The sequence below is a fragment of the Quercus lobata genome, chromosome 1 (genome assembly GCF_001633185.2).
Source record: "Quercus lobata isolate SW786 chromosome 1, ValleyOak3.0 Primary Assembly, whole genome shotgun sequence".
NCBI lineage: Eukaryota > Viridiplantae > Streptophyta > Magnoliopsida > Fagales > Fagaceae > Quercus > Quercus lobata.
The window spans coordinates 39,805,451-39,877,539 of record NC_044904.1 but is presented as its reverse complement, the minus strand read 5'-3'; the positions used below and the strand labels follow the sequence as shown (position 1 = coordinate 39,877,539).

Sequence of the window (72,089 nt, the reverse complement as noted above, 5' to 3'; positions counted from 1 at the left end):
AGCGCTTATCCCGGTTAGTTCCAAGAATTTAATTTATGGAAAGTTATCATTGTTATACTTGATAATATTTGTGAGTTTGAATTAGTAGGAACCTGTATTAAAGCATTTTTTCTGCTCGGAATATCCTTAAGAGCAAGCTTGCATTTAATATTCATGCATAAAGTAGTTGTTATGGAGAATAAAGATATGTATAGAGAAATGGACTCATGTTCTATTAAGAAAAAGGAACAGTACAGTGTACAATGAATAGCTGAAACAAGCTTACACTAAAGCTGACTACATAAGTAAAGGAAAATACAAGCGAGTGGAGAGAAAGCTGTGGGGACAGCTCAGAGGAGAGGTTGGCTACTGCGCCAAGTTGTTGTCTAAGGAAACTATTCCTCGACACTTCTGCATGCCCATAACTCAGGCAGCCAAAGAACCTGACCTCAGGCTAACACCATCTACAGAAAAGGCGCAGGGAGCCGGAAGTTGGGAAGCCCCTGCAAGAATTTGCCGGTTACAAGGTAGACAGTGCTGATGGTGGAAATTCCTTCTTCGGACATACCAAAAATCTGGCATGACCAGAACCTGCTTCGGATTTTGACTGAAAGGGGGGGAGACACCCTCCCCCCTCCGTAGAAGTGTAAATTTCTCTTAAGTTTATGCTTTCTTGGCCCGTGCATCACTCCTTCGAGTCTCGGGAGGACACGGCGCCTCCGCGGTGGAGAAAGTTCTTTTTCCCTAACCCTCGCCTCAAACATGATTTCCTAAAGGAGGAAGCTGAAGGATTTGTGCGTAGGAAAAGTAACTTTCTCTCCTATTTATATCAAAAGATAAGATAGTAGCATTTAATTCACGCAGCGTCCCAAGGAACGCTACAGACAAAATGTCTCTGGCTCGATTTCCAACGTCGTCTGCAACCCTGAAGTTAGAGGAGTCTCGAGAAGGCGCACCTCGAATACTGGGACGCCCAGAAAATATCGCGTGGCCTGAGAATACGGAAATACCCCCTAATTTTGGGCCCAGTCAACTCACGGCCCAGACCCGATTCAGCACAAGGGCCCGGGGACAGAACCTAGGTCTTGAATGGTCCTCGGACTCAAGCCTATGGGAAACCAAGTACAAAAGATGAAAATTATAAGTGTCGGACAGAACCTATGTCTTGCATGGTCCTCGGACTCAAGCCTATGGGGACACCAAATACTTGGGTAAGTAAAGGTTTGAATTTCGTAAGATGGGCTACTTGATAAAAACGTCAAGTCACTTCGTCTACGGCTTAAACACCATAGAAGGTTAAGGCCAATAAGGGGGTAAGGAAGGTGGTGGGACGCCCCAGCATTTAGTCGTATAAGAGGGCTATTCATTTGGCAGGGGATATGTCCTCGGACGGTTATTTCTCACACGGCATCAAGCCTTCGGTTCTCTCCTCGGCTAGTTCCGGGTAAGTACTATTTTTTACGGGTCGGCCTTATTGTGCCAAGCACTTCTATTAAAGCTATGGCGACATCATTTTATTATCAAATATTTTGGTCTTAGTCGTCATTGATTTAGATGCTATATTATTGTGCCGAGCAGCGCTTGCAAATTTATGAAAACATAGAGACATAACATGCGAAATAAGGTAGACAACAATTTTTATTAATATAAAAAATTATTACAACATACAAAAAGGGGCTCAAACGAGCCTATACAAAATGTAAACTGCCTAAGCAACCATTACATCTGTAGTACAGAAAAGTAAACTGTCAAGCGTCTTTTAAACTCGTCTTCAAAGCTTCTCCAATCTCTGCCTCATTGCTGCTCATACTAAGAGAGGGACTCACTTTAAAAAAGAAAATGAATGAAGAAGAAGGAAATAGTAAGGAAGAAATCAATGACGAAGATGAAGGGGATGAATAAAGAAAATGGAGGACATGAGTAAAGAAGGAGGAGAAGAGGAGAGAGAGATGAAGAGACAAAGAGATGAACAAAAGATAGAAAAGAAACAGCACCAGGGCGAAACTGGTGCTGGGAAGACAATAAAAAGAGGGAGGGGGAGGGCACCAAGGAGCAAAAGAGGGAGAAGCAGAAGCACTTAGCCCCTGCCTCAGCCCTGACTCCTAACACGCCGGTGCCATATTAGGTACGCTCGTGAGGAGCCGGATGGTAACGATCTTGGGTGTTCTCGACTCAGTCACGTCGAAAGTTTGACGTGACGAGTCCCTGCTTCGGATTTTGACTGAAAGAAGGATGAGGTTGATTTTGAGTCTTCGCCATCCTTGCCCCGATCGAGCCATGATAAGCTTTATCGGAACGTGGCGTTTTTGGGAGGGGTGGGGCTTTTGCATCCCTTGTTGTTATGGTAAAGTATTTTACGATTAAGTGTATAAACCAGCGAGTAAACCGAATCCTAAGGGAGGCTAAGTATTCCAGAGTCGCAGGGGGATGAAAAGGGATTTTTGGTAAAAACAATAACCTCCTCCTGTCCTACTTATACAGAGGGCGGAGCGGGGGGCATTTAATAGGTTCAGATCTCCAAAGGAATCAGCAAACCCAAACACGCCGGTTCCACTTCTCCACCCCATCAAAATAAACCGTCGAATTAAAGTAGTCTCGTAAATAGTGATTATTCAAAGCGCGTTTTGGATACCCCAAGCGATAAGAACGCCTCAAGCGCGAAATTAAAAACTATCTCGTAGACCGGTGAATCTCTTGGGCATATGAGGAACCGCCAGCATGTTTAATAGGCCGAATGGATTGGGCCACAGGAAGAAGTTTGGCGTCACCAAAACCCCCCTGTCCAGCCCGGAGGTTGGACAGCCGGGTTTTGAGGGGCTAATGTAGGGCGTAAATGATTTATGGGCCAAGCCGAGGAGGATTATGGCCCAAGTTCAACAAAATAGCCTTTGGGTACCGCCGAGGGTAGTTCAGTCCTCGGCAGACCCAAAGTTCCCCCTCGTAAAGAAGGGTAAAAATGGTATAAAACTGAAACTCAGAAAAAAGATCTAAAATATCCGGGGAAAGCTGCTGTTGTTATCATTTAATGTTCTGAACCCGACAGGGCCGCATTCTTTGGCTTTTACAACCACCCCCAACGACTTTGGGGGATAGACTGATGGGACAAGTATCAGCCTTGGAAAGATTGACCCTACACGTGGATGAAGGATAAATGGATACAGACGAGTATAAAAGGAAAACTAAGTAACCTTGGGAAGGGGCTGGGAAAAATGGCCAAGAAACGAGAGCCTCCTAGCCCACCTCCATGAGAAGTACTCTAGGGGTGACGATCATTTAACCTTGTATGAACCCCCTGAAAAACCCACCGCCTATCGATCAAGGCCTAACCTTTCAAACCCACGCTCTACAAATGATATTGTTAGGGCCGTTTTACGTGCGAACCCGACACTGTTACGGTCCGCCACGAATCGTGACCCTACATATATATATATATATATATATATGTATGTATGTATGTATGTATGTCTGTGTGTGTATATATATATTATAATAAATATAAAAGTTCACCATTAAACATTTTCTCAATTCAAAACTAATTATTCATGATTTTAAACTTTAGTATCAATTAAAAGATAAAAAAAAACACAATATAAAAAATTGAAAGCTTAAAAGTTACCATTGCATACTAAAAAAACAAATAATACTAATAAACTAATGTAAATAAGTTACCATTCTACCTTAACAAAAATTCAAAAATTACAACACTTAAAAAAAAATTTCTGTACCAGCCGATATTGCCCAAAATTGGCTAGTACAGCTGGTACATGGCCGATATTTTTTCTGGTACGAAACAAGGGGTTATATGTATCGGTTTACTTGCTGGTACGGTATATACCAGCCGTACCGGTCGATATGGTACGGAATCGACTCCCTTGCTTTGGATGCACAGTGCCGAAGTACTGTAGCAGCATAGCCACTCTTTATATAGTTACTAGTCAGGGCAGCATGTGCAAGGCACGTACTAGCCATGGGGAAAAAAAAAGAAGTGATTAGGATCAATTTTAGATTTTATTTGTATCACAAAATAAAGATATAAATCATTTGATTTTTTAAATATATAGAGATTTATATTAATCAATAGATACATTAATTTTAAGAATTTTGATAATTATGTCATAAAAAGTTAATCTCATTCGTATAAAACCGTGACAAATCCCAATCCAATATTATATTATTTTATTTTGACCTATAACTTACATCTTAATAGTTGTGAATATATTATAATAACAACAAAATGTCATGACATTTTTAGTTGTGCTAGATCTTGGTATAATATTTTATTATTTTATTTTGACCCATAAGGAATTGATACATACATCACAACATTTTCATAATATCTCTATGTATCTATTGTACTTAATTACAATGTAAATTTATATTGTAGACACAAAAAAATTGGCAAATTTTGTACACTTTTACAAAATTTGTACAATATTTACCATTTTTTGTGCAAATGTGTATAATATTAACCATTTTTGTGTATTTACAACGTAAACTTGAATTGCAAGTACAAAGTAAATATATAAAGATCTTAAAAAAAAAAAAAAACAAAAACAAAGCTCAAACCAACTAGCGTACTTGAAGGGGAAAAAAAAAAGAAAAAAAAAGTGCACCTCTCTAATTGAATAAACCAAAAAAACACTATTCATGAGCCTTTGGCTCTTTTTATATAGTTAATAGATATGCCAGCTTACATAAATATTTAAAAAATAAAAATACAAACCGATAACTGGAAAAAAAAAAAAATTAGGCACTGTAGAAATCAATGTTAAAATGTTGTGGACTTAGCATTTTTTTATTTGATTTATAAGAAATTGATATCTCAACAGTTATGAAAATATTGTGATAACAATAAGTGTTGTAATATTTTCTCAAAATATTTATTTTTAGTTGTGATTGGTCATAGTATCATATTTTATTATTTTATTTCGACTGGTAAGAAATTGACACATCAATATTTGTGAAAATATTGTGAAATTTGTTGTGTCAGTATAACAATATATATACTAGCTTACATACATATTTAAAAGAAAGAAAAAAAAAACACAAATCGATTACTGAAGGAAAAAAAAAAAAAAAAAAAAAAACTTTAAGCATTGTAGTTACCGTGCTAGCTGAATAAACCAAAAACATTACACAATAAGTGTTGTAACATTTTCTCAAAACATTTATTTTTAGTTGTGGTTGATTACAGTTTCATATTTTATTATTTTTATTTCGGCTTGTAAGAAATTGACACGTCAGTAATTGTGAAAATATTATGAAATTTGTTGTGTCAGTATAATAATATATATACCAGCTACATAAATATTTAAAAGAAAAAAAAATGCAAACCAATTACTAAAAAAAAAAGAAGGCACGGTAGCTTCCGTGCTAGTTGAATAAACCAAAAGCACTACACAATAAGTGTTGTAACATTTTCTCAAAATATTTATTTTTAATTATGGTTGGTCACAGTCTCATATTTTATTATTTTATTTCGACTTGTAAGAAATTGATACATCAATAATTGTGAAAATATTGTGAAATTTGTTGTGTCAGTATAACAATTGTAAAAACTCAATTTGTAACGATCCCAAAACCAGTCTTGGGTTTGTACGTTAAAAGGCCGAAACAATATAATTTGTAAAGCGTGGGCTTGAAAGGCTAGGTCTTGGTCACCGAATGGCGGTTAGTCATGGTGTTCATACAGAATTAAACCATGTTCGCTCGAGGAGTCTTTCTCCTCGATATGGTCTAGGAGGCTTTGGTTCTTGGCCTTTTTCCCAGCCCCTTTTTCTGAACTACTTACTTCTCTTTTTATATTAGCCTTTACCCCTCTTCCAACGTCCACGTGTAGGTTCAACTTTTCAGGATTGATACTTGTCCAATCAGCCCATACCCAAAGTGGTTGAGGGTGGTTGTAAAAACTGAAAAGCATTATTCTGTCTGGCGCAGAATATTTAATTGCAGTAATGGTAGCCTTTCCCTTGTCCTTTGTCGCCATATTATTCAGGGCTCCTTTATCTATCAACGCGGATGTGCTCGGCTCTTCCAAAAACTGTTCCTATGCCATTCTTACCCTTTCTTTTAGGAGTGCCTTGGGGATGCCGAGGATAGAGTCATCCTCGGCCACGTCTCAAGGCTAATTGGACTTTCACTGTAGGTCCTCGGTTATATCCCTCCTCGGCTTGGGTTTTGGACCCCAATGTAAAGTGGGTCAAGGTCACAAATCCTCTGGCTCCACAACAATATATATACCAGCTTACATAAATATTTAAAAGAAAAAAAAAAACACAAACCGATTACTGGGAAAAAAAAGAAAATCCTTTAGACACTGTAGCTACCATGCCAGTTGAATAAAACAAAAGCACTACACAATAAGTGTTGTAACATTTTCTCAAAACATTTATTTTTAGTTGTGATTAGTCACAGTCTCATATTTTATTATTTTATTTCCACTTTTAAGAAATTGATACATCAATAATTGTGAAAATATTATGAAATTTGTTGTGTCAGTATAACAATTGTAAGAACTCAATTTGTAATGATCCCAAAACCAGTCTTGGGTTCGTACGTTAAAAGACCCAAACAATATAATTTGTAAAGCATGGGCTTGAAAGGCTAGGTCTTGGTCACCGAATGGTGGTTAGTCATGGTGTTCATACAGAATTAAACCATATTCGCTCGAGGAGTCTTTCTCCTCGATATGGTCTAGGAGGCTTTGGTTCTTGGCCTTTTTCCCAGCCCCTTTTTCTAAACTGCTTACTTCTCTTTTTATATTAGCTTTTTTACCCCTCTTCCAACGTCCACGTGTAGGTTCAACTTTCCAGGATTGATATTTGTCCCATCAGCCCATACCCAAAGTGGTTGAGGGTGGTTGTAAAAACTGAAAAGCATTGCTCTGTCTGGCGCATAATATTTAATTGCAGTAATGGTAGCCTTTCCCTTGTCCTTTGTCGCCATATTATTCAGGGCTCCTTTATCTATCAACGCGGATGTGCTCGGCTCTTCCAAAAACTGTTCCTATGCCATTCTTGCCCTTTCTTTTAGGAGTGCCTTGGGGATGCCGAGGATAGAGTCATCCTCAGCCACGTCTCAAGGCTAATTGGACTTTCACTGTAGGTCCTCGGCTATATCCCTCCTCGGCTTGGACTTTGGGCCCCAATGTAAAGTGGGTCAAGGTCACAAATCCTCTGGCCCCACAACAATATATATACCAACTTACATAAATATTTGAAAGAAAAAAAAAAAACACAAACCGATTACTGGGAAAAAAAAGAAAATCCTTTAGGCACTGTAGCTACCGTGCCAGTTGAATAAAACAAAAGCACTACACAATAAGTGTTGTAACATTTTCTCAAAACATTTATTTTTAGTTGTGATTAGTCACAGTCTCATATTTTATTATTTTATTTCCACTTCTAAGAAATTGACACGTCAATAATCGTGAAAATATTGTGAAATTTGTTGTGTCTGTATAACAATATATATACCAGCTTACATAAATATTTAAAAGGAAAAAAAAAAAAACTGTAACTACTGTATCTACAGTGCTTCTTGGCATTGTAGTTACTGTTCAAAACTTGGAAAAAAATAAAGTGGCTCACAAAACCAAAGCCCTGTAGTTAAAGTGCTTTGGCACATTCACGCACGTCAATAATTGTGAAAATATTGTAAATTTTTCTTCTTCAATATAACAATATATATACCCGCTTACATAAATATTTAAAAGGAAAAAAAAAAAAAAACACAAACCGATTACTAAAAAAAAAAAAATGTAGCTATTGTAAAAGTGGCATTGTAGTTACTATTCAAAACTAAAAAAAAAAAAGTGGCTCACGAAACCAAATCAGAGTAGCTACAATAATTTATCGCATTTGCGCTTTTATATATTGTAGCTACGTGCCAGTTAACTAAACCAAAAGCATTGTAGCTACCGTGCATACACGCATTTGCGATAAAGCAAAAGCAGTACACAATAAGTATTGTAACATTTTCTCAAAACATTTATTTTTAATTATGATTAGTTATAGTCTCATATTTTATTATTTTATTTCGACTTGTAAAAAATTGACACGCCAATAATTGGAAAAATATTATGAAATTTGTTGTGTCAGTATAACAATATATATACTAGTTTACATAAATATTTAAAAGAAAAAAAAAACACAAATTGATTAATGGAAAAAAAAAAAAACTTTAGGCACTGTAGCTATAGTGCCGGTCAATAATTGTGAAAATATTGTGAAATTTGTTGCGTCAGTATACAATATATATACTAGCTTACATAAATGAAAATATTTAAAAGAAAAAAAAAACACAAATCGATTACTGGAAAAAAAAAAAGAAAAAAAAATGTAGGTACTATAGCTATAGTGTCGGTAACTAAACTAAAAGCATTGTTGTAGCTATCGTTCTATAGTGTATGCGCTTTGTTGTGTCAGTATAACAATATATATACCAGCTTACATAAATATTAAAAAAAAAACACAAGCACTGGAAAAAAAGAACTTTAGGCACTGTAGATACAATTTCGGTCAATAATTATGAAAATATTGTAAAATTTATTACATCAATATATTAATATATATATATATATATACCAGCTTACATAAATATTAAAAAAAAAAAAAATTAGGAACGGTAACTACAGTACCGATTAACTAAACCAAAAGCACCGAATATAAAAAGAAAAAAAAAGACAAAAAAAACACTGTTTCTACTACAGATTTATACAGAGCAAACCCACCAAATGCACAGTAACGAAGCACGGCATTGCCGCTTTTTAGATCTTTATATAGTAAAAAGATATTTATCTGCATCATCATTCATCATATTAAATTCTTTAGTATTATCCTTTCCCCAATCCTATCCTATCCTATCTATTCATCTCTCTGCGGAATGCCGGCAGCAAGTAAAATCTTTATAAAAGAAAAATTGCAAAGTAAAATTGGCAGTGAGTGAAGTGTGAAGATTGGGAGAGAAAGGGAAATGGCAAAAGACGGAGAGGTTGTGTGCGTGACCGGAGGTAGCGGGTGCATTGGATCCTGGCTCGTCCGTGAACTCCTCCATCGTGGCTACAATGTCCATGCCACCGTCCAAGATCTCAGTTAAAAAAAAAAACCAAATTTGCTCGATCGATCTTTCATCACTTTATTATTATTATTATTCTCCTAACCCACTATCTGTTCTGTTCTGTTCTGTTGCAGAGGATGAGAATGAAACGAAGCATCTAGAAGGTCTAGAAGGAGCCGAAACTCGTCTCCGTCTCTTCCAGATTGATCTCCTCGACTACCCCTCCATTCTCCGCGCTGTTAATGGCTGCGCCGGTGTCTTCCACCTCGCCTCTCCCTGCATCGTCGATCAAGTCCATGATCCCCAGGTTTGTGCTCCTCTTTAAACATTGGATATTCTCTTGCAGCTGGAATTGATTCGTTTTTACTTTTCTAGTAATATGTATGTGATTTGGGAGTGGTGCATTTTTACAGAAGCAACTTCTGGACCCGGCGATCAAGGGTACTATAAATGTACTGACTGCAGCGAAGGAAGCTGGGGTGAGCCGCGTGGTGGTCACGTCATCAATCTCCTCTATAACTCCCAGCCCTAACTGGCCACCTGATGTTGTCAAGGCTGAGGATTGCTGGTCTGACATGGACTACTGCAAGCAGAAGGAGGTGAGTGCCTCTATAACTATGTGCACTTTTCGTGTAGCTTTCAACAAATTTATTGGACTGTAATGATGTGTTTGCTTTTTGGTCTAGTTATGGTATCCAATTTCTAAAAACCTAGCCGAGAAAGCAGCTTGGGATTTTTCTAAAGAGAAGGGTTTGGATGTGGTGGTGGTGAATCCCGGGACAGTCATGGGCCCTGTTATTCCCTCTAGACTCAATGCTAGCATGCTAATGCTTCTTCGCCTTCTTCAGGGTAATGCTCTATCCATCTAATGTTGTTGCTATTAACAGCGTTTTCAGTGGGAATGAATATTTATATGTGTAACCTTGTGTATTAGATGGAGTTTCGATCGATAGATTTGATGTACATGAGTTGTTTAATTTAACCATCGTTATTTGTCACTTCAGTTTGAATCAGCAAATTAAAACTCGTAGAATTCATATGCCATTTTTTTTAATTACTATAATAAAACAGCAATTCGTTCTTCTTTGCTTTATATGACCTTGAGTAAAGGCTTAAGATTTGTGCACTGTACAAGTTCAGTTTATAAATATTCTTCAGAAAAAAGTCTTCATTCAATACTTTTTATCTCATACTTAATTGTCATATATGTGGTTAGTCCCAAACTTGGAGGAAGAGACAGTGTTCACTGTATGCAGGAGTGCAGTGATATGCTACTTTCTTCATCTCCTAGTATAGGTCCGTTGTGGAAGTTTATGTTCATAAGGGTTTTGCTCTAGGTACTCCTTGGGTTGTCAAAAGCATGCCACCCTTCAATCTTCTTTGGGTTAGGAAGTAGCCATGCTAAAAGTGAAAGATGCATGCTAAGTGATAAGCAGCATGCAATCTCAATAGATGAAAGCTTTCGACACGTGATGTCATTCTGCCTTTATATGGACAATTCTATGTTGCAAACCCCTGTCACACCTTTAACTGGCATGGATGTAGTCTTCAACCCTGGGAGGATGCACCGCCAGCTCTCTTACTTTTTATTATAGTTGATTATTGTGGATTTTTAATTTCCTCTACTTCTAAAAACAAAATGATAATTCCTTTTTAACTGTTAAGTTTCTGATATTTACAATTAGTAAAAGCCTTAACCATGCGATTTTATCCTTGCTGCAGGATGCACTGAAACATATGAAAATTTTTTTATGGGATCTGTGCATTTTAAAGATGTGGCCCTGGCACATATATTGGTTTATGAGAACAAATCAGCAACTGGAAGGCACTTGTGTGTTGAAGCTATATCACATTATGGTGATTTTGTAGCAAAGGTTGCTGAACTTTACCCTGAATATAAAGTTCCAAGGTAATACATTTGACTTTTTGTGACTGTGAAATGGATTTGAAACAGGAACGATGTACATCTCTTGATTATCTGATAACCATAAAAGCTGCATTAGAACAAAAGTCAATGACATGGTGGAATTGAATTGCATTCCAAGGGAAATTATGATCCAGATATGATAATGCTTAATAGATGAAGATATATAACTAACAATTGTCAAATGAGTTTTGTTGGGTTTAACATTGATACTGCACCGTTTGCCACAGGAAGTACCATAGAAGTGTATATATTTTATTTTGTTTTGTTTTCGACAATTTCTAATAGGTCATAAATCAACTTTAAACTTCGATTTTTGTTTGGGTTTAGCCCCACCCAACTTAACTCCATTCCTTGGTCTGAGTGCTGTCTGATCTATAGAGACCCAGTCATTCAACTTTTATTCTTGCCTTCTAATAATATTTCATCTTTTGCTAGCTTATTTAAGTTTTCTTTGTGCTGCCATACCTTAATGATTTTAGAATTTCCAGTTAGGTAAGCTTATTGTTGCATGAATCTGGTTGGTTTCCAAGTCTTTGATTTTGGTTTTTCATCCTTTGGAACATTATCATATCTGCTTGATGCCAATTTTAGAATTTAAATGCAATAGAAGTGGTTGTATAAATTGCTGAATCTATGATGTCCCCTTGTGTGCAGGTTGCCAAAGGATACTCAACCTGGGTTGCTGAGGGCGAAGGATGGAGCTAAGAAGATGATGGACTTGGGCTTACAATTTATTCCTATGGAGCAAATTATCAAGGAATCTGTTGAGAGTTTGAAGAGCAAAGGATTTATTTCTTGAATGCTAGCTACAGTGTTCACGAACACTTTAGGGATCTATTTATCTTGTGAATTATTGGTGAGGATTTGTAGTATTATTATGAACAATTGTAGCCAATGAATTATGGTTTCTCAATGTAGCTTGGATCTCCTTGTAATCCTGTCCCTAATATATTATTGAGAATAGCATACCTTAGAATTTAGAAGTTAAAAGTCGTAGTTACCTGTTAATAATTAGTATTTTGGTTCAAGTTATTAAAGACTATTTCAAAAAAAGAAAAAAAAGAAGGAAGTTATTTTTTGGAGCATGTCCTTCAAGAAGCCTAAATCAACGGAGAAGCAATTACAGTCCTAAACTCTACTAATGAAACCGGGAAAGAAACCAAATTAAGTAGGAGTAGGAGGTAACAAAAGACATGGCAAACACTAACAAACAAAGAGGAAACAATCTAGAATGAGAATCCATGGGAGATTGATTGAGACTCTGAGCTTACTACTAACCACCACTCAAACTCCTTGTCTTAATCCTGAGAAAAGAATGCATTTGGCCTCAAAACTTGTCAAAATTCACAGCTACTTTTGTTGGGTGTGCCTTTCAGCTTTCAGCTTTCAGCTTTGGCAGGTGGACCACATGGTGCTTGGCTTCACCCCAATACGCAATTTGTCAAATTGCTCATTAAACCCTGACTCGCCCTGTGCAATTGTATGGTTGGTATCGGCATATAAAGAAATTCCGGGTTTTATAGTTCTACAGGTCATATTACTTGAAAAAATAAAATAAAATAAATCAATCGAACCTCTGCTTAATTCGAGTGGATGCGGAGAGGTGCATTTCCCCCCTGCTCATTATAGCAAAAAATACAAAAACCTTGAAAGAGACAAGCTTAATTTCATAAATTTCAGACAATTATTTCAATATATTTACCATGGAAAAGAAAATGAGGAAATTTTACAAATATCTCCTAAGTTTGGGGAAATGACATTTATCTTCCTTGAGATTGAGAAATCAACATATTAGTCCTTCCATTAATAACAACAATAGAATATTTCAAATTTTGAAAATATTGCATTGACCAAACCCTAACCACAATTTGGTGATAAAGAACAATATTTAACCCCAAAAAAAAAAAAAAAATCATTACCATGATTATGGTTTGGTTGAGAGAATCTTTTCAAAATTTGAAAATTTTTGTTATTATTATTAACAAAATGACTAATGTGTTGATTTTCTCAAACCTTAAGAGATAAAGTGTCATTTCTCTTAAGATTTGGGATGTAATGTCACTTTCCCAAACCTCAATAGAGGTTTGCAGAATTTACCTTGTAAAAAAGCTTATATTCTACATGTAGTGGTTGCACAAAGTGGACACATTTTTCATTTTTCTAGTGTTTTTTCCCCTTACATCTTGTGAGTTGTGATGCACTATAAGTAAATTAGGATAATTAACAAAATTTGCCTAGAATCTTGTAATTTAAATTACACTTCTTGGTGTTTCAAATGAAGATTTCTAGAGTTCAAATGCTCCCTCCCCTAACTATTGAATCATAAAAAAAAGGACAAAATTTAGATACAATTACTTATATGTTATATTTTAGGAAGGTTAATTAAATTCAACCATATGGCTATATTAGCCAATAAACTACATGGTTGAATTTAATCATTAGTAGGAAAAGATAGTTAAATTTAATTAAGGAGTTTTACCTATGTTTTTAGATTTTTTTTTTGAGTTTTAAGTAAATAATTAGATTTGGTAGCCAATAAAATTAATTTTCAAAGTGAGAAATTAATATCTTTATTTTATTATTCTTGCCATTGAGATTTGACACAAATTTTATTTATTTATTCATAATTTGAGGTAGTAAATTAAGAATGGTACACAACCATTTTAATATAGGTCCACCATTAACATTTAACACCATGGACTCATTAAAATTTTTTTTTATTAGACTTATTCTTATAATAAATTTAGGACAATATTTAGATATAATTTTTAAGAGATTGAGATCAAATAGGGTATTGCACTAACTTCAGTTGCTCTTGAGAATGAGAGTTAAGAAAAATAACTTTCAATTTCAAGTATCTAGTAAAAAAAGATTAATAAAAAAAATTTATTGTCAAAAAGTGAAGTGGTAAAACGAAAAAAAAAAAGAGAGTAAAAAATTAAGTGATTTCATTCATCAATACAACATACAAATTGTTATCTTTTTTAAAGACCATTAAATTCAACATATCCATATATTTAAATTTAATTAAAGAATTTAAGATACAACTTTTGAACAAAAAAATTCTCAATATATATGTGGGGTCCAATAATTTGTGGCCTTGGTCCATTTATGTATTGGGGCCCAAGGCTCGAGCCGAGGAAGAGTATAGCCGAGTATAGGTAATAAAAGTCAAAATAGTCTTGAGACACCGCCGATGATGATTCTGTCATCGGCATATTCGAAGTCCCCCTGGAAGGAAGGGGAAAAAAGATATAGGAACAGTTTGAGAAAAAATCTAAAATATCTATGTCAATAAAGAAGGATACGCTGAATAGTATAACGACCAAGGACAAAGGGAAAGCTGCCATTACTGCCATTCAATACTCTGCACCTGGCAGAACCATGCTCTTCAACTTTTACAACCACCCCCAACCACTTTGGGTATGGGCTGATGGGACAAATATTAGTTTTGGAAAGTTGAACCTACACGTGGATGCTGGATGAGGGATACAGGCTAGTATAAAAGGAAAAGTAAGCAATCCAGAGCAGAGGCTGAGAAAAATGGCCAAAAACCAGAGCCTCCCAACCCGCCTCCAGGAGAAAGACTCTTAGGGCGAACACGATTTAATTATGTATGAACACCACGGAAAGCCACCGTCTTGTGACTAAGGTCTAGCCTTTCAAACCCACGCTCTACAAATGATATTGTTTGGATCTTTTTACGTGCGAACCCAACATTATTATGGATCGTTACAAATTGTGTCCTTACAATATATATTATAAACAATTTTATAAAAGTTTTGTCCATAAATATCAATACGTGGATAGAGTGAATTTATCCGGTGTGTGTTTGTTGTAATTTTCTTTTAAAAAAAAAAAAACCCCAAAATTTAAAAAGAATGAAATATATATATATATATATATATATATACACGAACTTTTTCTGACTAGTGGCGGGCTCTAACAACAAACACCTGTAATTTTCAAGTCCTGATCTTTATATATTTCTCTGCATATAGTTATCTTAGATTTCATTCCCTTTACTCTCAGCTCCATTGTTCTGAAAATCCCTCAGCTTTTTTCTCCAATGGCTTCTCATCTTGTAATTACGCTCTCTCTCATCTCTTACCTCATCTTGTTCACCTCTCCTTCTTCGTCAGCTTCTAGAATTATTTTACCATCAGATTCTCAGAAAGTCTCTGTGGGCTTATACTACGAATCCCTATGCCCCTACAGCGCCAATTTCATAATCAATTACCTGGACAAGCTCTTCGAAACTGATCTCATCTCTATCGTTGATCTCAAACTCGTTCCTTGGGGTAACGCCAAACTCAGAGGCAACAACACCTTCGATTGCCAGGTCATGGATTTCCTTAATTCCACAATTTTATGAATTGTCTGCTTGTCTTTCTTTTTTTCTTTTTTGTTTGATTAATCACAATTCAATTGCTTGGAACTGTATACTTATACTATTTGACAATTTTCCAATATGGGTTGGACTTATTTACTTGTATTGAGAACGTCAAAATTGTACTTCTCATTATTCTTTTGTTTTGGTGGGTATGTATTAACATAGGATGAAGTACTAAATTTTTTGATGATGATTGCAGCATGGCCCATATGAATGCTTACTAAACACTGTGGAAGCCTGTGCAATTGATGTCTGGCCTGATTTGGTAAGACTTTATTTTTTTAATATTTTGATAGTTACAATGGGGGAGAGTGAGGATTTGAATCCTGGGTGCTTCCATTGAAAATACCAAGAGGTGCCAATTAAGCTACGAGGCTCTTGGCAAATTGGTAAGACTTGTTACTGACCATAAGACAGTAGAAATGAAAAATGATAAGAACCCATTGGTACATAAGACTATAAAAGTGCTACTAGCATTTTCTGTGCTAAGCTTATATTTAGTTGTGGTGTGCACAGGGACATCATTTCAGTATTTCTGAAAGTCTTGTGGATAGTTGTGAAAATGTTTTAATCATATGCATACTGAAGGTTATACATGTGTGACTGGAAGTCTCACATGGAGTAAAGGTCAAGAAGACGTGGAATTAATATAATTTAATTAGGCTCAAACCTACAGGCTTAAGTTGTTGGGTTAAGCGGTGTTCCTATATGTTAGATTAAGGCCTCAATTGGAGTCTCCCCATGGTTTTATCTCCCTAACAAATACTAGGGTGGTTTTTTCTTCTTGGAAAATGAAAAATCGTAAGTTAGTTGAGTTGTTTGGTCAGTTATTCAAGGGTTTTAACTTTTAATAACATGTGAGTGGCAATGCTATGTTCTCATGCACTTTCATGTTGTTGCAGAGTGAGCATTTTCCTTTTATTAATTGCGTTGAGACTTTGATCTACGAACACAAGTACCCCCAATGGGAATCATGTTTTGAGAAGCTGGGCTTGGATCCAAACCCTATTTCAGATTGCTATAGTAGTGGACATGGTAAAGAGGTTGGTTTTCTCCAATTGAATTTAACATTAAATTTTCCATTCGAGTGGTGTAAGTTGTCTTGGTGAAAATATCAGGATGCACACCCTTTTTTTTTTGTTATCATGGGTGTTTAGGGCTCTTAGAACTAATCGTTCTGATGTGTATAGTTCCCCATGGATGTTTGCAATGTGCACTCCCAAGTTTAATATTACTGTTATCCTATTAAGAATCAAATTGTAGCAAAATAACAGTTGATTGTACTATTTATACGAGCTTTGTCTAATAAACTAAAATTTACAAACAGCACAGATTATCCTATGGTGAATAAATGAAATATTCATTACTTAATGTGAACCAAGATACATTATTGAAATCGTGTAGCCTTATATGGGCTACATTATCAAGGTGGAATATTTGTTGTGTGATCACTTGGTAGTTGGTACACAATAATTATTATTGAAGGGTTGGAAGTGCTTTGCCATTAATTTTTTTTATAATTGCTAGGCTACTAACCAAAGAATCCCTAGCTTACCTAAGGAGATACCTCTGGTTGAATAACTGTCATTATGCTTTTTTTCCTACATGGATTCTATCTTGCTAAATACAGCTTATTGACAGATGGTATATGTTTTTGTTTTCTTGATTCCTCCAAGAAGCTGTAAGATTTGGGTATGCAAGTACTTGCAGTTGACCCTTCTTAGGAACATAGGAAAGAGAGTTTGAATTTATGTTGAATGAATCATCAGTCCTTAAACTATTTGGCTTTTCACTTGTAGTATTGTAAAGGTGAGTAATTGTGGATCCCATGGAATTAGTGAAGGACTAATCTTTACTGGGCTTGGGTGAAATTGGTAATAAAAAAAAAATTGTACCCAATGCACAAAGACCCCACTTTTGCAAGCCTCCAAATTTGTTTTTGGAGAAGATGATTCCCAGACTCGAACCTACGACCTGTTGCTTTTGGTGGATGGCACTAGCCACCGCACCAAGGATTGGGTGAAATCAGCATTTATAAAAAATGAGCTGCCAAATACTTGGATGGTGTTAATTAATAACATGGCCGGGAAATGGTTGGAGCTTCCATGACCACCAAATACTTTTATATTTAAAATTGTGACTAGAATACTGAAGAACACAACCCCGAATCAAGAGCTTCTTACATAGAATAGTAATTTAGTGCAAGTATTTTGAATTGACACGCTAAAAACTGACTTCTCTGACATTTGATTGTTTGTAAAATCATTCCATTCTTTAATATGGGACCACTCTAGGGGCCTTTTTATTTTTGTTACTGTGGGGAGAGGGGGGGATATGTGCTATTATTCTGCTGACTGGAATCATACTAGGCACAGCGTTTTCCTTTCTTTTTACCTCTTGTCACTTATACTATGGTTTATTACTGTCAGAAATTCTCTAGCTATCTATAATTGGATTTATTTTTTCTTTATACAGCTTGAATTGCAATATGCAGCTGAAACAAACACCCTTCAGCCTCCTCATGAGTATGTGCCTTGGGTTGTTGTGGATGGAGAACCACTCTATGAGGTTTGTTCTTTTGACTATGTAAAGTTCTTCTGTTTTCCAATATTATTCACCAAGGCCATATGCATACATGATTGGATTATATTTGTGTAACCTCATTTTGAACTAATTAAACAAGTGATGGTTGTTTGTAACCACTAGATTAATTTCTGGTCATTTAAAATATTGATAGGTAATGGGTAACCATTATTATTGCTCTCTCTAAGAAATGATATAATTTCTCACTGCAGGATTATGAAAACTTTCTAAGCTATATCTGCAAGGCTTATAAAGGTACTGCTGTGTCCACGGCCTGTAGCAAAGTATCTGTGAATACTGTATCAGGGAAAGCGAAGGTTATCCATCCAGATTGCTATGAAACAAGAGTGCTTGCATTAGCAGCAAGAATAAAATCAGCCATTACACGGTGGATGGGCCAGAAGAACATGGTAGCTTCAATGTAAATGTCTGCAGTTTTATGTGTTTGTAGATTGGTTCATCACTGTTCCTTATATTTTCTGGAGATCTACCTATCTTGTTTGTATTTGCAGTGCCCAGTTAAGGCAGCTAGGAAATAGTAAGTTGGTACCAGCCAGAGAAAACTCTTCTTGTTTGTGGCGTATCATTAATTATTAATTATGACAAATAGTTTTATGTTTAGTGATAAATCAGTCTAGATGCATATGCTGCATTTACATGGCACCCATATATACTCTATTTGCTATTCTTCTCTTTTGTACTCTAAAGGGAGAGCAAACCAAAATCTATAAATAATGTCTACTAAGTTATTCTGTGAAACACTTATAAGCTTCATTAGAAATAATTCTCAAGTTGCAGATCCCTCTTTATTTACAACTTGCACCCAACAAGTGGTCTAGTGATCTAGTCTCATCCGGTTGCTCATTAATTCTATCCTTTACCTATATGAAATCTAATCTACAACATATTCTCAGTCTGCAGGACGAGAGAGAGAGAGAGAGAGAGAGAGAGACATGTCTGAAGAAAGCCATGAGCCAAAAAACAGAAAAAAGAAAAAAAAAAAAGAGACCGTCTTTAAGAAACAGCTCTTCAAGTAAACTGTACACCCTTATAAACACAATGATTCATGGTTATTACACCATCCACAGCATGAATGATAATAAACACATTTCTAACAACAGCCAACATGAACATTCATGTACATATTCATTGTCAACCAAATGATAAACCATTTGCTAGAAGTCCATGCATTGTAACCAAAACACCTCCAGTGAGTAATTGGCCGAACCAACCATTGTAGCAAAATAGTTCAGGTCCAAACATTGCAACTGAAAGCTCGAAAATGTGTTAAAAACACAAGAGTTGTTTAAACCCTCAAATTAAATATTACGGCTCGATTGATTTTACTCTAAACCATATTCATTAAAACATAGCAGTAAAATCAAAGCTAAAAGAGTAGGGAAAAAAAATGCAAACACAAGATAACACGCCGATGTGTTATCGAAGAGGAAATCAAAGTACTTGGCGTAAAACCTCTCCACCGCCCTCCAAGCGGTAAATCGATCCATTAGACAATCAGTTGGGATACATGAATAGCAAGAGACCCTCCAAGCCTAATCTACCTAATGCACCTAAGCCCTCCAAGCTCCTACTTCAACAAGGCTTCTCAGAACTGTGTCTTGTCTAGCTCTCCAGATCCCGCAATATGCCCGATTGCATCCGCCAAAGCTTGGCTTCTTCCAATACTTCCCAGTAGCATCAAAACCTCACTTGACACTCTAAAAGGGTGTGGTAAGTGTTTGGGCCATCAACCTCTCAAGGATATAGAAATGGAGAGGTAGGAGTTGAGGACAAACCACAATGGATTGTGTAGAGAATTGTGGGTATAAGAATCTCTAACTCTCAAGGGTTGTGGCTAGGGTTTTCTCTCAGAAGCACTCCTTAACATCTGTGGATAATGTGGGTATATATAGTGTGGGTAGAGATATTTTGCGGGTATCTCGTGGGAAGGCCTTACTCGCAAGACACTTGCGAAAACCAGTTGTCACCATCCTGTCCTGACTTTTCGCATTCCAGTCATGTGCTGGGCACATGCTTCACTTCGCGGGTAAGCTTCTTGTGAGATACCCGCGAAAACTTCTTGCTTTTCACTTTTCCTTGAGTCTTCACACTCTCTCTCACATATACAACTCTTACAAGAAATCCCACATAAAATATAAGGTACATAAGATTGAACAAAATTACAATTAAATTTCGTACGGAATTATAGCCAACACAAAATAGTTGTAAATTACAACTTTACAGCAACAAATCTAACTTCTTAATTGTTAAATCTAGACATCAACTTCAGTAAGATCTCTTTGCGCTTAGTAGTTGGACAACCAAAGAAAGTTTCCAGATTTAGTGGATTACTCATTAAACATATGCAGGCCTCGATCAAGAGATTTGATTCAAGTTCATTTCCTCCAAAGCTGCAAAGGTATTTTCCCCTGATCTTTTCGATCCCAAACACTTTGCAAGAACATCAGTTGCCCTATTAATTGCCTTACCTATACTATCAAGTCCACGAGCAATTGCATTTGCATCATCATTTTCTTTAGCTTTTGACACTTTTCTTTTTTTGCCTCTGGAGAAGGTGCTCGAGAACAATTTTCATCGACTCCAGATGATATAGTTTGCTCATTTAGGGACACCATCAAAGCGTCATAGTAAAGGGTTGAAGGAATCGAATCAAAGTCATCAATAGAGCCCGGGGAAGCATGTCTTACACCTTTCTTTGCAGTTTCAGCATGCTCATCTGTTACTCTATCTTTGGTCCAAATCTGTGCCATCTTAAACCAAGGATATATATATATATATATATATATATATATATATATTTTTTTTTTTTTTTTTAATTATGAAAACAAATATACATTCTCATGACACATTAAACCTCGAGATAACATGATAATTTACCATTATGGGTGGTTCCAAAATTCACATTCAGCCATTCACATATTTAGATCATTCCAACCTTCCTTGAATATGTCATTGCAGTGGCGGTGCCATGTACAGCTTAGGGTGTTCCCAGGAACACCTTGACCTGAAAAAAAAAATATATATATATATATATATATAATTTGTATTAGGAACACCATCAAATTAAAAATAAAAAAAAAATTATCTGTTCTACTTTCAAGCAAAAAAAAAAAAAAAAAAAAAAATTGTAACAGAGCCAAGCCCATGGCGAGCCCAATAGATTACAGAGGTAGCAAACCCACGAATTCTCAAAAAAAAATCAGAAATCAAACCCACGGTCACGTCGCTGGCAGAGAAAACCAAACCCCAATACAGTCTATACAGAGCAAAAGCAAAACAAACTCCAATATAGAGGTGTTTATCCAAAAAAAGAAAAAGAAAAAAACCCCAATACAGAGCAAACCAAAACCAAACCCCAATATAGAGCAAACCAAACCCACGGTCACGTCACTTGTCGTCGTCATCGCTCGTTTGCCCCTCATCGCAGATCGTAGATTGCAGATTGCTTTGCTCCGATGCTCGGTGCTCCCTCTCTCAAGGTATTTCTCTCTCTTTTTCTTTCTGACTCTCTCTCAGTCTCTCTCTCTTTATCTCACTGAAATGAAAACTATGAAATGAAATTAATGAATGAGTCTCTCTCTCTTTATTCTTTAAGAGTCTAACTCAATAACTCTCTCTCTCTCTTTTGAACTGTGAGTCTCTGATTGGCTGGCCGAATCTTTACTCTTTAGCTTTGTTAATATTTTGCTTTTTGCCTGTTTTTTGTCTTTTTGAATTTGGCTTTACCTTATCGATTGGTGTTGGTCAGTGTGTGTTGGTGTTGGTGAGATATTGATTGTCTTTTAGTTTAATGTGTATTGTGAGTTGTGATTGTGAAATTTTATGATTGGCAGTTGGTTATTGTGATTGGGGGCATTAGGCATGAGGCTTGTGCTTGTCTGTTGAGTGGGGTGGGGGTAGATGTGCTGATGGGCACATGGGGCCGAGTAAATAATAATTAAAGCAGTGTAATGTGCTGCACATTACACTACTTTAATTATTGTGCTACATATGGGATGTGTAATGTCTGTCTCTTTCAGTGTAATGTGAACAAGGGGCTAAACAATATAACAAATTAAAACAGTATAATTAATGACAAACAAATTAAAGCAATAAAGTTTATTGTTACGCTAAACAACAATAATTACAGCAGTATAATTAACCAATACTTTATAAAAGACAAATAAATTAAATTATGTTAGGCTAAATAACAATTGTAGGGTTAAGGACCCAAATTGTATATTGGGCCTTGGGCCTTGTCCGAGAGTGTGAGTGATCCGAGGGGGGACGAATGGTAATGAATGGTTTAGGCTTAGGATTTAATGAGCAAGATATAAATGGGAAGGTTGTCCGAGGAGGAATATCTCCTCGGATACGATAAGTACAACTCAAATATGTATTCCAGTGATTAAAGTGACCTTCCACGAAACTCCAGTGATAGGGACGTGCATCATGAACATACGAGAAAGAGGGGAACCCAAACATATCTAAGGGAAAGCTGCTACCTCCGCATTGAATGCATTGTAGCTATTTTTCTAACCACATTTATGTGGAGAAGACCTCTGAACAGTGTTGCCTTGGCTATCACAACTCACAAAAAGCCAAAGAGGATGTCTGATGGGACAGGTACTCAAATAAGGGCTCAGATGACCAACAAGTGTAGGATCAAGATGGTCCAAAGGGAGCCATATAATGTAAGAGACCCTCTATGAGGAAGAGATTGGAAAAACAGAAAGAGAACACTATAACCATCAAAATTATACTTGTATTCAGTCTAGTTGATTTATATAAAAACTTATCTCCTCGGACAGTGAATTGATTCAGATCAGTGCTTTTTGTTCTTGGTTGATCATCATTTAAATCCATACTAGCCGTTGTCCAATTCATCAGAGCCTAATTTTTTGACCCACTCTCTACAAATTTATTGTACTAGGCTCACTAGGCCAAGATCCCATACATCTTGGGCTTGGGCTGCAAAACGTGTCCTTACAACAATTAATAATTTTATAATTAATGAAACAACAATATAATAAATTATAATTTATAAAAGACAAACAAATTATTGAAACAACTAAATAACAATAATTAATAGTTTTATTAATATTTCAAATGAACTTATAGTTTATTCTTTTGCTAGAATTATGGACAAATATTTGATAAGAAAACCACGTACCCAAGATTTATCTCCTGTGCAAGATTCATCTTCATCTTTTAAGTGAATTCGTGTTGACTTTAACTTAGAAAATCTTCCTTCAGATCCTGGGCTATGAGAAAAGATATCATCTTATTATTCTAATCATCATGAGGAAATAAGAAGATATTATTTACAAAAACGCCCTTGTCAACTTTTTTTACAGTGTGATGAGTATCCTATATCATATTTTTCTGGAAAGCCCCGTCGATTTATATCCAAATGGTATAAAAATAGATACTGGTTGGAATATAGTATAAACAAGGGTGCAATATTTTGTTTTTATTACTACCTATTTGGGCAAGATGTTGGTAAGCAAGGAGGAGGTGACACTTTTGTAATGAAGGGATTCAAACTTTGGAATCAAAAAGAGAAGTTAAATTCCCATGTTGGAGGAGTTAATAGTGCTCATAACCAAACTGTCTAGAAGAGTGAAGATCTATTGAAGGAAAAGCAACACATTCAAAGTGTTTTGGTTAAGCAATTAAATCAAGATAAAATTGAATATCGGGTTCAATTAAATGCAATAGTTGATTGCATACAATTCCTTTTATATCGGGGATTAGCTTTTCGTGGTCACGATGAATCTCAAGGTTCAAGTGATAAAAGGAAATTTCCTTAAGCTTCTACGATTTTTGGGGGATCACAATGAATCTATTAATGAAGTGTTGCAAAAAGCTCCGAAAAATTGCAAGCTTACCCACCCTGATATTCAAAAAGACATTATGAATGCAATTGCACGTGAAACATCCAAAGTCATCATCAAGGATCTTGACAATGGGTTCTTTTCAATATTAGTTGATAAGTCACGTGATATCTCAGTGAAAGAACAAATGACCCTCGTTCTTCGTTATGTGAACAAAAAAGGAATTATTATAGAGCGGTTTCTTGGTATTGTACATGTAGCAAGTACCACCGCTTTGTCACTCAAACATGCTATTGAATGTTTACTTTGTGAACATAATTTGAGTTTATCGAACCTACATGGAAAATGTTATGACGGGGCTAGTAATATGTAAGGTGATATCAATGGTCTCAAAATTTTAATTTTGAAAGAGAATAAGTCAGCATTTTATGTCCATTGTTTTGCTCATTAACTTCAACTGACACTTGTTGACCTTGCCAAGAACCTCTTTATTATTTATTTTTATTTTTTTGTGTATGTTGTTTGTAACTTGGATTGGGTCTGAATGAGTCTATTTATAGGCTCAATGGGCCTCACGAAATTACTACCCAATTCATTCTGATTAATTAGGTCCATTATTCTGCTGTAGTGGGTGTACTTGAGAAGATTTAGAGAATGGTGTACGTAGAAGTGGGCAAGGTTTGAATCAAGAGATAAATTTTAAACGTCTTGGTGATACACGTTGGGGATCATATTATGAGGCTATTCTCAACTTGATTTTGATGTTCTCTGCTGTTGTTGATGTACTTGAGATTATTGAAGAAGATGGCCTCTCCGACCAAAAAGTTGAAGCTCGATCTATTATGAGGTCAATTCTATCTTTTGAATTTTTCTTTGCTCTACACTTGATGAAAAACATTTTAGGGATCATAAATGAGTCGTCAATAGCATTGCAAAATAAAAAATAAAAAAATAAAAAAATCAAGATATAGTAAATGCTATGGATCTTGTTAAAGTGTCTAAATAACGATTGCAAGTGATGAATGGATATCTTTATTGACTGAAGTGTCTTCATTTTGCATCACACATGATATTCCTATCTTGAACATGGATGAAATATTTGTAGTTAGTGGGAGGCCGCGACGCAACACCCAACAAAATACAAATTTACATCATTATCGTGTTGAGCTATTCTGCATAGTCATAGATATGCAACTTCAAGAGCTTAACAACCGGTTTTCAGAGGCGAATACCGATTTGCTACTTTGTATGGCTTGCTTGAATCCAAGTAATTCATTTGTGACTTTTGATAAGAAAAAGTTGATACGTCTAGCAAAGTTCTATCCATCTGATTTTCTTGGGATAGATATCTTGGCACTTGACTTTCAACTGCAGAATTACATTTTTGATATGTGCAACAATTTCTTGTTTTCAGAGCTTCGAGGAGTTAGCGAATTTGCTGAAAAGTTAGTGAACATAAGGAAGCATGAGACTTATCCATTAGTTTATTTGCTTGTGAAGTTAGCTTTGACTCTTCCTGTTGCTACTGCAACAGTAGAAAGAAGTTTTTCAGTAATGAAATATATAAAGAATGAACTGCGCAATTGAATGGGAGATCAGTGGATGAATGATTGCTTGGTTGTGTATATTGAAAAAGATGTAGCTTGTAGCATTGATAATGAGACTATCATGCAACGATTTCAAAATATGAAAACTCATAGATGACAATTGTAAATTTTATGTATTTGTGTGTTTTTTGATTGTTGTTGTTGTCAATATATAAATTTTTTTTTTATTAGATTGTATAATTTATGCTTGTTGAGGAACACCCTGGAAAAAATTCCTGGAGCCGCCACTGTGTCATTGCATTGACACCAGGTTTTATTATTATTTTATTTTTAACTAAAAAGAGATGATACTGTAGCAATGTGTTAAAATAGCTATAGGGATGGATAATGGGATGTAAGAGCATTCTTATCAAAGGTGCTAAAAATGCTAAATGCTATTTTTTAGCATTTTTAGCACCTCAAATAATAAAAACACACCTACATTAAATATGCTAAATCTTAAAATTTTTAGCATTGAGCTACAGTGCAATCTCATCTTTGACACCCTACTGTAGCTAAATTGTAAAAAAAAAAAAAAATTGTTTTTTATTCACCCCCAATGGCTCTTTCTCATTTCTGTCTTTCTCTTTCCTCTCTCACTTCTTTCTTCTCTCTTCTCTCTCTGTGGTTTGACGATTGCGGTCCGTCGATGATTGTGGTCCAGCGATTGTGGGTTGTCGATGGCTGTGGTTTGGCGATTGTGGGCCGTCGTGGGTTGTGGTCCGATGGTCATGGATCGTGGGTCCAATGACTGTGGTTTTGATTTTGGGTTGTGGGTTGTGGGTCGTGGTTCGATGGTCGTGGGTGGTGGTGGCGGCAATGGTCTGATGACTGTGGTTTTGGTTTACCGATCTACTGGGTTCTTGTGGGTTTTGGTCACCGATCTACTGGATTTTGGTTCAGCGTTATGGGTTCCTGTGGCTTTTGTGGAGGTTTGCCGTGGTGGGTTTGATGTTGTGGGTTGAATCCGGGTTAAAGGGTTGCTGTGGTGGGTTGAGCAATAGATCGGTGGTAGAGGGTTACCATGGTGGGTTTGCTGTTGTTACCGTGGATTTTCATTGTGGGTCAGGTTCATGGTGGCGGTGGAGGGTTGCCATGGTGGTGGGGGTGGGTGATTGATGGTGGTTGATTGGCTATTGTAGTTGTGGTTGTGGAGTTTTATGGGTTTCTTTTGTATGTGTTTTTATGTGTGTGTTTTGCTTGGTGGTTTGATTGGCAATGGTGGATTGGGATGTGGGTTTGCTCTGTGTGTGTTTTTTGCTTGGTGGGTTTACTGGTGGCGGCGATGGGTTGAAAAAGAGAGACAGGGAGAGAGAGGAAGAATAAAAAATGGATAAAAAATAATAAAGAAAGAATATTTAAATGAAGTGTTAAAAAAATAGAAGTTTTGATATAAGGGATATTGTAAAGTAATGTGTTATATGTTATAAAGTTGGTTTTTGAGATGTTAAATGCTAAATTTTTAGAACCTTTGATGGGAATGCTCTAAGGCATAGTTTGCTTTATTTTATTTTATTTTATAAAATTTTATGAGATGCATAATGTATTTTACGTTGCATCCGGTTTTAAAGGATCAAATGAGAATGCTCAATATATAATACATCAAGCGGAGCAACATCCATGGGATCCATTATATTTCCTTGCGATTTGTGTGTTAATAGAATATGTAAACTCTGCAGTGCCTGTTAATGATAAAAAAAAAAAAAAAAAAAAAATCTCTTATATCTAGTACACCAAATGCTCTTTCAATAACATTACATAAGGATGAATGAGTGAATAGGTAGAGTATTATTTTAAATGATAATACACACCCCTACATTTTTTTTTCTTAATCTCAAATTTGAAATAGTGCAAATTATCATGAAATTTATTTATGAGTCATACTATAAAACTTCGGGAGAGTAATTGAATGTAAGTTAAAACGTGAAACAATAATATCGAAGAATTAATTTGGTTTTGTACTTGGCAATTTACCATGGAAGTTATGTATTTTTGTTAAACACCTAAAGAAATAAAATATAGATGGCCGTAATGGTCTTTATATGGTTTTAATTAACCTAGAGAAAGCATAGGTTTCTTAGAGAGGTTATATGATGGATTTTGGAAAAGGAAGAAGTTTTAGTGGATAAAACTAAATATTTAATGTTGTCGGGAGCGGAAAAATTTTCCTTCCGACAAATAAGATTTGTGTTGGGTTGGGGGTCTAAACCGAAACTCGACAATGGGCTTGAAACAAATTATCATGAAATTTACTTTATGAGTCACATTGTAAAACTTTGGGAGAGTAATTAAACGTAAGTTAAAACGTGAAACAATAATATTGAAGAATTGATTTGGTTTTGTACTTGGTGATTTACCATGGAAGCTTTGTTTTTTTGTTAAACACCTAAAGAAATAAAATATAGATGGCCGTAATGGTCTTTATATGGTTTTAATTAACCTAGAGAAGCATAGGGTTCTTAGAGAGGTTATATCATGGATTTTGGAAAAGGAAGAAGTTTTAGTAGATAAAACTAAATATTTAATGTTGTCGGGGGCGGAAAAGTTTCCTTTCGACAAATGAGATTTGTGTTGAGTTGGGGGCCTAGACCGAAACTCAACAATAGGCTTGAAGCACGGCCCAAAGGCTATCAGTGAAACTTTTGAGAATTCGCCTTATTTTATGTCTTGGGCCTAGGTTAAGACTGGCAAGGATTATGGGATGACCCAAAAAATGTTTCCTATAGCAGACACGTTGGCACAATAGAAAAGCCTATTGTAATAAATAAATAGCCCAGTAGTTAAATATTCCAGCAGTAAAATATTTCAGCAGTAAAATGAGAGAACAAAATAAACCTCAAGCCGTTAATTATTTCATAAATTAAGGAGAGTATCTACATCTCCAAAATCATCATCCATAGGATCTAGCGAGAAAAAGTTCTCCAATATAACAACATGAGGAAAAAACTCTATAGTAACAATTACATTATAGCCTTTAATAGTAAATGAATAAACAAACATTATGGGGTCCATTATAGCAAGTAATGAAGAAAGCTTAGTGTGAGATGAAGGGAGAGAGAGAGAGATTTCAGCTAGCGCAGCAAGATCATTATTATGCCAGGATATGTTCATGGATATAGTTTATGTAGTGAGTAGTGGGGGTCAATTTGGTAGTATGAGAGAGAGAGAGAGAGAGAGAGAGAGAGAGAGAGTATTTAGCGAAGTTGCTGGGGCTTTCTGTTGGGGGATGGATGATAGCTTATGAGTAGAGGTGTGAGGGGTATTTGTGAGCTAGGGGCTGAAGAACTTAGTTTCTAATTTTGAAACTAAGAACTCAGAAGCTTAGAACCCTACTAAGAGCTTAAGAAAATTAGAGAGAGAGGAAAATAGAGAATTTTATGAGAGAGTTGATCTTCTCTATTGGTGTGTCTTGAGGTGTTGATGAAGAGCTCTATTTATAGTTGAGTTTAAGGGGGGGGGGGGTTTAGCAAATAATCTCTGCCAAAATCAGTCTCAATCTTCAAAAAATTCTTAGAAAATCATTCCTAGGATTTGGCCAAAAATGGTAAGTTTAGCTTTAAGGTGTTCTTACTGTTTTGGGTAATAGCAGTTGGAGGTTTTGATTTAGCATTAAATGCTGATTGTCCTCAACCAATGAGATTAGAGCATGTATTAGGCTAATGATCTTGGTTGTCTGCTGCTAGTATCAGAGCTTCCTAGGGTAGATTGTGTCACCCCAAGCCAGGTGTCAATCTTAGAGCCCTTTACTGGAAACCCTGTTGGAGATCTCCTTAGTGCCCTCCAAACCACATTTCCCTAAGTTTCCCCATTAGGGTTCATGTGCTTGGTTCATGAACCAGAAAATATACATTTTTGGCATGGTAATGAGTTGTTTATAAGTGATTCTAGAAGCTTCCATGGTCTGTTCATGGCTGACCTTTGTTGTTTGACCGAATGTGTTGGAGAAAAGAGAGAGAATGGCTGGCTTCAGCTTCACAGCTTTATGTCTTGTTAGCACTACTTTATGTCACATCAATAATCATGAAAATCAGCTTGCCAAGGAAGAGTGTAAGCTCAGCTGGACATGTGTCCCATTCTGATATGATTTGACAAGCTTAAAATGATGGTAGTAGGCCTCAGCTGTTAGCTTAGTTGTGCTGAAATTTGACTAGTCGCTAGTCTAATCACTTTAGTTACTTATGTGAGCTTTAGTTGTTGAGATTTGCACATGGGTTGCGTTGTCTTGGCTGAGCCTTGTTGTTGGGCTTCTTTGGGCTTGTTCATCCCTACAAAATGAATAGTTTTGCCATGGATAATATACATGAGCTTTTATAGTTAGAGTTTCTTATAGCAAAAAAAAAAAAAAAAAAGCATAGTTCCCATTTTGTAGAAGAAATAGTTTTGAAATATGGATAATATGTCAAAAGCAATTTATGTTTCCCATGAGTTAGGAAATTTCTTATATATAAAAGTGTCAATGTCCCTACAGTGTTTTGCCACTGTGCATCCAACGTTTTTCATTGTTCATCTACAGTGCAATTTTGGTGAGTCCCTCTATTTTGTCTTTTTGTGAAGCCAAAACGGTTTGTTTGGCTAAAATGTGAAGACCAAATAAAAAAGAAAAGAAAAAGAAGGTAGAGATAGAGGGCAAGAGGGTTAGAGAGTTCTGGAATCTAGAACTCTCTCTGCCACTCAACCTCTATTTTTCTCTCTTTCTTAATGTCTAGAGAATTTTTAGAATGAGAGAGCAAGCCATGGTTGCCAATGGGTTTTTTTGGACGTCTATGGTGGTATATTGGTCGATCTGAATAGAGCAAAGGGGGATGGGTAGATCAGAGTGAGGGAAGGCTTTGAGTTGAAAGGTATGATCTTTTGCTTTCTTCCTTTTTGCTTCTATATACTTTGCTTTTCTTTCTTCCTTTCTTTCTTTCTTTCTTCCAGATTTTTGATATGTGTTATGGGTAGGTGTGGAAATGTTTCTCAAAAAAGCACAAACTCTGTGACTCACCGTTTACTTATCTTCTTCTTCTTTCTCTTTACACATGAAGATTCAGGAAAAAAAAAAGTGGAGCTCAAACGCTGTTTGTGATATCTGGGGATTGGTGGATGTGAGAGAGATAGACGGTTGCAGGTTTGAAACTCTGTTTTATTTACTTATTTTTTGGTTTTTGGTACTACAAAATCATGGTTTCTGGGAAAATTAGGGACTATTGGAATTAAACGGAAGGAAATTGAGGATTTTTGGTTTTCATCTGATTTGAGTTTTTGTATGAAAGTTTGATTTTTTACTTAGATGGGTCAGAATATTTTGTGTTATATGTAGATTATATGAATGAAAGTTTGGATTTTTTTTTAGTCTGATTGGTTGAATTTGTGTTGTGTTTGCTATATGTAGTTGTTCTTTGAATTTATCTTTGTGGGTGGGGTTCACAATTTGGATTTTTACTCAGATTAGATAATTTTGTGTGTTAATATTTGCTATTAGATGTTCTTTTTTCATATCATGTATATAATTATGTATGTATATGAATGAAAGTTTGGGTTTTTTTTTATTTTATTTTTTTTTTATTATTTTTTTTTTACTAATATCCGATTAATTTGGTGTATACAGGCGTTTTTTTGCCAAGTAGGATTGGTTTTTCATAAATGAATCACTGTAATCTGTAATCTTCAGTAGAATGCCTTTTTGGTTGTTGGAGGTAAAGAGATTAGAGGCTCTATCTCTAATCTGAAAGGGGCCCTCTGGTTTGCCACAAGCTTCAGTTAGTCGGGGTTTTGGCTAACAACCCACTATGGTCCTTGAGATGGCACTGTGGTAAAAAAAATTTATGACCTATTCTTTATATTTTCATGGTTTTGTTGAATGTTATAGGCTTTTGAGGGTTTTAGATTTAGAGGTTTTTGTTTTTGTTCACACTCACTGTCATCAATTAGAGGTTTGTGATTCCCTGCACCAAATTCCTAGGCTTCAACAGAGCAAGATTGAGTTGTAATTTGCATGTTTGCTTTGATTTCAAGTTTAAATGCTTAAAACTTATAATTTATGAAGAACAGGCTTAGTTTATTTTTGTTTTGTGTATAACTAATTGTTTAGATTTTATTTGATATGACTAGGCATGACTTTGTGTAATTGAACAATCATCTTGATTCAACCAATGGATGAATTACTGTTGTTTATACCCTTATTTTGATTGATCAGAAACCTCTACCTTAAATTTTGGCCAAGCAATATGATCATTATTTGATGGTTTATCTTTATGGTTTTGTTTAGAGTTGTATATCCTTGTTGTTTATACTTTTTACTCCCCATTGTCTCAATTGTTTATTTTATATTTTTGTTATATGACCTAGTGGTTTTCTGTGACTCCCTTGTCAGATAAAGGTAAAATACCACTGTCATTATCAATTTTTAGGTTCCTTAAACAGATTATACTTCTCGAATGCAAACGAATTAGTTTGCTTACTTGTTCGGTTTGAATATTCTTACTAATTGTTTTTTTTTTTTTTTTGAATTGCAATTGTTGAACAATTTGTTTAGGAAGAGAAGCAATGGCAGACTGTGTTTTGAAAATGCACATTATAAATTATAGATTTTGCTTTTAGCATTTGCTTGACTAATTACTCTTTAAAATATATTTGTTTCTCATTTTAAATGATAAAAATATTAGAATTTAATCAAAGCAAGTCATGATAGAGTCAACGCATCATTTGCTGTGAATATTTGTAATGGTGTTTTTTAGGTGCATTTGCACATATGGCACAACTATACGCGCTCCTCCAACCACCTCCTCCTGTTTTCCATCCCTTTATTGCCAACTTTCCCTACAACCACAAGTTCTCTCTTACAAAATCTTTTATGTGTATTGTGTATAAATATTTTTCATTTTCCATTTCTTTTTTTGGTTTAATATGGATGTATTAGATATCTATTTGTTTTAGATGAGTTGATTTTTTATTTCTTTTTTTTGGTGATGTGTTAGATTGAATAGTTTCTTGACTTTCTTCAAAATGAACTATTACGGCTATAGATTCTTTTGTGTGGTGATGTGTGTGTGTAAAATTGAAATAATTTTGAATTTGCTATTTTCAATTGTAAAATTAAGAAATTGAGGTGCTTCCTTGGTACTGGAAATTGTGTTTGTTGTACATGTATGCTGATTGACGAAAGCTTCCAATGTTAAATAGCTACTCTAAGTTGAACTCTCTCTTTCTTATATATTAAAAAAAAAAAAAATTAGCTACTCTAAGTTTGTGCATAATCAAAATTCTTATATTACTCAGATTAGTATTGTATGAATTATTTGTACATGATTTTATACTTTTTCAAAGAGAAGCTTTATTTTAATTTTCTCATCCAAGGGGCAACACGTGCCGTCCAAACTAGTAATATATCAAAATATGTTTTTGCCAAATAATATTTGGGCTTTGGTAGAATAATTGTTTGCCCAATAGCAACTTTAACCATGAAACAACAATGATAGTAAGCGCAGCTGATACTTATAGGCTTCTAATGTCTACAACCATAAAACTGTCTACCGAAATTATGGAGCTGCAAAGATGTCCGCAACACGCACTGATCCATGTCACACACATGCCCCTTATAGTTGGAGTTATAGCTACTGGTACTTACCTCCGACATTGTGGTGAAACGTCCACCCCTACAAGGCATATTCACTGTCATTCAACACATAGCCAACCATGTACTAAAAGTTTTCATCAACATGTATGCAGTAAGAGATGACACTAGTGCAGATTGTATATCCTATTTTGGTCAATGACACTAGTGTAGATTGTATTCCTTCATAGTTTTATTTTTATTTTGAAGTTTAGCTTATTATCTCACCCTTGAATTTAGAAAGAATGCCTGCAAATTCTGACCAGACTAGCCCAGCCTGCCCTTCTTTGCCTGTTAGAGCATCCACAATAGTGGAGCTAAAAATTTAGTTTTTTAGCTCCACCAAAAGTTACGTTATCTATTTTACCTACATATATGCTGCAGCAGTGAATCTATTTTAGCTTTTAACACAATAAAATAATATAAACATCACAATAAAATAATATATCCACTACAATAAAATAATATATCCTATACAATAAACAACAATCACAACCACCTACAACCGCCACCGTTACTGCCGCCGGCGCCGCCACCACATGATAGTAAATAATCGTCTAGTGTTAACAAGTGATTTTTTTAACCCCAAATTATACTCATACATTTTTTTTTTTACTAAAACAATTTCTCAATTATCATGATAGCCTATTATCGTCTCAATTGTCCAGAAACAATCTTGGAACAATGTGAACTATGAAATGGAGGAACTTTATAAGAAAACATATAAAATAGAACACATATTATAGCAGGAACAATGTAGTCCATAGATTTACTTACATACATAACTCAAACCAAATTACAATAAAACTCACACACTCGCACAAGTTCCTATGACTCATGCTTCTCAACATACAAAAAAGAAAGTTCCTACGACTCACCTTGCAATTGCCATAAATGGTCAATAAGGTCCGACTGGAGTTGAAAATGAATTTCTCGGTCTCTAATGCGTCCGTGTCTCTCAATGTATGACAAAAATTCATCACTTTGTTCACGTAACACTTGCAGATGAGGATTATCCACTCTATCATTTTGTTCATAATCCAAGTCTACCACTTCATTATCATCCCGCTCATCTTCAACAATCATGTTATGGAGAATTATGCACGCTTTCATGATTTTTTTGAGTGTTTCAAGATGGAAAAATCGTGCAGGTCCACGGACAATTGCGAAACGTGCTTGAAGCACTCCAAATGCATGCTCAGCATCCTTCCTACACGCCTCTTGGGCTGCTGCAAATAATTTATACTTCTGTCCTTGTGGAGCTGGGATTGTTTTCACAAATGTTGCCCACTTTGGATATATGCCATCAACAAGGTAATATCCCATTATGTAGTCATGACCATTAATTGAGTAATGTACTGTAGGAGCACGTCTTTCAGCAAGTTCATTAAATATATGAGATCGCTCTAACACATTAATGTTATTATTTGACCCAGGTAACCCAAAAAATGCATGTCATATCCAAAGATCATATGATACTATTGCCTCCAAAATAATAGTAGGCTCACGAATATGACCACAATATTGATCTTTCCATGCAAATGGACAATTTTTCCACTTCCAATGCATGCAATCAATTGAACCTAACATACCTGGAAAACCTCGGCGTTCGCCGTGAGCTAACAGTCTAGCAGTGTCTTCATTGGTTGGCTTTTTTAAGTATTCCTCAAAGAAAATATCAATTATTGCAGTAACAAATTTTTTCAAACTTTCTAATGCAGTAGTTTCTCCAATCCGCACATATTCATCTATCAAATCACCCGATACTCCATACACAAGCATTCTAAGTGCAGCAGTTATCTTTTGTAATGAAGATAAACCAAGTTTTTGGACACTATTTCTTTTTTGGACAAAGTAAGAGTCATGAGCTTCTACCTTAGATTGAATACGGAGAAAAAGAGAACGCTTCATCTGAAATCTCTTACGAAATAAAGCGGGTGGATATATTGGTGTGGGAGCAAAATAATCAAAAAAATGCCTCTCATGGCCTACTAAATGATTACGTCGGATAGAACGACGACAACGTTTAGGTTGTGATGTTTCCATAACAAGTTCTTTGATTATCTCATCTTCATTTGAGTCATCAAGAAGGAACTTACGAAACAAATAGTGATTCATGGATGCAACCTTCAAGACAATTGGAAATCAATTATTACTATAGATGCAAGATTAAAATCAAATGACATAAGCCACAACAAAATGAATATAACCAATTCACGCACAAGTCACAACACAAACACATACATCTAAAAAAAACAACTTGGAAATACTATGAATGCTCATTATTCATAGATTTATTCTAAGACCTGTCATCTCAAAACCAAGCATATGATACTAGGAATGTTCAATGAATAGAAATAATTGGATCAAAGACACTCATAGTGGCTGTAACAACAAGATATATAATAGGCACTCATAGTGGCTGTAACACTCATAGTGGATCAAATAATAATTTCATTGAATCAAAGAATTATATCAATGCCTATCACAAGACCGAATGGAACTTAACAAAAGATAATAAAGATTGCACTTCAAAGTCTTTGTTAGATTGCACTTCAAGTCACAACACAAATACATATATCTAGTTTAAGATTAAAGTCAAGTGACATAAGCCACTACAAAATACATAAAAGTCTAAGCTACATCCAAAATACAATTAAACCCATTAATTACATGAACTTCGTCTTGCCATGATTTTCTCTTGGAGTTGTTCATAAAAAGTTTTTTGTGTTTCGGTTAAGCCACTTGTATCTATCATCATGATTCTCTCCTCCTCTAACCTTTCTGTCATCTCAAATTTTTTCTTCTTAATCATGATCCTTTCCTTCTCAATCTTAAGTTTTTCTTCCTTACTTTCCTTCTCAATTGCAAGTTTTTCCCTCTCAATAAACATTTTTTCCTCTTCCAACTGAGTTACATCCTCAATCAATTTCAATTTCTTGTTCAAATATTCCCTTACATCTTTTCCGATGGCTTTGTTCTTTCGGATGGCCTTTTCGGCCTTCCTACCAATAGGTCTCTCAAAATTGGAAGTGTTACCAAGTCTGGACCCACTATCCCCTTCGCCAATAGATATTGACTCCGAAGTTGGAGGCACGGATGACCTCGATCTAGCATTGTTAGGATCGGCAAACTTTGGTTGGTCCTTTAACATGAGCCAACAATGGCCAAGAAGAAAGGGTTTCTTGTGCTTCTCTAAATACAAAGTTTTCGCATTGGTAATCTAAAAAAAATTAAAAGAAATATAACATGATTAATATCTTCAAACTATTGGTGAATGGACATGTTAATACTATTGCAATATAATTTATACCTTATCTTTTTCGGTTATACCACTTTGATGAAGTGCGTTAACTTGAGCCATACACCCGGAAAACTTATTTGTCTTTTCACTAATCGTTCCCCAATGACTTAGCAAGGAGATAACAGTACGTGTGGTACCGGATGTATTGTACTGCATGAAGTATTCCCAAACTTTTTGACGAAAGTTATTTTGTGTTTGTTCATTATTGTTTATGGTATCAACACTAGTATTAAGCCATGCTGCCACTAGGAGTTTATCTTCCTCTACACTAAAGTTAGAGCCCCGTTTTCCTTTTGTAGAAGAGGCATTTTCAACTTGTGGTGGAGGTGGAGGTGGAGGTGGAGAATCAGAAATTGACACAGGAGTATTTTGAGACGTTCCCAAAAATTGTGAGTCAATTTTTATATCCTCGTTCATGATACCTGTGATAAATGTTAGGTCTCTGCGTAACTCTGTGTCCCTACGTGACTTCATAAAACTAGAAAAAAAAAATATAAATTTCCCTGCACACAGAAAATTCCCAAACTAACATTTATATCAAAACTTAAAACACTTAGAATTATAACAATCGTACATGATTATGCATAAATACTTAATTTGACATGTAGCTTAATCTCATTAAAATGACCATAAGAAATCCTTTTTGTGTGCTTCTCTTTGTGGTTTTGTGCAACACAACAAATTACAGAGACAAAAAAAATGTAAACTTCCCTGCACAAATTACAGAGACCACAAGAACTTCTATTACAAGAAAACCACACAACAAATTCCTACAAACAGAAAATTCCCAATACATTCCAATACAAATACATTATGTCCATTCCAATACAAATACATATACATTCTGTCCATTCAGATGTTATACCCAGCAAAAACAGCAAAAAAATCCCATAGTGACAAATCAAAAATCACATACCTCACACAGTTCAACATCATTGCAAACAATCCTACATAGTGCCAACTGCCAACACACCATATCACATAGCTATATTTTTCACATAACACCAAGTGTATACAAAGGTTTTTTTTTTTAATTTTGCCGACAACACACCATTTTTCACTACAAAATAACACCATAACATTGCATGATGACACAAACCCAGAAAAATTAAGCCAAAACAAAGAACACCCAAATGAAAAAAATTCACTAATTCATCAAAAAAAAAAAAAAAGATGAAAAAATTCACTGACCTAAAGTGGATTGGCTGGGACGGCAAGGTCTGAGGCAATCTGAGAGAGATGGGTGGCTGGGATGGCGTCGGTTTGAGGCGATCGGCGACTGGGACGACGGTAGGTTGAGCTTCGGCTGGGACGGCGTCGGTCTGAAAGCTTGAGCTTGAGAGATGGTGAGTTTTAGGTGAGATGGTGAGAGTGAGCTTGAGAGTTTCAAAGAGGTGAGAGCTTAAGAGAAATTTCAGATGGGAGCTTGAGAGTGACACTGAGAGAGAGCACGGTGAGATGAGAATAAAAGAAATGAAAAAAATAAACAAAGTAGTATTATTTTAATCCGGGGGTGAATAAAAAATTAATTTTTTTTAGATGTCTGCTACAATGCACATCTATAGATAGATGTGCACTGTACCAATTCAGTTAAAAATTATACCTATGCTTCCACTGCTGCATGGCCGTTTTTGGTATTTTGGTGGAGCTAAAATAGCATTATAGCTATTTAGCTCCACTGCTACAAATGCTCTTATGAACTTATGTTGTTTGGGTGTTTATGTATAAGGATGAGTTTTTTTTTTTTTTTTTTTTGGGCCTAAAGTGAAGGGAATGCATCAAAGTTTGGCACCCCAACCAACCATGAATAATCAACTCATTTGTGACTTTACTTTCATCTTTTGAGTTATTTAGGAATATAAAATTAATTTCATTACCTTGTTTATTACTAGTTCTGGATTAGGTTTCCTAACCCTTTATGGGGCAGGCTGTACTGGGCAATTTTGGACATCCAAATTTCAAAGTGACCCAAACTTTGGACATTGAGAACTCTAGCTTGGTCTACCCTACGATTTTTGAATCAAAATGATCAGCAAAATTCTCTTCTTTAGTGTTGACATTATCTTTTTATAGCCCTCCTCATCAACAGACTGATGCTTATTGGTTTTATCTCTTTATTGGTGGATATCAGGGTGCAGGCTTATTTACTCCAGTTTTCTTTGGTGGTTGTATGTTTTATTAGTTGAATAGGATAATAGTGATCTTCTAATAACTAATTTGGATCTATTTATCTTACATGTGAATCTTATTGAATATTTGACAATTATGCCCTGTATTGACTACTAATGGTATATGTAGTACCAAGGTGAGAGGCAAGGGCTTGGTATCACAACAGCTACATATATTTGTTCTATAAGTGTAGGCTTAGCAATATGAAAAATTAACAACTCTACAACTAACCATGAAATGACAACTAAAACTAGAGACAGCTTAACCATGAAATGACAACTAAAATTAGGAGCAACTTAACTATGAACTGTACTCTCTAAGCATACTTTTCCCTAAAACTTAAATCATCAATTTCATTTTTAAAAATAAAAAATGAAGAGGGAGAGAGGGTGTTAAGGGTTTCACTTTCATGTTGAATAATGAGTATCCTATGTTCAGCATTACTTTTCAGCACTTCTTTCACATAGCAGTAAAATTGAATGTTCATGTTCAAAGAGATAATTGTTTCTCAAAATTTTTTAAAAACAAATATTCAAAGAGATAAAGAATGCATGTCAGATATATCTCTCTTAATTATATACTAACAATTATCATCTTTTACCCAAACAAAACTCTCTAACCTTAGCAGACCCATGGATTATAGTTGAAAGCAGAGGGAAATCACCCATCGTAATAAGCAAAAGACAGAGGTCTCAAAAGACAGAGGTCTTACAATCTTCATATTAAAAAAAAACCTAACATAAAAATGTTCAAATCCAACCTCATATTCACAGCATTTGATTGTTCAAGATAGATTTACGAGATTTGTAGTAAAATATTTATGAAATATAAAGGCAAAATCATGAAAACCGAGAGAAATAAGACTGTACCAATAGAGGGCTCACAAATTTCTCTTCAGCAGACCCACAGTGCCGCGATGGGTTTACAAGTTGAAGGTGAGGAAGATGAGCAACATGGGATACCTGGGTTGTGTTCAGAGTTGGGAGTCTGGGATTCCTTCGTGTGGGTTTTTGGAGTTTGAGATGAGGGAGGGATCTAACGCAGTGGAGGCGAGGAAGTGAGGGGTAAGGAGATCCTTAAGCCAGGTCCAAATGTTGAGATGAATTGGGGTATTGCGCAGACAGGTTCGAGATGAGGAAGATGAGCATCACTCCTATTTATGATGCTGGGCTTTTGCACAGACAGGTTTTGATATTTTGCCAATTTTGGGTTTCTGAAGTTGGGGAGGAAAGGGCGTGAAGAGGAGAGAGAGAGAGAGACAACGCGGGTAGGATTGGTGACCGTTCAGTACACCAGATTTGCAATTGATATTTGTGGGACCCAGTGAGTGACATAAAGATGAGTGTTTGAATTGAAAAACTCACTGAGATATTCCACCCAAACAAGCCACAAACAGAGTTATCGGAAATTGGGGTATTTTTGAGTGATGAGTGACGAAAATTGAGTGATGAGTTTTGAGTGATGAAAAAAAATAAACCAAACAAGGCCTTAGTTTCTAATTTTGAAACTAAGAACTCAGAAGCTCAGAACCTCACTAAGAGTTTAAGAAAATTAGAGAGAGAGAGAGGAAAATAGAGAAGTTTATGAGAGAGTTGCTCTTCTTTATTGGTGTGTCTTGAGGTGTTGATGAAGAGCTCTATTTATAGTTGAGTTTAAGGGGGGGGGGGGTTTAGCAAATAATCTCTATCAAAATTAGTCTCAATCTTCAGAAAATTCTTAGAAAATTGTTCTTAGAATTTGGCCAAGAATGGTAAGTTCAGCTTTAAGGTGTTCTTGTTGTTTGGGGTAATAACAGTTGGAGGTTTTGATTTAGCATTAAATGCTGATTGTCTTCAGCCAATGAGATTAGAGCATATATTAGGCTAATGATCTTGGTTGTCTGCTGCTAGTATCAGAGCTTCCTAGGATAGATTCTGTCACCCCAAGCCAGGTGTCAATCTTGGAACCCTTTATTGGAAACTCTACTGGAGATCTCCTTGGTGCCCTCCAAACCACATTTTCCTAAGTTTCCCCATTAGAGTTCATGTGCTTGGTTCATGAACCAGAAAATATACATTTTTGGCATGGTAATGAGCTATTTATAAGTGATTCTAGAAGCTTCCATGGTCTGTTCATGGCCACCCCTTGTTCTTTGACCAAATGTGTTGGAGATGAGAGAGAGAATGGCTGGCTTCAGCTTCACAGCTTTATGTCTTATCAGCACAACTTTATGTCACATCAATAATCATGAAAATCAGCTTGCTAAGGAAGAGTGTAAGCTTAGCTAGACATGTATCCCATTCTGATATGATTTAACAAGCTTAAAATGATGGTAGTGGGCCCCAATTGTTAGCTTAGTTATTCTGAAACTTGACTAGTGGCTAGTCTAACCACTTTAGTTACTTAAGTGAGCTTTAGTTGTTGAGATTTGCACATGGGTTAGGCTGTCTCGGCTGGGCCTTGTTGTTGGGCTTTTTTCGGCTTGTTCATCCCTACAAAATGAATAGTTTTGCCATGGGTAATATACATGAGCTTTTATAGTTAGAGTTTCTTATGAAAAAAAAAAAAGAAAAGAAAAGAAAAAAACAAGCATAGTTCCCATTTTGTAGAAGAAATAGTTTTGAAATATGGGTAATATGTCATAAGCAATTTATGTTTCCTATGAGTTAGGAAATTTAATATATCAAAATATGTTTTTGCCAAATAATAGTTTTGGGCTTTGAATATAATTCTTTTGCCAAATAATATTTGGGCTTTGGTAGAATAATTGTTTGCCCAATAGTTTTGGGTTTTTATTTTTATTTTTATTTTTTATAGAATGTGCCAAAATAGTATTTGAACTTTTTGTAAATAGTTGCCAAAATATTATTGGGCTTTTATGAATAGTTGCCAAAATAGTATTGGGCTTTTTGTAAATAGTTGCCAAAATAATATTTGGGCTTTTGTAAATAGTTGCCAAAATAATATTTGGGCTTTTGTAAATAGTTGCCAAAATAATATTGGACTTTAATGAATAGTTGCCAAAATAGTATTTGAGCTTTTGTAAATAGTTGCCAAAATAATATTGGGTTTTTGTAAATAGTTTGAGATTTTTGTAAAAATATTACCATGTAGCAACGGGTTTTGTAAAAACGTCGTATAGCAACAGACTTTAGGGTGCCATGTAGCAACGAGCTTTAGAGGTGTTGTGTAGCTAGACAGGCTTTAGGGTGCAGTGTAGCAATGGACTTTTGGGTGCTGTGTAGCAACAGGCTTTGTAAGAGAGTTTTGTTGGGCTTTTTGGATTTTACCCATAAGGTAAATGAGTTTGGGCTTTTATAGAGATGACATAATTTTGTGGCCCATTTTTGGTAATGGTATTGTTATGAGAAGTATTTGTGTGGGCCCAAGTTGGGTAATATAGGAAATATTTGTGAGAGCCCAAGTTGGGTAATATGTGAGAAATAATGGGTAATATTTGTGAGGGTTCAAGTTGGGTAATAATATTGGAAATATTTGCGTAATTTGTTGGAAATATTTGTGGGGGCCCAAAATAGTTTATGGGCTTGTATGAGTATTTTTGTGAGTGGGCCAATGAAATTAGGACTTGAAAAATTGTACCTCAACAAATGTCAAGTTAGAAATTTGGAGAGAACCAGCTTTCAATTGAGAAAGAAAAAAAAAAATAAAAAAACATAAAACATAAGTTTAGTAAAAGAGGAAACAAAAATGAAGGGCCATAAGACTTGATTCCTACTATAATTTCTTGATCTCAATCGTATATTCATATTCTTTTATGTTTACAAAACCTAAATCCTTATTCTCCACCAAACTGATGCTTCAAAACCCAGGTTACAACCCTCAATTTGCCACTCTCCAAACTTCCCAGAAACATGACAATCAATTTGTTGCAACCTAAGTCCTCACAATCATAAAAAAAAAAAAAAAAAAAAAAAAAAAAAAAAAAAAAAAAAAAAAAAAAACCACCTTTATTAAACAAGACAACCTTTAAACTCATCAATTCTATGATTGTCCTATGTTAGAGTTAGAAACCCAAATGACACATGTACAATGGCTTTGAGTTGCCTTGACAAATAAAGACCAATTTATTTGAACGACGTATGCTAAAACAAGGGTCTCCTCATGGTTCAAAAATCAACATAGAATAAAATCCATCTTAATTTTAAAGAGTTCATTACATCTTTAAATCTTATGACTCTGTAAAGGACTTTTCTCTAGTGAGATTCACCAAAGCAATTTATTTAACGACTAAAAAAAGCAACTTGCTAATGTGGCTGGATTGAGATTTTATAATGATGCATTAGCCATCAACTTATTTTGTTTATGTACAACTCTATAAAAACCTTTTTTTTTTTCAAAGTACAATCATTCTTTGACCTAATTTTAGAAAAAAATAAAACTAAATAAGTTGATGCACAAAGAATTAAAACTAAAATTAAAATTAAAGAAAGGATTAAAAAAACCCAAAAAAAAAAAAAAAATTACAGAATGGAAGAAAGCTGACAATGACGGCATGAAATTGAGTGACAAGAGTAGCGACTAACGAGGTGTGTGTGTTCAGAAAGACATAGGAATAAATAGTATATATTAGTAAAATATAAAGAGTATTATACAAATTTGGGCCAAATTCTCAATTTTTTTGGAAGTAATGTTTCATTCCGTGGCAGCCCATTATTTTCGGAGGAATCAAAGATTGAATTATTGATTCATTAAAAAAATAAATCATTTTAGAATTTTAATTTTACTGGAAAAAAGAAAAAGAGAGAGGATAATTTACAAAAATTTCCTTAGGTTTAGTGGAATGATATTGTATCCCAAAACTTAACAAAATAACACTCATCCGTTAACAGAACATTCCAAAATCTAAGAAAATTCTCTTCATCAAGTTCTAACCCATGGTTGAATGAATAATTTTTTTATTAATTAGTATTAAATATTACTATTCAACCAACTTAAACACCATAGGCACTTTCCAGCAACTTCTAGTTACTTGATTTCTTAACATTTTGAATGATCGAGTGGTTTCGTTTTGAGTTTATTTGCTCAATTTCTTTAAAGTTTTGAACAATAGATTTGGCTTCAAAGTTATTTTCGTTATTTGGGTTTAAACTTTAAATATTTGAACTTCTGATTTGAGTTTAAAAATTTGAACGTTTAAAGTTTAGGATTTGAACAATTTCTTTAAATTTCTTCTTTATTCTATTCTAATTTGGGTTTAAAGTTTAATTTCTTGGTTTGTGATGGTTGGTGTTGTCCAGTTATTCACAACGTCACATAATATATGGCGGTGACAACTATATCTCCACAGAATTTACGCTTTTTCCATCCATGATTATCTTTTCTATGTGATATTCTAATTAACTAAAGGTTTCTCTTTGCCTTTTGCTTCACTAGGCTTTCCTACTTCAACTGTACAAATTCTTGAAAGTTTTCTCTCATTTCATTTTCATCACCTCCAAACACATTTTTAGTAACTTCCATAATTTATTATCTCTCATTTCTTCCAAGCTTAAGTAAATCTTTCATTACCAAGATCTTCACAGTTCCATCAAACATCTTAACTTTTACTGTACCTATTCTCACAACCTTTATCTTTACTATTTGCTGCAGTAACTGCTGCATCCGCGGACTTTAACTTCTGACTACATGACTTTTCTTAGACTCCTCTAACTTACCTTTCAACTTCAAACATTAATACTGATTATGCCCCATCTATGACATTGACAATAACAGCACTCCATATATTATTAATTTATTTCTTTCCTCAATCTAGTCTTTGATCTTGACTTCTCCTTATCATACTTCCCATATATATGACCCACTCCTACCACAACTTGAAATAAAAAATTCACCGCAGATGCCCTAACTTTTAAAATATCTGTTTGTTTCTTGACATTCATTATCTCCAATAGATTTTTTTTTTTTTTTTTTTTTAATTTTAAAAAACCTTCTAATTAACTTTAATGTCTGCTTACCAACTAGTAGTTTAATTAGTCACTAGGGTGCCCTACAAAGGAGGGAGCAAGGTTAAGAGCAACAAAGTTGAATCCACCTCAATCTTAGTTTCCATGGTTTTCAATTGAGTAGTTAATCTATTAAAAATATTCAAATGATCTCTAATATTAGTACCTTACTCCATGTGTAGCTGGTACAACTATTTCTCCGAGCGTAACCAATTTGTCAACAACTTTCATACACTTTCTCTAATTCCCCCCCCCCCCCCCAATAATTCTTGGGGAGAGTCTTATTCAACACACAATACTTTACATTCTCAAAAAAAAAAAAAAAAAAAAAAAAAAAAACTTTACCTAAGCATTATTCTTATTTTATTGGGCTCAATTAAGTATCCTAATAATTTTGTATTAAAAACAAGTCTAACAACTTGTTGACATCAAATAAAAGTATAAGGCTGCGTTTGAATCGGCTTCAAACCAATTCCAGAAATCAATTTCCGGAAAATGCATGCGTTTGGTTGTCACAGAAAACATTATTTTCCGGAAAATGATTTCCTGTTGACCGAAATTTTCAGTTTGACCACGGAAATGAATTTCTGCCTTCATTTTCACTTCAAAGGATTTCCGGAAAAAGAGAGAGAGAGAGAGAGAGAGAGCGCGTGCGTGAGAGGAGAAGACCAGTCCGAGCTCCAGTCCGCGCCGATCTCCAGTCCACGCGCGCGAGAGGATAAGACAAGTCCGACGACGGCGATCGACGCTTCGCGAGATCGCGCCGTCGATCGCGATCTCGCGAAGCGTCGTTCGCGAGATCGCGCCGAATCAAGATCGCGATCGACGCCGCGATCTCGCGAAGCATCGACCGCGATCTCGTGAACGCGAGATCGCGACGTTGATCGCGATCTCGCCTTCGCGAGATCACGCCGGCGAGATTGCGATCTCGCGAACGCGATCGGATTTTCTGGATTTGTGTTTTCTGGGTTGTGGCTTGTGTCTGGATTTGTGTTTTCCTTTCTTCTTTTCCAAACACTAGAAAATATTTTCCGGAAAATTTTTTGAAATGCAACCAAACACACAGAAATATTTTCCTTTTCCAGAAATTAGCATTTCCGGAAATTATGTATTTTCCGGAAAACGTTTTACGACAACCAAACACAGCCTAAATTTTAACCAAAAAAAAAAAACCTCATTTTAAACTCATTTGTTTACATATCATACGATTCTATGATACGATACAATGATACATACTTATGTAATATACGATTTAGGAACACTTTCAATACATTCTTATGATATGTAACGTTTTATATATAATACGAAATATATTGTGTATCGTATCGTACTAACAACAATGCACAAGTCATGAACAATAAAGCTATACCCTATTTTTAAGGCACTGACACACCTCAATGTTGGACTACTATTTTTAATAGGATTAGTAGAACCTCCTTTTTATCCTTCTAGTCATTGTCAATATGAGATTCCAAAAACAATATAGAAAATTTGAACTTCCCCTCATAGGCGGGACTTAACACGGTCCACTGAAAACCGAGTAAGGATCATAATTATTTTTTTTTTCAACCTATTTTAGACCCAAATCCAATTTGACTCGTCCGACCTTACTTGTCAAGTCTAGCAAAAATCTACTTATTTTCTTGCAAGATTCTATTTTCAAATCCAATCTCGGTTTCTGCTTGTCAATAGTTAGCTAGTAAGAATATAATGAAATGTTCCAAATTCGACATACGATGCCGTCGATATGTCCGAGTGGTTAAGGAGACAGACTCGAAATCTGTTGGGCTTTGCCTGCGCAGGTTCGAATCCTGCTGTCGACGACCAAATATAATTAGATTTTGCTTTGTGTTTTTTTATACCTTGAATGTGATTTTAATATCTACTGCCAAATTCTGACACTTTTACTGAGTTTACATCCTCTTGGATTTGATGGATTGTCTTGAGATCCAAAAAGAATAAAGAGCCTCACCTTAGCCTTATGAGTTACGACCAAATCCTTGCACAATTGAATTACCATGTAACGTAAGGCAAGAAAAGCATGAGCTGTTTCTTCTGAAAGCCTGACAGTAGTAACAGCCCAGATTTAAATTTGAAGAAATGGTGGATCTTTGTAAGCAAATGGGGGACAGAGCATGCCCATTCTCTAAATTGGACGGCAATGGCTTTTAATGACCTCCTGGCTCCTGCTTTTATAGGGCCCATTCCACAGAGTTCCGCATGTTTCGAGTCTTGTTACTTCGCCCAGTCTTTTAGCCCATTATTAATTCACCAACTTCACCCTCATTTAAGCTTCGTCAGTTTGCTTTCAACAACTGGGTCCGATTGCATAATGGATTACCAAATGGTTTTTTTTTTTTTTAATTGAATATCTATTATTTATAAATAAAAGGAGAAATGTTATTCACCTAATATTTTTATAATACTTTTATAACAAATCTTAAATAGCATATTTTTATTAATTGTTAATGAAGGGTAAAAAAGTAATTTAAATTGTGGAATCAAATTAGAATCAATAACAACTAACGAATTACTTTGTTATGAAAATGTTGTGAATATCACGTAATAATTTAATATAATAATTCAATAATAATAATAACAACTAACCTATTACTTTGTTATAAATAAATTAGTAATGCTTAGGATTACGATAACTTTTACAACAAATCTCAAGTAATCATGGGTGGCCATTGGTTAATACTAGTGGGTAAAAAGTAATTACAGTAATGATTTTAAATTAAAATCAGCAATAATTTACCGCATAGGATTTATTACCGACACGTTACGAAAGAATCTCTATTCTATAAATAAATGCCCTATTGACTTAATAGAAGTAGGGGCGTACGTAATTCCTGCAGGTAACCCAATTCCACTTCAAAGTTCTACTTTCTTCTCAGTTCAATTTCATGAGCTCTCCCTTTCGCTTGACGTCGACATACATATAAAAGAATCCGTTTAAATTAAGAATTTTGTTCATATATATATATATAATTAAATTCTTACATCAATTCATTTTTTTATACATTTAAATGTATGAAAATAAATTCAATAAGAATTTGGCTTTTTAACACAAGTTATCAAATCCGTTTTGAAACAATATATTCTAAATATATATGAAAAAAATAAAAATAAAACAAATTAAATTGTATGGAGGAACAAAGTGCGAGAGTTGGAGACGACACCAGAGATTAGGACAAGTCGCCTAAGTTGGCACAATCAACTTAAACTTGGGAAGACAATTAGGGTGGATGAAGGAGGGCTTGGTGGTGAAATAATTAACACCGATGATGTTGATGTGTTGATAGAGTGGTAGTTAGGTGATTGAGGTCTAAAGAAGATAGCAGTAGCAGATGGTGATTGTAACAAGCTAGGAAAGTGAGGGGAGCAAAGAGCCATTGGATCCACCAACGTCTCAGCTATTATTATAGTTAATAATTTTATGAGTTTAACAAATACTGATATAAGTTCTACATGAGATTTATCTAATTACTAAAAATCATGACAAGAGAATATAGGTGAAATTCTGAATATGAAAAAATTACAACACAATTTATTCATATTCAATATATGTAACAAATAAATACAATACACTGGATGAACTATCTTTTTACGGGTTTCTAATTTTTTATTATTTATAAAAACTACTTAATATTAATTACATTTTATTGTTCAGATTGATCTTAAGTAATACATATAAGTTCTTTTGTAATATATATATATATATATATATATGATGTGTTTATGTTCTATATATTTATGAGTCTACAGTGGCATATGTATATTGTTTAGAAATTTTGCCCTCGCATCAAGTAAAATTCTGTCTCCGCCGCTATATATATATATATATATATATATATATATATATATATATAATGATACTGACCTAAAAAATAAAAACTCTTACTCGCTAAATTTTAATCCAGAAACAAACCTTGTCCATTTTGTAACAACAAATGAAAATGATTATTCTGTGAAAAGTCCATTGTATCCGAGGGCTTGGCATATGCTTTTGGCAGTTTGTGCAAACATGCAATTGACGCTAAATTGATTGATCGCTATCTAGATAAGAAAAAACAAGAAAAAGAAAAAGAAAAAAGAAGTGATTGAACATACATTGCGTACGCTGATAAGGTACGTCATGATTTCCCATCAGGGTGAATGTGATTACTGATTAGGCCTCGTAAAAGATAATGGGGTCAAATGATCGCATAATTATCATGTGGATCCTCACAAATTTTCCATTTTGTTCGAACTTGCTCTTCTTCTTTGTTTTTGTCTGGTTGTATGAGTCATGAGGACCCAAGCTTGGCATGTAGTAGAGTAGTAGGTCCAATTCCAACACACAATTTTTATTGAGTACTAGTAGCGGTAGTGGTGTTGGTGTACGAGCTATAGACTATAAATACCAAAAGATTTTATGTCCGGCCATTATATCTTTCTCTGGTTACAGCAATTAAAACAAACAAAAGCTCTGGGGTAGCATAGGCATGAAGAATAACAAAGGTGAGAGACTGGGAAAACGATGGTTTGGGGGGTAAGGTAATGTGTTGTGTTTCATTTCATAAGAGAAGAGGAACGAGAAGAGCATCGATCACGCACCGTTTGTCAGAAAATCTACGCTCCATATATCTTGTCGGCGACTTAAACAGCAGTTTGTCAAACTAGTTGGGACCCATATCACTGGAACGTCTTATCTTCTCTCTCCTCCATTGTTTTTGGCTTTACCACTTTTTCCATTACTGTAAAGACTAAAGAGCCAACTGCCAAGGGCCACCGACTGTTTCCTACAACCCTGACGTGGTGTGGGGAGCAGCTGCCTCCTGCCTAAGCCCTTCCCATGCTCTAATTAATTGAAACTAACTCATCAACGTCAATGATCTCTTCTCCTTTCTCAATTATACAACAAGTTACTATCATTAGTTACTATAAATTATTAAATTCATTGTCTCCTAGTAACTTAAACTTTTAAGAGAATTATAATTTATAATGGTATCAAAATAAAATGTCTTAATTTTAATCTCTTGTGTCAATCCTATTTCTCATTTAAATTTTCATGCGTTGGATCTCTACTTAATAGTGGCTCGCATTAATTTCCATTTTTGAAAAAAAAAATTTCTCAAGAATTGAAAAAGTAATGACAGTTTTTTCAATTCCCGAGAAAATGTTTTTAAAAATAGAAAGCTTAATGTGTGTTCTTAGGGCACACATTAACCGGACCCATTTATTATTATGGTATCAGAACAAACTGTCTTAGTTTCAACTCCTTGTGTCCACACTTAATGATGGCTCACACGTGAAGGAAATTGTTATATTAAATTATTGAATTCACCGTATCCTAATAACTTAAATTTTTAAGCGAATCGATAATTTATCAACTACCTTATAAAAGCAAGTCTTAATTTGTAGGCCTAAAATAGTTTTGAATCATTTCAAAGCTATTTGGGATCAATGCCTGCAATAAACCATCTGTCTTCCGCTGGGAATGTGGAACCAATGGTTTCACATTTATCCCGCACCAAAAGACGGGGATGAAAACAACTTGCATTAAAAGTTTATCTTTATTTTTTTTTTGCCTTTTGTTTTTAATTTTTATCTAATTGGTCACACAAAGTCAATTGTTTCGCTATTTAATCAAAACCTTAAAGTTTAATGATTTGGATTCAATCATGTTATATTTGATGTAGAACTTTTCAAGTCGCATGCATATATCTTAGAATCTCTCTTCTTATGTGAGTCATTCAGGCTTTTTATTTCTAGTTCCATGCACCCGATCTTATTCCACCCATATGAAGATCTACCACCATCATACCTTGTCGCACATGACTGTCAATAATTCTTAAACCACTTGATAGAGAGATATGTAATATCTTGAGAGGACTCTAAGTAAGGCCATAATAAGGGATGGCAACAAGTAGGGAGAGTTAATTTAGGGGTGCCCAGTTTCTACTATGTGGGGAAAATGTGCACAAGGCAAGGAGAGATATGCGGCCCCGTTTGGTAACGGTATTTAAACAACAAAAATTGTTGTTTAAATACCATAACACGTATTTTTACATTTTTTTTCACTCATGTATTTCCATAAAATTTAAACAATGTTACTAGAAATCTTTTACCAAACGGGCCCTAGTATCTTAAGATGACTCTTAAGGCCATAACTGGGGATGAGAATGGATAAGGAGAAGTTAAATTAGGGGTGCCCCATTTCTACCATGTGGGGAGCATTGGGTAGGAACAAAACAAGTTGGAGGTATCTTCTTGTTCCTAATAAGGTTGATCCAACATTAATAAGATTGAAATACAGAACAAATTGACATTAATGAGATAGAATTAAAAGAGTAAGGGGAGGAATAGTCATAAAAGTGCTAAAGAAGTAAGAACATTACTGTACTTAATATTTTTTCTATTTGATAATTACAATATTGGGGGAAGGGGATTTTTTTTTTTTTTTTCTTGATATCACAATGAGGAGGAGGGATTTGAACCATAGGTGTAGAGGTGTCAATTTGGGTTAATTAGTGTGTTGTATTTGTGTCGAGGTAGGGGTATTCAGCTAAATGACTCAACTTAAACCCGACCTATTTAATAATCGTGTTATAACCCTTCAACCATAATCTGAACTGTTAATAAGGCGGGTTGACACAACCGACCCACTTGACATGCTTAATAAGTAGGTCATGTTGGGTTGACATGAATGTAACTCAACCTATTTTAATATACATAATATTAAATATAACATTCATATATAAATAAGTCCTTTACATCCCAAAAGTAGTGCATATACTTCAAGTATTCAACACACATTCAAAATAATATAATTTAACAAAAATAAAATAAAATAAGATATTTATAAGAAGGTTTAGAGATTTAGGGTTTGTTTGGTTTAGAGATCTAGGGTTTGTAAAGTTTCAATTTACAATTGTATCACTTATAAGTTTTTGTAATTATTCACTCTTCTTTTTAAGTTTAAAATAGATGTTGGATATTTGAAAAATTTAAAATAAAATGAATATTTATTTGTTATACAAGTTAAACGGGTTGTGTTAAATGGGTTATTTCAAATTGACACAATTAAATTAGAGTATCAAACGTGTCTATTGCAAATCACGCGGGTTGACCTGCTTATGACACGTTTCATATTGTGTCGCTTTTGGGTTAACCCATTTGATGACCTAAACCTGCTAAGGCCCAACTATAACCCACAAAACTCATGTCGTATTCATATCGTGTTCACGGGTCATGTCAAACATTGATACCCCTACATGGATGTCTTAAAAAGATTAGGAGTTGCTAACTCAGTTGAACTACTAGGCTCTTGGTGTGGGAAGAGGATTTAAACATTGGTTTTCCTTATAAAAGAGAGAAAACAATGCCATCAAGTTACAAAATTCTTGGCTTTAATTCAAAATTTTAAGTTTCAGAGGTTAAACCATAATATATTTTAAGTTTTTAAGTATTTATTAAACAATGATAGGACCACATACTTTCACATATATTTTACTACAACTGTCTTATGTGACAGATTATAAATAGTGGAGAAAAATGATAGCTCCATATAATATTGACAAATAATGAATCACATTTTATCCTGTAGAACATATCCGACAATATATGTGAAAGCATGTGGTTGTAGCATTATTGCTTTTCATTTTGATTGTACATAAAATGGCAATTAGGTAAGCCGATTAAAATATTACATAATTTATTAGAAAACCCTGCCCTATTGGAGAATGGAGTTAGAAAACAGAAAAATTCTCTTAGATACAGTCTGAAATCATCTTATCTAATAAATTAAAAACGTGTGAAGTGTGAACTACGGCATTTTGCTACAGCCGTCACCCTCTTGTATAATTGTTTACTCAAATATCAATCTAATTTATGTTATGTGTATGTAGACTTGGATATATTTTACACACATTGCACGCACACAACAAAATGAGGCAGATTTTATTTATTTATTTATTTATTATTATTATAAAAATAAAAATAAATGAATAAACAAATAGAGAGAAAGTAAATGTGGTTGTTGCTTTAACCAAAAAAAAATGTGGTTGTTGCATACATGTATGGCAGTGAAATTGCATTTCAATTAGTATAAATTATCACAGTTGAGGTAGGAGTGAAAATTATAGCCGACAAAGTACGCAATTCCAAATGCGAAAATTCGCTTCTAGAACGATATATACGTCATCAATGATTGCGCTAACAGCTTACTTTAATTAAGTGTTGGAGCCATTGATTACGTTTTGATCATCTCGTACAGCACAACCGACATTTATTTATATACATATTTCTCTCTGTTTTCCAAGGACTCCGCCAATAGTTTCCACTGCCTAGTTTTATAGGATTATGCCGCCAGTGCCAGATAGGGGTAAGTGGTAACCACAAATTTAAATCTTCATTGTCTTTTAACTAACTTGACATGACACACGGTACTCTGTCAGATAGGGTGATCTTTCTTATAGTCTAATCAAGACCTATAGAAGGTCTAGAAAGTTTAGGACAAAGGTAACACGTAGAATATATCAGAGTCACGTAGGTTGGTGGTTTAGGGTATTTCATCTTATACCATCGCCGCGTTAATTGCTCACCGTTACGACACTTATTTTATTATTTTATCATATCATTTTGTAACATCTTAATTATCAGATATTTTATAATTCAATTCTATACGTTAAAATAATATTTACTACACATTAAAATAATATATTATCCCCTTCTCCATTATCATCAATAACAGCAACATCAACAACAACCCGCACCGCAAATCAACCGCCACAGTCCACAACCACCGGCCACCCCCACAGATCAACCACCGACCACCAATATCAGTCACTGCTACCAAAAAAAAAAAAAAAAAAAAAAGCTCAAACAAACACTACAATCAAAACCCAATCAACCAAAATCAGCCAACCCGATCAACCCAAACCCAAACCCAAACCCAAACACGATCATCATCATCAACAACAACGGCACAACCACCTCCACTGCAACAGCGCCGACAGCCACCACCGGCACAAACCCACATCCACCAACACCACCTTATAAATAAATAAATAAAATAAAATAAACCATAACCAAAAAAATTGTTGCGACCACAACCCACCCACCCACAACACCAGAAAAACACCAGAAAAATTTTTGCGGCCACAACCACTAGAAAAACAACAGAACCCACAACACTAGAAAAACACCAGAAAAATTGTTGCGGCCACAACCCACCCACCGTCGACCCATCCTTCGGAACCCATTCACTGATTTCGCACCACCGATTTCGCACAACAGAACCCACCACCACCGATTCGCCCATCACCAGCCGACCCACCCACCACTGAATCTGACCATTGCAACCCACCACCAGTGATCTGCCAATCACCATCTCAACCCACCCACTGCCGAACCGGGTATCAAATCACTACAAAAAAAAAAACCCCACAGCGACAGAGATCGGAGTGAAAGAAGAAAAGAGTGAAAAGAAAAAATTGAGGGTGATGTCTGAGAGGAAGAGAGAAAAACAACAAGATTGAGAAGAAAAAAGAGTGAAATAAGAAAAGAATGGAGAGCCGTGATGTCTGAGGAAGAATGAGAGAGAAGAGAAAAGAATAAAGTGAAGAGAGAGGAGAGTGAGAAAAAAGAATAAAAAATATTAAAACTTATACCACACCAATTCCGTACCGTTGTAAATTTGCAACAATACTGTTCATATGTTGCAAAAATGATGAGATTTAGCACATCTGATATTTGGTGTTTTTTGTGTTTGGTGTGGCAAATGTGCCAAATATTTGGCATTTGGCACATTTGCCACACCTACTGTGGATGCTCTTAGAGCATCATCTTATTCTATTTTATCATCTTAAAAAGTTATTTTATTAATTATACCATATCATTTCACAATACATTCAACATCCTAAAACTCTATTTTTTTCTCATTTTATTTAAATATTCTTTTTTAATCCTTTTTTTTTACTATTTTTCTTTTTCTCTTCCTTTTCCTCTCTTTCTCCTTCAACCTTTAGCACCGGCCTCTCTTTCTCCCTCAACCTCTAGCACCGGCCTGAACTTCTAGCAAACCCATACCCAGCAAAATCACAACAAAAAATCACCCAAATCAACAGAAACTTAACCAACCATCAAAAAATCACCCACAGCCACACCGATCTCGTCGCCACAAGAACTACCAAACAGCCACTGACCCAATCTTCAAGCCGCCGTTGCCGCCACTGTCGCCACCCAAATCTGACCCAAACGCCGGAAACCGGTGCTCAACGGCGATCTCCACATCTCACGCCCAATGCCGATCACCACACCCAACACCGATCACCACACCCAACGCCAATCTCCACCCCACACCCAAACACCGATCTCTGCACCAAACCCCAAACGCTGATCTCCATACCACCACACTGATCTGCAACGAGAGAGAGAAGAGAAATAATGAATGGGTGGTGGCTTTCCATGGGCGGTGACAATGGGTCAGGCCATGGTGTGGTGGCTATGGGGTTTTGAGTCTAAAGAGAGGAGAGTAGAATGAGAGAGAGAAAAAAGATAGAGAAAAGAAAAAAAATAATGAGAGAGAGAGGAGAGAGAAAGTTGGTCGGAGTTTTTTATAAAAGTATGAGAGAGACAATTAAAAAATAATTTTTAGAAATACAATTGTGCTACAGTAGCATCTTATTAATAAGATGCTACTGTATCACTATTGTAAAAAATTTTACAATTCCAAATGTTTACAAGTCCAAATGCTGGGTGATTTTGGACTCTTAATGCTAAATAATCCTTACATTTCCCATTTGGCATTCCCACTGGAGATGCTCTTAGGAATGTGAGTAGGTCAGATTAAGGAGATTTTTTGACCCAACCTATTATAGTGGGTTAAAATTTTTTAACTCAATTCAACCCATCACATAAGTCCAACCTAACCCACATGGGTCGGGTTGAACCCAGGAGTTGAACAATTTTTTTTATTACTATTATTATTAAATTGAGCAGAAAAAAATATCACATATGCCACCTGAGTTAATAAACAAAATATACATTAATATATGAACTAATATTTCAACTCAGTTATACATTAATATATGAACTAATATACATTAATATTGGCTCTTATATAGGATAGGAGGAAGAGCTCATTATTTAAAAAAAAATTATGAATTATATAATATATTTTAAATATATATTAAATATATGGGTGGGTCGGGTTTGAAGAGTTTGGAATTTTATGACCCGAACCCGACCCAACCCGCTTTCAAAAAAAGTTTTGTAACCTAACCCAACCCACCAAGCCCTAAAAACCGAACCAACCCAGCGGGTTGGGTCGGGTCAAGTTGGTTTTGGCGGGTTGGTAGGTTGGCTGCACACCCTTACTCACCATAGATGAGAGAGCTCTTCACAGCTAAGAGAGTCATAGAAAACATAATTTTCAATCTCGACCATTGAATTAAGTGTGTGTTTAGCTCCAATTTAAAAAGTCAATTTATTTTACTATTTAGCTTATTTTTATTACTATTTATGAGCCCTATTACACTTTTTGGTACCATTTATGAGTCTTACTGTACTATTTCAATTAAATTTTACCTTTATCTACAATACATTCAGCAAAATAAGTAGACCCAAATAGACCCTAAATAAAGGATTATGTTAACAGATATCCTTAGGACAACTGTTAATAAACCATAATAGGAAAGTTTTGACACCACTTTAATGGGAAGTATAAAAAGCTGTTAACAACATTTATTGTTTTATTATCTCCCAATAAAATGTTTCTAAAAATAGTTTCTAAATTAATGCGCCCTAAGGGCATTGGTTAACATTTCCCTTAAATAAAATAGGAAAAGTAAAAAATTAAAAATTAAAAAAATTGTGAGAGAGAAAATCAATTACATCAAGTGCATTTGATATCAATCCTAATTAGGACTTCTAGGCCAATGATCTTAATGATTTGAAGGCATTTCCCTATGTACGAAGTGTCTAGAGATTAGCAAGTTCTTTAGTTCTAGACCTAGATCTAAGGTGGGTGAGTGTAGGATAGATTTAGGAATTTCTAACTAAGATTGAAAAAACAAAAGAACTTAAGGAATGTCTAGAAATTTTGACACAATATTTAATTCAATTTATTGAAATAATTGATTTTGAATAGTAAAAAAAATGATAAATTCATGTAAAAATGATAATTTACCATACATGATCCATATTTCACCAGTTGATGCAAAAGCCATATCCTGGAAGTACTGTAACATTTTTAGGTATTCCAAAGGGGTAGATAGCTTAGAGCATTTACAATGGTGGAGCAAATTTTTTTAGTTTTTAGCATCTTAAAAACTTACTTTATCTATTTTAACACATTACTTTATAACACACTCAACATTAATGGTTCTATTTTTTTAGCACTTCCTTTAAATGTTAATTCTTTATCATTTTTTATTATTTCTTTATTCTTCATTTCTTTCTCTTTCTTCCTCTCTGTCTCTCTCTTCTTTGAAGAGATAACAAAAGGCAAGAACAACCATCACGCACAACCCACCACCAACAAAAGCAAAAGCAGTTGGCACAACCCATGGCCACAAACTTATTGTCCCAAAAAAAAAAAAATTCACCCACACCCAACATCATTCTTAATTCTTAATTAAAAAAAAAAAAAAAAAAAAAAAACTAAACCCCCTAAACGTCTTCCCCTATGTCTAGCCCAAAAATCACCAGCTACACTACCAAGCCTAGAAGCATGCAACGATGTTGCCATAGTCTGAAAAAGTAGCAAGAACTGCTGTGGGTGTGGTGGTTTAGGCCAAATCTTCAAACCCACCAAAAACAACCTCAACTATAATTAAAAAAAAAAAAAAAAAAAAAAAAAAAACCACAAACCCACCAACCACACCACTACCAACTACCAGCACATCACAAACCACCTCAATTGAAATCCATACCAACAGCCACAAGCCGACCCACCACACCCACAACAACCCACCACCATCGCAACCTATAGCATGGCCCACCACCACAGGCCGATCAACGATCCACCACATCCACAACAACCCACAGCTTGATCAACAACCCACCATCATTGCAAGATGATCAGCAACCCACCACAACAACCCAATTAACTAACCACCAACCCAACCATTGCCACAACCAAAACCAACACAACCTAACCACACAAACCCACACCACCACTAACCATCGATCCAAACCACCCAACCACACAAACCCAGACAAACTCGAAACCCACCACAAACTCCACAACCCACGGTGAATAGCCTGACCCATGGTGAATAGGGCTGTCCATCAACCTGTTAATTCCAACCCATCCGCCCGACCAAAAGACCCACGGGTGAATCCGAATGCCCAGATGGGTTGAGTAACGGGTAAATTTAAGAATCGGTTTTTCGAGTCGGTTTCGAGTCCCTTGAATTCTAACCCATATAAAACAACCCGATCACCCATAATTTTTAAAAGGAAATTCTTGAACCTGGTACCTTTTACGCTGAATACGCCTCAAACAACTAGACCCTTAACCCTTCTCAAAAACAAAAAACACGCCTCAACCTTAACCCTTGTTAGTTTTGGAAAATTTTCTCTCTCACTCTCTTTGATCACTCTCTCAAATCCCCAACCCTAGCCTCCTTACTGTCGCCAAGTTAGGCTCTATTTTCACCCCTAACCATAGGCTCCACACTACTGCCGCCGCTGAGTTGGGCCTATTGCTGCCGTCACCACTGTCGCTAACTCAAAGTTCAACTTGAAACTCCTTATCTTGATTAATCCCTCCTCTGATCTTGTGCAGTTTGTGGGTTAGTGAAAAAAAAAAAGTTTTATTTTGTTTTATTTATTTATATATATATATATATATATTTTTAATGTACTGATCTTGTGGATATGGTGATGGTGGGGGAAGGAATGGTGGTGGTGGTGTGGGTTTTCTTATCTCCTTCTTTTTCGATTCAGTCTCATGGATTTGGTGTTTTTGGACTTGGTTTGTGTTATATGGATTTTGATTTCTTTGTTGTTGTTTGGGTTTTGATTTCTTTGTTCATTGGGTTTTGATTTCTATCTTGTTGTAATTTAGACCAGAAATCACCCAACGGTTTCAACCCGTTTAACCGATGACCTGTGTCTTCAGGTCCGACATGAACATTTGGTTGGCTGTGGGTTCATTTTTCATTCACCCGAGTCAATCAGGTCGGGTGCGAGTTAGCCCCAAACCCGATCCGACTCAAACCATAGACAACCCTAATGGTGAACACTACAACCAAAGGAAAATGGAGAGAGAGAGAGAGAGAGAGAGAGAGAGAGAGCATTGGGTATTAAAAATAGATTTTTTTTTTTTTAATTTTTGGCAACCAACTACAATAAACTGTTATAGCAATAAGGAAAAAAAAAAAAAAAAAATCTATAGCACCATTGATATAGGGTTTTTTTTTTTAAATTTTTTTATTTGAGGTGCTAAAATAACTTTTTAGCAATTTTAGCATAATCAATATGGATGCTCTTACAAGTTAAAAACACTTTTGGGCCATCCAATGTGCCGAAAGCAAAATCCATTCATTGACTTGGGAGAAAATTTTGAGCGCCATATGATTGGTTAGCAATCTCCCGCATCGATAGTAAACAACAATGTTGCACAATCATGATGTAGTTGATGCTGGCATCAACCTGAAGAAAATTATTGGTAAATTAACTGAGCAGCAAAGACTAATGTAATCCGTAGTGTTAAAAATTGTATTTTTAATCCAAGTTCTTCTAGCTACAAACACACACTTTGTCACACTTTATTTGGAAGTTAATTGATTATTGAATTACATTTTTTTCACCAAGTAAAAAAATTGTGATTAAGTACGTGTCCCTATTGTTTTTTTGTTTTAATCCACACTTACGTCTAGGATTCCTTCAGAACCCAAAACCCAAGCCCCGGTTAAACAATTTTTTGTTTGCACCTCCCTATGCGGTGGTCGTTCACGTGGGGGCAAAATATGAGAACAAGAAATTGCTTATGCGTACGGTTTCTTTTTAAATTCTGTCACGAGGTCAAAAGCCAATCCATTCATACACGTGTATGATTCGCTTTAGCTGGTAATATATATATAAAATTTTAAAAAAAAGTTAGAGAAACATTTTTTTTGCGTTAAAAGGGATTTTATTATTTTATTGCAAACTGAAAGTACAGAACAGAGACTTAAAAGAGTTACAAACTACAGACAACATGACTTGACAACCACCGCTAAACACATCAAACTATACAATAACACCACAACGACTAAGATACAGTATCAAGACAAACACAACAACAGGAGATATTCTACAAACATAGACAAAATGAGAATAACATAATAAAATAAATGATATTCCACAAATTTATGGCTAGTTGTGAAACTAACAAATTGCGGAACTTAGTAACGTAAGTTTGTAACTAAATTGGGGTATTAAAGAAGTTGAACATATGTTATGATAGACTAAGATGGATGTGGTTAGTCTTGGTTTGTCTATTGTGGAGTCAACTTTAGCATGCACCCTTGGGTTATAGGGCACCCCCCACCCATAACGGATGGGTAGCAATTACAACAAGTAAAACTCAAAAAAATCCAATCAATAATCTACATATTTTATATATAATAACGCTTGAAATTTTATAGGTGTGTTCTGTATAAAAATTTGCCATCAACCCAACGGTGGATCCCGAAATTTTTGTATATACTATATATTTCTACTAAAGTAGTAAATATTTACAGAATCATAATTCATATAACCCAATATATGCTACAAACAATATATCATTAAGCTTCAACAAACTTTTGCCAAGATTTACAACAAAATTTGATATCTTAATATATGTATCTCCTTTTACAAAAAGAAAAAAAAAATTGAAATTTTATTATATGATTCTTCAAAACTGGATAACATAGTAACTTAGCGAAACCATTTTGAATATTTTTCATCTCTCTCTCATTCTTTTTTTTTTTTTCCTAATTATGTAAATCTCTCTCACACATTTTTTTTCCTGATTATATAAATCTCTTGAATTTTTCTCAACAAGCAGATTAAGTGTGCTTGCCATGAAGCAAATAAATATGCGCGCAGTTGCTTTTACTGAGTTTAGATAATTTCTTTCCTACTCTTTTGTTACTCTTGATGAACCACTATCTATGGTGGAGAATTTTCTGGTTCTTGATAAAGCCAAGCTTTGTTATAATAGATTTCTTAAATCTTAATATATATACACATCTCCTTTTACCAAAAAGAAAAAGAAAAATGATATTATATTATAATTCTTCTTTAATACTAGATATCATAGTAGCTTAGCCAAACCATTTTGAATTATGTTTTTATTCCGCTCTCTCTCTCTTACACTCACACACACTTTTTATTTATTTATTTTTGACTATATAAACCTCTTGAAAGTTTTCCTCAACAAGTGGATTGAGCATGCCTACCATGAAGCAAATAAATGTGAGGATGTTTTTGCTGAGTTTGGATCTTTTCTTTTCTGCTCTTTTGTTACTCTTGGTGAACCACTACTTATGGTGGAGAATTTCCTGACTTTTGATAAAGCCAAGTTTTATTATAATAGAATTCTTAAATCTTAATATATACATCTCCTTTTATCACAAAAAAATTAAAAATTTCATGATAGTGCTTCTTCAAAACTAGATAACATTGTAGCTTAGCTAAACAATTTTGTATTCTTTTTTTATTCCTCTCTCTCTCTCTCTCTCCAAATCTGTTGGAGTACAAGAAGGTTAATTCTTCATTCCAGTGTGGCAGTGGTCAAGAAAGGAGCCTTCCATGTACTACAACAATTACAAATTCTTCTCCCAGTTCCACTCTTCCACCAAGGACTGACGTAGTGGTTTTAGAGCTTCTTTGATACTGCTTTTGTGATTAGAAGGGGGAGACTGAGTTAAGTTTTTTGTTTGGTTTTGTGGAGCTTAGTTATGTTTGATCCGGTTGACGACCCGACGTAACCCGAATAATATTGCGTGGTTTTTAATTGAAGATTTTTTTAGGTTTAGTCCATGGAGCGGAGGATGTAGAAAATGCAGTTTTGATGATTAGGGTTTGTTGTTGTAGTTTTTTGAGAGAGAGAAGAAGAAGAAAAAAAAAAAAATTGTACTGCCGCACTTTGTATTTTTTCCTGATAATAGTGAAATCCCTGCAACTCTGTAGATGTAGGCAAATTGAAGAATCACATAAATATTGTCTTGTGCATGTGATTTTTTTTTTTGCTTGTACTTTCTCTATTTTATGTTTCTCATAGGTTGAGAATTTCGGGTTAATTCCCTACATTTTTTGCCCCTTTTGTGACTTTGCTATGCAAGCTTTTGGTTTTGCCACCTTTTCTTTTTTGGGTATCTGTTGTTCTCTTGTTTAAATTGGATCAAAGGTGAGGATTAGGGTTTAGAGTTATGTTTAGGGTTTAATTTTTGAAAAAAGATAATGGAACAATATGATCATTTTTTTATGGGTTCGAGTTCAACAAATAATATCAAACTTGTTTAAGGATTTCAAAATTTTGTATGTATATTTAGTTTTGATGGATTTTGTATAGATCTTTTGGTTCATAAAATTTAAGGATTTCAAAATTCCTTTTAGTGGAATGATGTGTTTGCTGGGGGAGATTGAAGAATGAAGAAATTGAGAGATGATGGAATCAGTTGGGAGAAATAATAAAATTAAAAATAAAAATAAAAAACTAATATTTAAATAAAATAGAGTTTCAAGTAGAAAATTGGATAGTATATTTTTACAAGTGATTGGCTAAAATATAAAAAATACGTTCTTATGTTATTCTAGAACATTTGCATTAGACAATGGAAAATAGAAAAATGGTTCAATTTTACACATCCAAGCCTCAAAATCACCCACATTAGTCAAGTTAAAGATGCGTAAATTTGCAAAGTTGTTATAATAATCGTATAAATTTATACTATTGTTATTCATTTTGTATTTAGTTTTTTATTCTTTTTTTTAATATATTTTAAGGATAAAGAAAGATAGTGATTAGTGGTTGTTGGATGTGAAGAAAGAAAAATACTTTAAAAAATAAGAGAAATTGATATTTTAATGAAATAGAGTTTAAAATATATCTAATTTGATATAGTTATTTTTTAAAAGTTTTCACGTAAAATAGGAAAAAAAAATTCTTATGCCAAAATAAACATAAATTTTTGACTAGCTGATCTGAATGTTCAAGAGAAAATTTTTGAGTAAATTAATGTGAATGATCTCTCTCTCTCTCTCTCTCTCTCTCTCTCTCCCCTAATTAAGCTGGCTTCCCTACTGCACCAACCTATTTTGTTTCGTGCATTTTTGGCTGTGCTTCAAGTCTTCAACCATATATCTAGTCCAAAGAAAGTTTCCAATCACATCCTTTTACTCATCCTTACATAAATTTACTTTTCAATAAATAGTCTATGTTTTACCCTCAACTTTTACAGCTTCGCATATATAGGAACATGCCATTGCACCATAATCGGAACTCGGACAATCTTATATTCAAAAGACATATCATGTATTCCACATACACAACCCTATGGGTACTGTACAAAAGTTAGAAAAGAGAGCAATGCCAGAGGTGACTTGCTCACAGTGTAATAAAGCTGGCACCCAAGTTTGATCATCAGAAAATGCAAGTGCAAAATTGGCTAGTGGTTCTCTGCAGCATTGCATACCATCCATGCATATATGTACCATTGAAGCCAACAAGATACAAACAATCCATACAGTAGGAAAGCGTGTGCAAATATGTATGGTGCAAGATGGTGGGTTCTTGGTGACATTGTCCCACATGTTACGGAATAACAGTCCTTTTATTTATATTTTTGCGCATGTAAGCAAGGGCATGTGGGTGCTTCTCTTCTACTTTAGAAGCCAATTGAGATAGGTAAAAATAAATTAAAAGCATATATTCCTTCCAAACCATAGCCATACCATACGTCAATACGCCAATAATATCCACTGGCTACTGTGCATACTGTGGCATTTAGACAAGACCACTCGGTGCAGTTGCTTTAAGAAACCCCTACCCCTACCCCAAGCCAAACCTCTCTCTCTCTTAAATGAACTATCACACTGTAGCCTAAAATGGGGATATGATATGAATGTTAATGTGACGACAAAAGAGCCAAGAACCTGAGGGCTCTTTCTACCATCTATCTTGTGACATTTCTCCTTTTGCACTTAACTACGCTCAGAATTCCCTGCCCCACGTACTGTAGCATGCAAGATACAAAGATGATAAAAAAAAAAAAAAAAAAAAGATTAATAACCCTGGCTGACGTTATCTTTTTTTGTTTTCTTCCACGATCTACACATCACTGAAAATATTTTTTATAGTGAAATCCATTAATCAAAAAAAAATGTTAAAATATCATTTTTCATAACTTAATTTTAGTTATATTATTTGTTTCAAACATTCAAGATTGTCTTTTTAATGTAAGTTTGTTTGTTTTTTATTTTTTATTATTATTATTTTTTTATTTTTAAGATATTGCATAAAAATAATCTCAGCTGTAGCCGTCCCCAGGGTTTCACTGTTTAGTTTGAAACCTTTATATTTGATTGTTTTAATTTTTTTTAAATTCATTTTCTTGAGAGAAACAGTCAAAGTGGATACTACAACCCTTTTTTTTTTCTTTTTTTTTTTTTAAGAATCAAATTAGTACAACCTTATAAAGAAGAAGATTGCGACTTCCATGACCAAGAACAAGGATGCAAAATGAGGATAAAATGGCCAAATTAGAATCAAATTATTTTTGACCTTTAATTTTCGGAATTAAAATGGTCAAAGTGAGTAATGTATAAATGGGAAAGAAAGAAAGAAAGAAAGAAAGAAAGAAAGAAGGCAGAAAGAGAAAGTGTAAAGTTTCTGCAAAATACAAAAGGATAACATTTATTTATTTATAAAGAATAGAGGAAAAAAGGAGGCAGGAAAGGAAGAACCAAACAAAAACATAATAATAAAAATTGTTTTAGCAGATCATGAGTAGGGTAATAAATGTTGCATCATTTCATTTCAGTAGATATGGATCTAAATATTGATATTCAGAAATGGGGGCTTTGTTTGGGAGTGCATGCCTGGTGCCTGGTGGGTCTAAGTTATGATAACAAATTTATAAAAGCTAATCAAGTTGCAAGATATAATATTATATTACAACAAAATGGATGCAAGGGTTGGCTACTAGTCGTTTTCACACTGAGGTGGTGGTTACCTTAATAAAATTAGAGCAGCAATAAAAAGGGATTAGTTTTTAATTTCATTGATTGTTGTAGACTATTATATAGTATATCTTTTTTGTAGTTGTTGTTATTACAAAAAGAAATGTAATTTTCATATGGAAATGAGGGAGAGAGAGAGAGCACAGTTGTGCTGAATGAGAATTTGATCCCAATAATCCAAATACCAAGAACTCAAAGTCTTAAAAATCTGAACAGAAAATCTAAGATCAAGTTATAAAGAAAGCACCTGAAACTGAAAGCGCAAAATGCCTAAATCAGAGGCGCACGTGGGCATTATAAGAGATAAATAGAGCCCCAGCAGATCAAGAAGCCGGGGACCAGATGAATAGTTGTTGATGGCTTATAAAGATTTTAGGCTAGTGTGACTAGTTGTCTTGCTTACCCTTCTTACTCTTACAAGCTGTGGTGACCACAGTCTGAGTTTTGGTACTGTCTAGCAACCCACACAAGCAACAGTTGCAGTTATGGAACAGCAAGGTATACAAACAAAAGGGAACAATGGAAGAAAAAAAATAAAAAATAAAAAATAAGGAATGGGAAAAAAGAGCAATTTGTGCTTGCTTATTGGATTGCTTAAGGGTCAATCTGATCTACAATGTGTGTATAGTGATATCTAATGGAAAGAGAAATACTATAAAGATATATTTATGTACTTTTCATAATTTCCCATTTATCTTACTTATGCTAATCATGATATGCAATCTAAAATATAATTGGCGTTTACCTGGTCAAGACAAAAAAAAATAGAGACGGAGGCTTTACAGTGAATGATACAAATGCTGGTTTTCTTGGGTGGTATAGTTTAAATTTTTTAAAACAAGATAGGAAGAAAAAAAGAGTCTTGGAGCTTCCTCTTCTTTGTCAAAAGTCCAAAACACGAGGCCAAAAAGAAGAATAAAGAATAGAGAATTTGAAACTTGACTACTCTTCTGCTTGCCATATGCTCTTATGGACTAGGAATGAGATCAAGTGCTCCATTTTAAAAGAGAGGAAACGAAAGGAATAAGTCTTTATACTAGCTACCTGAAATCGAGTGTTGTTCATGCGGTCGATCCGATTTATAAGAGAATCGCCAGATATATATAAAGATATATATATAGCTCATAATAATCACAATCGAAAGCTTAAACAGAAATGAAAATCGAACAAAAAATAAGGTTAAAAAAAAGTAGAGAAGAATAAGAAGAAGAAGAAATTAGTAAAACTATACGGTGGTACTCGTAGTAGTAGGTGTTGTTGTTTGAGCAACACTAGCACTCCCAGCTGCAACACTGCCACTTCCATCACCATCACCACCACCACCACCACCAGCAGCACCACCACTACCACTACCACTACCACCAGCATCGCCTCCTTGAGTCGCTACGACAGTTGTGGCCGTTACAGCAGTTGGGCGTTTTCGTTTCTTCTTCTCATAAGGAATCCCTCTAGCTTTTGCTTGGCCTTCTCTGACTTCCCTCAAATAAATCCTCACAGCTCGAGCTCCAAAAGGATTCGATTCTGGCCGTCCACCGTTCTCTTCATACGCGGCTCTGAGCCGTCCGATGAGCGCGTCGAGGCTACCCCACGCTTGTTTAAGTGGGCAAGCACATGGGGCAGGTGGGTTCGGGTGGCCGAAATATGGGCACCCGGTGTTGTGGACCTTGGTTTTTCCGAACTGGTCCAAGTACTTCAAGAACTCGATCACGTGGGCGCCACTGCACCTTGCTAGAGTTAAAGGGGGCTTGTGGTTCCTTAGGTACTGTAAGAAAGTGTTCCAGTCTCGACGCTTTTGTGACTCGTACCGACTCGGTGGTGCTGGTGATGAGCTTTGATCAGCTGGGGCTGTTGCCGACGATGGACCCTCTCCGCTATTCGGGTCGGATGAACCAGCACCACCAGATGTTGAATCCATAAACAAGAGTTATTTTGGGTTCTTTTGGCTTTTATGGGTGTTGGGTATTTGGGCGATGTGTAGGATCGAGTTAATCAAAGCATCCTTAGCTGTTTTCAAGAGCTAAGAACACGATCTTATCTTCTCTACGAAGTATAGAAACCTCAATTTCTGTTTCTGTTGATGGGTCTGTCTGTCTGTCTCTCTCTCTCTCTCTCTGTGTAATACAAACACTGTCTCTCTGAAGTTTCTCACTCTTTTTTCGGTGTTTGATTGTAGTGTAAAGATTTTGGAGGGGGGCTGCTTCTTAGATCTTTTTCACGGGAAAGAGATTGTCTTGGTTTTGCTTTGTTCATGAGAAGGAGATGGTCTTACTTACAGAGAGAGAGAGAGAGAGAGAGAGAGAGAAGAGCTCTTGTTTGATGGGACGTAAAAAGTATAGATGAATGAATATGAGTGAGACTCTCTCCTCACTTAAGAGAGAGAGAGAGAGAGAGAGAGTCAGACATGAGATACCAGAGAATGCTAAAAAGAAAGAGAAAAGAGTAATCTCTGAAAAAAATAAAAAATAAAAAAAGATAGTCTTTTGGCTGTGACTTGTGAGAGGGGGAGAATGGGAGAGAGAGAATTGAGGGAGAATTCACAATTCACATGGTGGCCCCATTGGACAAGACATGTTTACTATTCAACCCCCTGGCGGCCCCTCCCCACTCTTTCTTAAAAGCTTCCACTCGCTGTTGTGAGCGTTTGGGGCTACCATTGGGTTTTCAAATGTGGTGGTGCCCCTTCTTCTATTAGAGCATCCATCGTTGCAAAATTATGTCATTTTATCATATTAACAAATTTATTTTATTATTTTAATATATTATTCTATACATAAAGCTAATATATACAACAATTAAAATAATATATACTTAAAACTCATCCCAATCCAAACAATAAAAATTGTACTTTTGTGAACATAAGGTTAGAAGAGGAGAAAGTACAATAAAAACCAATAAAATTTTACAATCTGTGAACAGTATCATTCCAAATTTGAATAGGTATTGTTCATCAATGCTATAAGTTTTAGAATCTGAAACATCTGATGAGGGGTTTTTTATGGTGTCTGGTGTGCGAAATGCTAAATATTTCGCATTTGGCACATTTGATACTAGTTCTCTCAGTTAAGAAATACTGGATGTACAGTAATTTTACAACAAAATTTAGGTGGTAAACTATATGTTACTTGTTATAATTCGTATTTATTATTGAAATTATTTTTTTACCTATCAGTAATAGTCAATAAAAACCTACAACATATGTTTTGTTGTAAAATTATTGTGATCATACCCATTTTTATAATTTTTTTAGTTGAAGTGATCATTTGTAAGTGGCAAAGAATTATTTTTTAATTCATCAACAGACACACCTAATTATATATCAAATTTCACAACTTATAGATATATACAATTATGAACAATCGATGAAAAGTAATAGCTAAAAAGTATCTATCACTTACAATAACACAAGTTAACAACTTGTAAATTTAAGTATGCAATTAGATATCTCTAAAATTATTCATCATATTTTACATTGATTCGCTACTTTTATTTTGACTATTCATAATCTGCGACTTCAAAATAATCAATACTTATGACAAGCAAAAATGGTGTTTCAAGACTTTCTTGGATTCCCCCACTTAAAGAATGACTATCTTAGTGCGAGTTTTGGCCACATCCACGGAGGAGCGTGGGCGTAATACTGGTCGCAGATCCGGTGGGCATTTAATGGGGTCTTAGCTGAGCCTGAGGTCAAACATTTCAAAGCCACGCACTAACGACTTTATGAGTTCATATTAGCTAGCGAGAGACCTGTGGTTTTTTTTTTTTCTTACACGGTTGCTGGTTAGTTTTGGTGTAAAGTCTTTTTGTGTGAATGATAATATTAGTCATATAAAGTGGGATATGATTTTCATGCAAAGCTGTTTTCGAAGGTAATTAATTATTTTTACATGTGTGTACTAGGAATTGGGAACTCTGCTCGTGAATGACATGGTGATAGAAAAACCTTTTTGTTCTATTTGATGCAATCCATGAATGAATAATATTATGATAAAGAATTTAGGATAACAGGTGAGGGCAATAAGACAGGATTTTGGATTTGATTAATGATTTTGGAAAAAGAGAATGATAATCAAAAGGGTATAAATATTTGTCAGAATAACACATGCATGCGATTGGACAACATACTAAACCTCATGGGTTTTCAATCTCTCTCGTATTAATATATTTTACTTTAGATTTTACTATTTTTTCACTTCACGATATATTATATAATTTAGGTTTAACTTTGAACATAGTATTGAATAAGTGTTTTCTGGCATATCAACTGGTTGTATTCTATGTTGTTGTAATATGCGTTGCTGTTTTGGCAGCTTGTTTTCAATAAAGATTTTCTTGATTATCAACAATAAATATATATATATATATATATATATATATTATAAGATGGAAAATACAATTTTAGTGTTTATAAATTAAAAACATGGTTTTAAAAATCAAACCGGATCGGACCGGCTTGTTCAACCTAAAACTAGACACTAATTCGGTTCAATAAAAACCGAAAAAACTAGAATTAGACCCAAGTTCAACCCAAGTTCGTCCCACATTAATGTTAACACACCTGTTCACCTCTCTAAGAGAGATCCACTCCTCTCCATTTGGAATAGATTTCTTGTTGGAAAAATAATACTTAATTTGGTGAGATTTTAATTGAGTAGTTTATATAACATATAAAGACACCATTTAATCCAAAAGTTTAAACCAATGTGTTTTGACCTAACTATTTTATTAAGACTCATTATCCACATAGGATTTCAAAATGTAATTAACCACATTAGCTCTAGATGTTACTTGTAAAGGAGTAAAAGATCTTGGAAAGATTCTAATTGAGAGGTTAATATAATTTTACCTAAACCCATAGGATTAACCCCTCAATTAAAAGTCCACAAGGTGTTATCTCTCTATCAAGTGGTATTAGAGCTAATGGTTTGAGGGCAAGTGTTCGTTAATAGATTCCACTCACTGGCAGCTCCACATGCAAGCCAGGGTGGTCACAGGACCACCCTAACTTGCAAAAACATATATATACACTTGCCAAAAAAAAAAATACATGCTAAATTACCTATTGTAACCACCCCTAATAAAAATGTTAGACACCCTGACTTGAAAATTACAAAAATTTGGATTCAACAAAAATAAGAGTAATGCGATTTCTCAAAATTTTCACAATAATTTTACAATAAATTTAATGTGGTAAGTTGTTACTAATTCTAATTTGGGCCTAATATTGATATTATTTTTTTATCCACCAATAACAACTTTTTGCATAAGATTTATTGTAAAAATTTTGTGGATATAGCACTACTCCAAAATTAATTCTACCCCAAACATAATCCTTAAACCCTTTTATAATTTTTTTAAAAAAATCTTAAATAACAACAATAAATATTAGCCCAAATAATAACAAACATAAACCAAACAAAAAAAAGATAAGACTAAACAACAACAAGTGAACAAATTAATTATTCAACAAAAAGCCTATTATAAAACAAAAAGATAAATTCGATAATCATTCAAATTTGTAGCCCGTTCAACCTATTCAATAAAAATAATCTTTAATTTCATTTTTCCTTAAAGAATGGTACCAAGAAAAATATTGTGGTTGTGAGTTCTCCTTGATGGTGACAACAGTTATACTCCTTTTGGCTTTACAGTCGCAACATTTTTGCCCTCCTTAGCGATTTGATTCACAGTTGTAGCAAATATTTAAGTTATCATTTTATTAGATTTTGTATAATTTAAATTTCTTAGTGACCACCCTAAATTTTTTTTCCTAAAGCCACCATTGATTCCACTAAGTAGACTAAGTAAGAATCTCATGTTAACTCCACCCATGGTTGAGTAAAAGATTCTACTAGTGGTGAGTCAAGGTTGTGCATGTTGGTGTATTTCGTAATTGTGTGAGAAAGACTCTCATGTTCACTCCACTCATGGTTAAGTAAAGGACACTCTATTGGTAATGTTAATGCAAGATACTTGAAAAGGCTTTCATTCAAGGGGAGCCACAAGTGAATTGGTAGAAGGCTCACACATGAAGGGGAAGATTTATTTTTTGAATTTTCACTTGTAAGTAATGTGGTTAGTTAAGTGTTGAAGTCCCATGTTATAAAATTATTACAAAAGTGAATGATTAATATAATATAACAAGGCCCAAATTCATAGGTTTAAGCATTCGGTTTGAGTGCTGCATATGCATAAATCCATCAAGGACAAGACTATGGATTATTGTTTTTAGAACAATGTGGAAAAAGTGGTCTATTTATGAGCAAATTGATTTTTGATTTGATAATCAAAAAAGGGAAGGAGGAGGTGATCAAAAGTGTCTTTCCTATCTTAGGTAACCATAGTAGAATCTTATTTGTTGGAATCGAGCATGCGAATTAGGGAAATCAATTGAGCCATAACTTGAACCAATCTCACCGAATACACTAATAGACATTAGACCGGTGACAAAGAAATTATTCCAAGCACTTCTGCTTCTATTGTTTATTATTAAAAAAAATGAGCAAAGTGGTTATCTTTTTTAAAAAAAAAATAGTTACAATATATTGTTTAACCTTATAGCTCAAACCCAATCTCTCCATAGATTCCCAAGTACTTTGTATATTGAAAAGTATTAATTAAACTACAAAACTCTTGATAATGTGATTATTTGAAGCCCAACTTTTCTTACTAAGAGGTAAATGAAGAACCAATAAACACAAAATAGTTTTGAAAGACATAAAATTAAAGCACCCTCTAGAATCCATCCAACAAAAACGCAATATATGCTTTATTTATTCCTCATGAATCATGATCCTTGGTTTGGTGTCTTTGCCCATGCAGAGACAGAAGTGTGCAACCCTACAACATCACTTTATGCATACTAGATTAAGAAATTCTTGATTGGTACTTATTTTCCTAAAATGCCCTGGTGAGTGATGGATATGACCTATTGAAATGACCCTGTAGCGAAAAAGATTAGCTACTCTTTTCTATGAAATGTGCCCCATCCATATATAGCAAGCAGGTGGAACCCTACGGCAGCTCCTTATATCCTCACATCGATTCGTGGACGTCACGGCCAGGATTGCCCTATTCCACCTATGCATACGTGGGTTGTACTAAGCGTGTTAAACACTCTCTCTCTCTCCCCAATGGATCATGAGCACTTCACTATAATATATATTCTTTGTGTTAGCCACCGTGCGATTTAATTTGGGTAGGACCAAATATTTATTATACTGGGGTATTATTCCACTTGTAATGTTTTTATTATACCAAAATTTTTTAATAGGATTTATTTTCATTACTATTATTAATTTATTTGTGTATATACTTTTTAAATCTCACTCCTCCCACTATCGAAAATCTATATATAACTTTTCGAAGGTTTTTTTTTTCCTTAATAATTATACTATCATCTACTTTCAATAAAAGAAAAAAAAAATACAGTACATTTTAATAAAAATCTAATTCAACCACACATGTAATTCCCCTTCAACAACAATAGGATGACTCTATTGGTACTCCCAAT

At 34.9% G+C, this 72,089-nt stretch overlaps 4 protein-coding genes and 1 non-coding gene across 5 annotated transcripts; 3 read left to right on the top strand and 2 right to left on the bottom strand.

The window, feature by feature from the left end:
- Positions 1–8,721: 8,721 nt before the first annotated feature.
- Positions 8,722–11,953, top strand: LOC115990021 (cinnamoyl-CoA reductase 1). Its single transcript, XM_031113885.1, has 6 exons — positions 8,722–9,070; positions 9,171–9,343; positions 9,450–9,635; positions 9,723–9,885; positions 10,759–10,945; positions 11,618–11,953. The coding sequence occupies exons 1-6, from the start codon at positions 8,953–8,955 to the stop codon at positions 11,760–11,762; spliced, it is 972 nt and encodes a 323-aa protein (XP_030969745.1). The 5' UTR covers positions 8,722–8,952; the 3' UTR covers positions 11,763–11,953.
- A 2,951-nt stretch (positions 11,954–14,904) lies between these two features.
- LOC115990013 (gamma-interferon-responsive lysosomal thiol protein-like) lies at positions 14,905–18,700 on the top strand. Its single transcript, XM_031113877.1, has 5 exons — positions 14,905–15,305; positions 15,556–15,621; positions 16,259–16,399; positions 17,832–17,924; positions 18,152–18,700. Exons 1-5 carry the CDS (start codon positions 15,033–15,035, stop codon positions 18,362–18,364), a joined length of 786 nt encoding a protein of 261 aa, XP_030969737.1. The 5' UTR covers positions 14,905–15,032; the 3' UTR covers positions 18,365–18,700.
- A 15,123-nt stretch (positions 18,701–33,823) lies between these two features.
- Positions 33,824–36,677, bottom strand: LOC115953771. The gene is made up of 4 exons (XM_031071569.1): positions 36,270–36,677; positions 35,646–36,179; positions 34,549–35,083; positions 33,824–34,362 (listed from the first exon to the last, which is right to left on the bottom strand). The coding sequence occupies exons 1-4, from the start codon at positions 36,675–36,677 to the stop codon at positions 33,824–33,826; spliced, it is 2,016 nt and encodes a 671-aa protein (XP_030927429.1).
- Positions 36,678–46,112: 9,435 nt separating this feature from the next.
- TRNAS-CGA lies at positions 46,113–46,194 on the top strand. Its single transcript has one exon. It is a non-coding gene; the product is annotated as a tRNA-Ser (tRNA).
- A 19,398-nt stretch (positions 46,195–65,592) lies between these two features.
- LOC115990005 (protein LIGHT-DEPENDENT SHORT HYPOCOTYLS 5) lies at positions 65,593–67,010 on the bottom strand. The gene has a single exon (XM_031113871.1). It carries the CDS (start codon positions 66,489–66,491, stop codon positions 65,802–65,804), a length of 690 nt encoding a protein of 229 aa, XP_030969731.1. The 5' UTR covers positions 66,492–67,010; the 3' UTR covers positions 65,593–65,801.
- Positions 67,011–72,089: the final 5,079 nt, after the last annotated feature.

Bases quoted from the DNA above. Each gene is read 5' to 3' on its own strand.
- LOC115990021 (XM_031113885.1), top strand. From the start codon at position 8,953: ATGGCAAAAGACGGAGAGGTTGTGTGCGTGACCGGAGGTAGCGGGTGC. The intron at 9,344-9,449 runs GTTTGTGCTCCT...GCATTTTTACAG, and splicing joins ATCAAGTCCATGATCCCCAG to AAGCAACTTCTGGACCCGGC. The intron at 10,946-11,617 runs GTAATACATTTG...CCTTGTGTGCAG, and splicing joins CCTGAATATAAAGTTCCAAG to GTTGCCAAAGGATACTCAAC.
- LOC115990013 (XM_031113877.1), top strand. From the start codon at position 15,033: ATGGCTTCTCATCTTGTAATTACGCTCTCTCTCATCTCTTACCTCATC. The intron at 15,306-15,555 runs GTCATGGATTTC...TGATGATTGCAG, and splicing joins ACAACACCTTCGATTGCCAG to CATGGCCCATATGAATGCTT. The intron at 16,400-17,831 runs GTTGGTTTTCTC...TTCTTTATACAG, and splicing joins GTAGTGGACATGGTAAAGAG to CTTGAATTGCAATATGCAGC.
- LOC115953771 (XM_031071569.1), bottom strand. From the start codon at position 36,677: ATGAACGAGGATATAAAAATTGACTCACAATTTTTGGGAACGTCTCAA. The intron at 35,084-35,645 runs GCAAGACGAAGT...ATTGTCTTGAAG, and splicing joins AACTCCAAGAGAAAATCATG to GTTGCATCCATGAATCACTA. The intron at 34,363-34,548 runs GTATGTTAGGTT...TTAATGTGTTAG, and splicing joins CGAACGCCGAGGTTTTCCAG to AGCGATCTCATATATTTAAT.
- LOC115990005 (XM_031113871.1), bottom strand. From the start codon at position 66,491: ATGGATTCAACATCTGGTGGTGCTGGTTCATCCGACCCGAATAGCGGA.